This window comes from Lepidochelys kempii, chromosome 7 (genome assembly GCF_965140285.1).
Source record: "Lepidochelys kempii isolate rLepKem1 chromosome 7, rLepKem1.hap1, whole genome shotgun sequence".
NCBI lineage: Eukaryota > Metazoa > Chordata > Testudines > Cheloniidae > Lepidochelys > Lepidochelys kempii.
The window spans coordinates 18,006,059-18,078,147 of NC_136386.1; the positions used below are offsets into that span (position 1 = coordinate 18,006,059).

General features: G+C 42.6%; 2 protein-coding genes across 4 annotated transcripts; both read right to left on the reverse strand.

The window, feature by feature from the left end:
- Positions 1 to 2,230: 2,230 nt before the first annotated feature.
- LOC140914110 (protein SSUH2 homolog) lies at positions 2,231 to 29,164 on the reverse strand. 3 transcript variants are annotated; one of them, XR_012159771.1, is made up of 15 exons: positions 27,810 to 29,164; positions 27,133 to 27,267; positions 23,669 to 23,727; positions 20,224 to 20,328; positions 19,775 to 19,856; positions 18,603 to 18,732; positions 17,157 to 17,217; positions 14,597 to 14,721; positions 13,220 to 13,282; positions 9,892 to 9,977; positions 9,348 to 9,440; positions 7,863 to 7,968; positions 6,900 to 7,007; positions 5,654 to 5,875; positions 2,231 to 2,578 (listed from the first exon to the last, which is right to left on the reverse strand). XR_012159771.1 is itself a non-coding variant. In XM_073351204.1 (14 exons), exons 2-14 carry the CDS (start codon positions 27,153 to 27,155, stop codon positions 5,735 to 5,737), a joined length of 1,182 nt encoding a protein of 393 aa, XP_073207305.1. In that variant the 5' UTR covers positions 27,156 to 27,267; positions 27,810 to 29,164; the 3' UTR covers positions 2,231 to 5,734. The 3 variants fall into 3 exon arrangements, 2 of the variants coding, with proteins under 2 accessions (XP_073207305.1, XP_073207306.1); XM_073351204.1 differs by having other exon boundaries at positions 2,231 to 5,875; XM_073351205.1 differs by lacking the exon at positions 27,810 to 29,164 and having other exon boundaries at positions 2,231 to 5,875; positions 27,133 to 27,445.
- Positions 29,165 to 30,665: 1,501 nt separating this feature from the next.
- On the reverse strand, positions 30,666 to 55,281 carry LOC140914111 (protein SSUH2 homolog). Its single transcript, XM_073351206.2, has 13 exons — positions 55,108 to 55,281; positions 52,876 to 52,940; positions 50,659 to 50,766; positions 50,082 to 50,160; positions 49,171 to 49,300; positions 47,414 to 47,474; positions 45,647 to 45,771; positions 40,746 to 40,808; positions 40,031 to 40,113; positions 38,768 to 38,860; positions 37,441 to 37,546; positions 35,355 to 35,462; positions 30,666 to 34,762 (listed from the first exon to the last, which is right to left on the reverse strand). Exons 1-13 carry the CDS (start codon positions 55,131 to 55,133, stop codon positions 34,622 to 34,624), a joined length of 1,188 nt encoding a protein of 395 aa, XP_073207307.1. The 5' UTR covers positions 55,134 to 55,281; the 3' UTR covers positions 30,666 to 34,621.
- Between the last annotated feature and the right edge of the window lie 16,808 nt (positions 55,282 to 72,089).

Genomic DNA, 72,089 nt, shown 5'->3' on the forward strand with positions numbered 1-72,089 from the left:
CAGTCGGGATCACCAGTGTGTAACTGGAACCTCTGGCACTGTTATTTTTGTAGTGTAAATGGGACCAAAGAGAGAGAGAAAAATTCCATCCAACTCAATAGTATATTGGTGCTGAATCCTAAAAAGAGTGTTTAAATGTCACTGTTAATTAATTTACTGCTGGTTACTGTAGTAGAAACTTCCAAAAACTCTGGGATTGTTGGCAGAAATTAAGTTTTGGGTGGGGCTTGAGTAGAATCCCATTACAATGCATTTGTTCCCGAACCCTGAGGGGACTAGAAGACCTAAGATCTGGTGGAAAAGATAGCAAGACCAAGTGAAGAGAAACCGGAATGAATGAACTGGAGACACTCATTGAGTTTGTGCTATTTTGCTAAATTCACTCCCGTTACAACTCTCACTTCCCTTTACCAGTGAGTAGACCAGGCCGAGGGTTTCAAATTTTGCAACTGGAATTTTAAAAAAGCAAAATAAAATAAAATAAAACATAATATAAAAAAATGGAGTAACCTTCTTATAGCATTTTTTTCTGGACCACCTGTAAAGAGGGGTCAGACTGGTCAATGTCAAGACTTTTAAATGTCAAGACTTAAAAAGAAAGTCACAACATGTTTTAAAATGCTGGATTTTCCCCCACATTTTTTGACCAGCCTTGGTAGAGAGAGCAAGTGAGCTGGTCACACAGTCTCAGTTCAGGCTAACAGGACTTATGTGAACAGTGACCTTTTCCTTACTCTTAAGATGCTTATTTTACAATTCTATGTGTTCATGGTATCAGTAACATTATTGTCTATACCTATGTGAATGTATATTGTACTGGGTCTTCCCTCCCAATCAAGGAACTCTGGAATTAGCATGTTATTTCTCTTTGTCAGGAATACATGTAAAAGAGACACCTTTATAGCTATAGTTGCTGCATGGCATTGGCTGGTTCCAGCTGTATAGCTGATCTTATTTCCTGTTAGCTAGTCACATTTTTAGAGGCCTTATAGAGTGTCTGGTGTTGGATTTGTGGGTGGGAATGAATGCACTTTTATAACTGCCCTTTTTATATTAAGACATTGCTGACTCTGGTTTGGGCCGTATGAGTTTTGTCAGTTGTCAGCTGTAGAATTAGGGCTCATAGTTTCACGGCCCATCCAAAACCTGACTACTGAGAAATGCTCACACCCTTCATTGCATTTGAATTGTATGGTGTAAATAAAACAAAACTGCCTGTTAAATTGTGATAACATTGTTATTGACTTATCAACTCTCCCCAAGAACAACAAATTATAGTGTAAATATTAGCAAGGGAAAGCCCTAGATTCCATTCAGTAGGATAATCTGGTGTGAATAAAAAACAATCTGTGAAATAGCAATGATTCTGGGAAGTATTATATACAATACCTTATGAATGTGCTTGCATCATCTCTGATTGGAACAAGTTGATGTCTCTCCCAGAACGTTTGGAGTGGAAAAGATCTTCCTGGATGTATAGTTAAATAATACTTTTAAATAAATATTTCATGTGGGGATCTCATAGTCCAACACCCCAAGTACAGAAGGGTAAATTGAGGTACAGAAAGATAAAATGACTTGTTCAAGCTCATGCAGCAAATCAGTGGCAAAGCTAGGAAACCAAGCGTCCTGGTTTAAGTCCTATGCTCTAAGTCCTATGCTTTAAGTCCTATGCTCTACCCAATGGACATACTCCCTCCTATTTTAGAGGTTTCATGTAGGATTTAAGTCAGTAAAATCAATGGGAGACATATAGCTGTAAAACCTCTGTGTAGTGTTTGGAAAAGCTACCCTCAATTGTTAACAACCCTTTGGAATTTTCTTTATAAAAAGACATACGTTTGCTTGGCCTGTGGAAAGTTTGACTAGGCACACTGATGGTGGTGGAGTTCAATGCCACTCCCAGGGGAACGATAGCATTCTGTGCACTCAGAAGATAAGTGACTGGTTTGGGATCCCTGCTGCACTATGATTAACGAAGATTGAACGTACAAACTTCAATCAGGAACAAATACATTTATCTTTGATGCTACGCGTCATCTGTTTTTCTAGTTAAATAGGTCTATTTTAACTTAGACAGTTCTAAACTGCAAGCAACCCATCTTGCCAGCTGCCGTGGAGTAACAGAGAAATCTCAGTGTCATAAAGCTGTTTATAGAGTTTCATAAATGCAAGTATGGTACAGGAATGATTGAATGAGACACTCAGATACTATGGCAAGGTTGCCAACACTTGGATTTTATTGAGTCTTGTCATATTTGACAGGTTTCAGAGTAGCAGCCGTGTTAGTCTGTATCCGTAAAAAGACAAGGAGTATTTGTGGCACCTTAGAAACTAACAAATTTATTAGAGCATAAGCTTTCATGAGCTACAGCTCACTTCATCAGGCGCATACAGTGGAAAATATAGTGGGGAGATTTTGTTTTACATAAAGCCCCAGCTCCTGGAGACACGCACTTAGGTGCAATTCTCAGCCTTCTTCTTTCTTTCTTTATTTTTTTATGAAAATTTCCGCCCCTGATGGTTGCAAAGAAAAGTCTGGAAACATGACCCAGGTGCCCCCGAAAGGTTAAAAAACCTGAAGGCAAATAAAAAAGCTCAACATTATTTATTTATTTTAATTTCTTTATGTGGGGGGGACTCATGAATTTTGAATGTTTGGGTTTGGCAGGAATGGTGATGGATATGGCACAAATGCTTAGATAAATATTTCACATCAGAAAGGAAAGAACCTCTGCCAGATATTTCCCACATGTGTTTTATTCCTTACAGAGTTTGGGTGTTCAGCCATTTAAAATGTAGTGTCTAGTCTTTCCAATGCTAAGCAAATCACATAATCAGTAATATTTTGCCATTGCTTACATTAGGGCTGTGAGGTAGAGGTGGTCTGAAATTTTTTCCCCACTTAAATTTTAGATGAAAATGAGAAAATGTCCATGTCCATCTACATTTTCCATGGAAATTATCGAGTTTTGGCTGAAAATGGGAGTTGGATTTGTACTTTGCTCTTTGTGTCCCCATTCCCCACTGCGTACCAGGTTCTGCAGCTGGACACCATCTCCCACAGTGCACTATTGCCAGGGATTCCATGTTACACAGGTGTCCCCTTATTGGTAGGGGAGACTATGATGTATTATGGGAGATGTAGTCCTGCTGGGAATGCTAGCATGTAGAAAGAGGACATGAGATGCAAACTATCACTTGCTATGAAACACTATAGCTCCCATTTTTGGCCAAAACCTTTTGGGTTTTGACCAAAATATTTTAGCGAAAAACAAAAATTTCCATGGAAAACAAACACTCTCTGCAAAATATTAGTTTGTCAAAAACCCAATTTTCTGTCAAAAACCAGTTTGATAGGAAAATATTGACCAGTTTACTGTTTCATGTTGCCCCCTTCCCGAGTCCAAAGGCATACCCCACCCCAGTGGTGTCACTAGGAGAAGATCCTGCCAAACCAGACTGGTCTGGGGTGTTGAAGTTTAATTCCAGCCCGTGTTCGAGGGTAGCTCAGAGAGGTACTATAAGCTGGAGTCATTTAGATACTGCTGGGCCTGTTTAGGCTCAAGATCTTAAAAGAAAGGTGCTACTGTCAGTGGAGGGAGATACGAGAGGCTTATGCTGACCAGGGAAAGGAGCTCTGCTGTATGATTTATACTCTCCGGTTTTGTTTTGAGTTTACTGCATGGAAGAAATGTGCAGCTTGAGCCTTTTGCCAAGTTGGTGTCAATTTGGGATAAATCTGAATCCCCTGCAACAATACCCAAAGCAGAGAGAATAATTTGTGTCCAAACCTAACCTTGCAATGAGCTCTCCCTTACATCTTTCCATACTTGTCCTGCTACAAGGGCTATAATCATTTGGCTAAATGTTCGACCCTTGTTTTGACAGTGGTATAATTCCTTGTAAAGACCAGGTGGTGAGGTCATATCATTTATTGGCCCAGCTTCTGTCAGTGAGAGAGACAAGCTTTCAAGTTTACACAGAGCTCTTCTTCAGGTCTGGGACAAAAAGATATGACCTCACCCACCTTGTCCTATAGTATCTTGGGATCAACACAGCTACAACAACACTGCATATTATAATTGCTTGTGTCAGTTAGCTTGCGCTAGTAACTGTACCCAGTTACACAACAACATAGACTACAATGGCTTTGGAGTGCTATCATAGTTACTAATCTGGTGGCCTTTAGTGTTGGCATTTATCCACTCAACACATTTCCTACTCCCCGCCCCTCTTTCTCTGTCTACCCTGACATAGTCTATGACAAAGATCTTGGGTCTGAAAAGGATGGCATTTAACTACACACATGAGTTGGTTTCAAAGACAAATCACTTGTTGTGCTGCTCGAGGGCCTGAGTCTGATGTCACTTACCAAAAGGTGCAGTCAGTCCAGGGACTGGAGTTACTTTGCTATACACCTCGGTCAATGACAACAATGCAGGCAATGACAACAGTAACTATATGATTTGCACCTCAGCAGGAAATAGCCAGCAACCACATTGGCTGCTTGGAGGTAACATCTACTATAAAATATGAAGGCAAGGGAGAAAGGTCTGAATATAACCAATCTGTGAAGTGCTTGAAGAGAGTGTTGCTCTCTTTCCACCACTCATTTAGAACAGCCCCGGGGTGGAGGAGCAGTCATCATCCTCAAGTGAGAAAGCTCAGCTCCAGTGTTTATTTTCTTAATTAAACTGTCTGTTGCATGCTTGGTGCCGTTCAAGACATGGAGGAGTTCATGTTCCCTGCTGTGAAGAGCTCCCTCCTATGTATATAGGCCAGCTACGTAAACAGATGGCCAACAGAAATCTTCTGGGTCTCGCAGTGTAAGGGTCTGTCCTAAATATTAATTTTTTAACAGACCACCCTAGTAAGGAGCCTCCTGAGATCCTTCTGTAATTGACCCTGCTTGTGCTGACAGTGTGATTTGAGCGCAAGTCCTACGGAGCTGAAAGCATGAGATGCTATCAGTTGATCTAGAGGAGTAACTCCTGCAGTTCAAAGCAGACTCGTGGCTATTGTGTAGCTCAGTCACAATGAGGGAGACAAAGACTCACATTCCCCTTGTGTAGGTTACACATGGACATGTGCTAACATCACTACCTATCCCTCTCTGAACCAATCTCATCCCACACTTTCTTGTGAAGATCCTTATCAGGGGATGGAACACACACCTGTTGCTCCTGACCCTGAGAGCTATTGCAGAGTAATAGTGTATTTGGAAAATTACAGATCACATTCCTTCATTTCAAACTCTGTAAGAAAGCTACCTGAAGCTGCTTACATTTCCATCATTTAGAATATGCATTCCACACACAGGAATTTAAAGGATACATTTAGCAAGCTAAATATCTCAATGCAAAGCTATGGAGACCAAAACCAAAAGCTTTGAATTCAAATCTCTGTCATACAATATGTTAGCAATGTTTCAATCTTCATTATCACGATTCATTCATCTCCATAACTATAGAGCGAATGGCGAGGGGTGCACTAGAGAGGTGTTCTGCTGTTTCATTTAAGTACTGTATGACCTGCATGAATCGTTATTGCACTGATAAAGAGACACCCACCACCCTCTGCGATGATGATGGGAATGAAAGATCTTTAGATCTGCTCTCCAGTGAAAGTTGGAAAGGAAGAAGTTGCTCACTTTAAGGAGAATAAATAATTCCAGATCTTCTGTGGTGCCCAATGGTGTGTTTCTTAGCAGAACTTAGGACCTATCTGCGAATCACATGACTGAACAGCAGCACTTTGCTGGGTAGTCCTCTGTATACACTTTATTCTCATTTCCAAAGACATAGAAGGAATAGACTTTTCCTCTCCATTCATATTCCACCTTGGTAAGTGGAATCAGCTCAATGGTTTGTTTCTGGAAAAGACAAAGGAAATATATGGTTATATCTGATAATAATCCAAAGGGCAGAGGTTGGGAGTCAGATCCTGTTGGCCTGGCTTATGTTGAGGTGCACCTTACTCACAAATAGCCCCTTTCACTTCCCGGGTAAAATACTACTCAGCGTGAGCAAGTGGATCACAACCTGGCTTTTATTTGGTTTAAAGAGCCTGATCCTAAGCCCATAGAAGATCTCAGGAACCAGCACTGGTGTAGCCTATCTAAGCCTAGTGTTTCACTCATCTCAGAATTGCTATGGTGATGATGAATTCTTGGAATGGTTTCAGTTTCTTTCCCAAGTGTCCTTTGATGGCAACATTTTTACATCTTTCTTGCACACCAGGATATCTAGAGATAGTGGACTTCATTGTACAGGTTTATATGACTTAAATTATTCCCTCCCCAAGTGGCTGTGAAACAAGCTGTTCAAACTTACTGTCCCCCCGTCTGACTCTCCTTTTATAAAAAAATCTTGGGGACTGACTACATCGTTTACACTGATTTTACATGATGGATCTTCATTGATTTTGATCGATTTACTCCCAGTGAAAGTCAGATCAGAATCATGCAACAGAGATCTGGTAAACGTGACAAGATACAACCTCCCTGGCAGATGGTAAGTTAGTAGCAACTTGGGCTCACATAGGTGCTGCAGAGAGATGCGGTGAAACAGCTGCTGTGCCTCCAGGAACAAGAAGGGAAAGAATGGCTGGCTGAAGGCTGGTCTCTGAATGTGGGGCTGTAGATCTAAGTTAAGATTCCTCAGACTGGGGGAATATTTTGCATGCTGATGTTTTGGGGGAGTTTTCTGTAATTGCAGTGCACAGTTCTCCTTGAGTAAGGGAATTGACTGGCTGACCTTGTGTGATTTTTCTGTGTTGTTTCACCAGTTTACAATTGTATATTACATATGCTGGAGATTAGCAGGCTAATATCCTCCCCCGCCGCCTCCCATGTATTGGGGCAATGAGCTCACACCTGTTTGGTGGATGTTACCTACCTGTCTCAATATACGACTATGGGAGGCAAACTGCATTTGGTGTTGCGCAATGCATGATTCTGAACCCCTATCAATGGTCGGCTCAGGGAAATTCACTAGAGGATACACCTGTGAAAATAAAGACAGAGTTATGAAGGACATATTTATACACCCTCCAAAATGCAGTTTTATCATGTTAAGGATCATTAGTAAAGAACTGTAGTCCCTTGGGTATATTTTAATTTTAGCCCACTGCACGGTCCGCATGTACAGTGCAGACGCCCTCTTAAGCATGAATTTGACTGGCAGCTGGCAAAATGTCAGTGCTTCAAGGGATAAATCAGTTTTAATCTAATTTTAAATACAGATCCGACTGTCCTGCAGCACCTCACATCCCCAGCACAAAGCAGACCTGCAGCTGGCTAAATCAGCACAGGAGGATGATTGCAGGATAGTGAGATTCTCAGATGGCACAAAGCCACCATACTGGCTTCTGCACACCTCCCTGAAGCTGTGGGAGCACCAATAACCACTCTGGAGAACTCCTTTCCCTGTCTTGTGCTGTGACAAAAAATGGGACCGAGATGCAAAGTCCCTCTATGGATGCAAACTTTCCCCAAATTCCTAGTAGTTCAGATCCAGGGTTCTGGTTCAGGCCTGTCTCTTTTATTGCTCATCCACAAGTATTGATAGCTGTCACCAGTGTTTAACTGGACTGTAACATGTTGCCCATGATGATATAGCAATGGCTGCTACTGTGTTGTACTGTCATTGGAAAACTGCTGTGACATTTTTTTACAAATACGCAAACACTCCTATAAAAATTATACATTTATCATAAAATGTATGGCTATTAATTTTACTTCTTTGTCCCTTTAAAATTACTTGGTACTTAGAGAGCTAGTTCATAAACATGGCAGTGTGCTCTGCAGTTTCAGTGGATTCCAGATAAAAGAATTTTAACACAATAGCATCATTATTTACCACTTGATTTTCATCACTAAATATTTCCTTCCCAGTGACTTCCTGCAGGTGATAAATAGGAAACCCAAAATTCTTGTCAACAACATATTCAGCAACGCTGTTCTTCCTGTTGGGAAAAAGGGGGGAGCATGTTGATTTCTATTTCTCTTCCTTAAAAGTTAGGATTGCTATGATTAGCTTTATACAACAAAACCCCATAGTGTTCAACATGTTTTACAAGCCCTGGGACAAAATCACGCCTTGGGAAGTACACAGGATTATGGCGGAAAAGCCACAGCTGGGAGGGGAACCATTAGGGGTAACTTTTGTACTCTGCTCTTATCTCCCCCCAAATCTGTCAAGTTCAAGCCTTTGTAGCTAGAAGGAATTCTGGGGTTGGGCTTTGGTTATGTGGTTCACATGTGTTAGTGCATATGTCTCAGACCTTACCACCCCCTGCAGGTTACTGCTTTCCTTGGCCTGAATAAACTATGTGAGAATAGATTTCCAGGGCCACAGCCAGTCCCAGGTCTACCTTAATTCTGCCCTTGCATTGATTAATGTGTGCCACTGTGCAAGCTACAAACAGTGAGGGCTTCCGTTTGGCCTAAGATATATAGAGATGGCTTCTTCCATGACTGAAATTCAACCACTTTTGGAGTATGAGAGGCACCCTTCAAGTAAGGCACAGCAACATTAAACAGATCAGAATTTAAAGGAAAGATGATGGGTCTGACTCTCATTTACACGAAAGTTCCTTTACACCTTAGTGGCAGTGTCAAGTGAGTGTACATGTAATGCTAGAGCAAGGTAAAGGGATCATAGTGTAAATAAGAATCAGCCCCTTTACAAGAAAATGTTAATGAGGTGAAAAGTAGTTTGCTCAGAATTCTGTCTGAGCATTGAGCTAAGGTGCTCTAGCCTACCATACGAGGGAGTTTTAATGGGCACTAATGCTCGGGACCGTGGTTTTCTATTTGATCCAAAAGTTCCAATAATCTAGTTGAACACTCCAGGTCTCTGAATATTTGTGTGCCAGATGCATTCAGCATGGACGGTGATAATGTCATTTCTCATTCTGCTTAACTAAAATTATATAATCAAGTGATTTCTGAAATTTACAAAATTATACTTCCTAGAGGTGAAAGCTGGATTTCAATGCCACTCTTTCTTTCAAATCTACATGTAAAATATCAATTTCTAAGGATTTCGTTAACACTTCTGTTAAATGTCACTAGGAGCACTGATCTCATGTTTGAATGTTTAAAATGTTGGGCCACGTAACTGGCAGGTGTAAATCAGCATGGTTCCATTGAAGTCAGTACTCCTAACCATGGCACAGCATTTAACAGGAATGACCTCAGCAGATCTACCCTCATTTACACCAGTTGAGGATCTGGCTGAATGTTATGTCTCAGTAACATCAGCATGCTTGAGAATGGCCAACAACTGTATATACTCTCCTGTCTAACAACAAATCCCTGTGTTCATTTGATTTCAACTTACCAAGTGATTGTAAGTTCAGAATGATATAGCAAGAGGCCTTTTCCAGAGCAACGAATGCATTTCTGCCAACCACCTCCATGACAGTTTGAGCAACTGTGGAAGAAATATAACATTTATGCACTCACTTTACACACACAAGCCTGCTTTATGTGAAGCGAAGTCCTGATTCCTCATCCTTTATAGCACTCTCATTTTCACCCAGAAATTGGATAGGTTCAGTCGGCTGTCTAATTTCAATGGGTTCATTAATCAGACAACACCAGTCTGCATGGGTGTGTTCTAATATGGCACCAAGGAGTGGGAAAAACAGTTGTCTGACTTGACTTTTTAAATGGTAAGGCAGGGATCAGCAACCTTTGGCACGCGGCCTGCCAGGGTAAATCCCCTGGTGGGCCAAGCCGGTTTGTTTACCGGCCCCTCCAGGCCAATGGGGGCTGTGGGAAGCAGCTGAGGGATGTGTAGACCTGGATTGGAAGTGATGTCTGGTAAACAAAAACTGTGAAAGAAATACAAATTGCCATCTCATATTTTAGCTTTTTCTTACCGTCTCTTTCCTGAACCTGAGCAAAATAAACAACTCTGATTGGATGTGTCTTGCCAGCCAGTCCCATTACAAGCTGTACATCTTCTCTACATTTAAAAAGGTGAAAAGAAAAGAAAATAATATTTTTTTCTCTGACAAGATTTTGATCTTCTCACTTTTCATTTTGTCAAGTCCACATTCTCAACAACAAAAGTACACACAAGTATCTAGAGTTCAGAACGGGGTAACCTAAGTGAACTTATTTCATCCCATGCCTAGAAGGTGCATTAGAAATGCAGAAATCATGCGGCAAAGGCACCTACGATGAAATTCATCCCTGTGTAAAGAACGCACACAAGGTCCAGGCACCGTGCTATTCCCACTTAAATCCTAGGTTTGAGGGTTTAAATGGAATTAAAGTAATGCATAGGCCTCATGCTGGATTTCTATACAGGAATGAATTTATCCCCTAATGCAGAGTCTTCCAAGTAAGGATTCCATATCCAGCGGAGTATTTAATTGCAGACAACTTAATACTGCTGCTTATGTAGGTGACATCATTCCATTAATATTACTGTTAAAATGAGGTAGGCACATCCTTGGATCTACTCTATAGTCTGTACTAGCTGATATTTTAGAAAGAAACTTTTCATAACGCGTTTTCTGTGCCTGAAGATGGCAGTAGAGTCTGTTCAGTTTCAAATTTTGCAATGCTCACCTGAACATTATTGAGTAGCACCTGCAGATTCCAGAATTAGGACTACAAATTAAAGGCAAGAGATTCCAGCAATACCTGTTCTTCCTTCCTTGTTATTGATAAAGGTCCATGCTCAGGCAGTTATCTAGTCTAGCTGATACTCATAAAAGTAGCCCTTACCACCTGCAGGACCTGTTTTTCTCCTATAATTTGCGTCCTCTGGAGATTCATGTCCTTTATTTACAGGCACCGCATTCGCAGAAGCACTGCCATATTACTCACATTGACTGACCTATGAGAGTGAGCAGTTACGGAGTCACCATTCCTAAGCAGTCCTTTAGCCTCTTTGATGAAACTGCCAGGCAGCTGGCGCTAGATCAGATGTGAACAGCCATCGTATCACAATGAATTCTGGTTACAAATGAACCAGGCCAGAACAAAGTGATGAAAAGCTCAGCATCCTATTATTTGTTCCCTGAGTCATCCAACCAGCTCCTCCGATAAAAACCCTGCATGTTTCTGACAGTGACAATGGTTTAGCTATTGGAGAAGGACAACTCCCTGCCAGCAACGACTGTGACAGCTATATACCACAGAACGGAAGTTCTATTCAATTTTTTTTACAAACTTCTCATCCTAAATTTGTATAGGAGAGCCTGGGAAAACTTTTGAGGGGACTTGTGCTAAAGGATTAATATTGACAACTGTAGTGGCTACAGATGGGCAGCCCTTCTTTTTGTGCTTGGTTAAATACTGAGATGATATTTACAAAGGAAGAACCTCAGTTGAGGATCTCTTTATTAACTGCTACCAAAATCTCAGCATCATTAATGAGCTGGATGATGGGATGGATTGCACCCTCAGCAAGTCTGCGGATGACACTAAGCTGCAGGGAGAGGTAGATACACTGGAGGGTAGAGATAGGGTGCAGAGTGACCTAGAAAAATTGGAGGATTGAGCCAAAAGAAATATGATGAAGTTCAACAAGGACAAGTACAGAGTCCTGCACTTAGGATGGAAGAATCCCATGCACCGCTACCGGCTGGGGACTGACTGGCTTAGCAGCAGTTCTGCGGAACAGGACCTGAGAATTACAGTGGACGAGAAGCTGGATATGAGTCAACAGTGTGCCCTTGTTGCCAAGAAGGCTAACAGCATATTGGGCTACATTAGTAGTTTCATTGCCAGCAGATCGAGGGAAGTGATTATTGCCCTTTATTCGGCACTGCTCAGGGCACGTCTGGAGTATTGCATCCAGTTTTGGGGCCCCCACTACAGAAAGGAGGTGGACAAACTGGAGAGAGTCCAGTGAAGGGCAACAAAAATTATTAGGGGGCTGGGGAACATGATTTATGAGGAGAGGCTCAGGGAACTGGGCTTATTTAGTCTGCAGAAAAGAAGAGTGTGGGGGGATTTGGTAGCAGCCTTCAACTATCTGAAGGGGGGGTTCCAAAGAAGATGGACCTAGGCTGTTCTCAGTGGTGGCAGGTGACAGAACAAGAAGCAATGGTTTCAAGTTGCAGTGGGAGAGGTCTAGGTTGGATATTAGGAAAAACTATTTCACTAGGAGAGTGGTGAAGTACTGGAGTGGGTTGCCTGGAGAGGTGGTGGAATTTCCACCCTTATAGTTTTTAAGGCCTGGCTTGACAAAGCCCTGGCTGGGATGATTTAGTTGGAGTTGGTCCTGTTTTGAGCAGGGGATTGGACTAGATGATCTCCTGAGGTCTCTTCCAATCCTAATCTTCTATGATTCTATGATTCTATCATAGTAGTGTACAGGCATAAGGGTGCCTTCTAATGTCATCTTATTCTCTACTCTGGTCACTCACCAACTGTGATATTGGCATTTCTGTTTCCCCCTTTCATTATATCTGGGCAGACAATACACAGTGAAACTAGTATAAGAAGCCACTCTTAGCAGTTAATCTTCTGTCTTGAAACCTTCCCAAATGTTCTGGGTACAAATCTGCTCCAACTTGATTAGGATGTCATTTCTGTTAAACCTCCCAAGTTTTGTCATTCCCTTCAGTGTTCACTTAAAACAGGTTAGATTAAATCACTCCTTTATTAATGGAAAGCCCTAGGTTCAAAGAAAGGTCAGACTTGTTTGTCAATATAAATTGCAATCAAGTTCTTCTCAAATAACAAAGGGCCATGGTCAACTCCCACTGATAGAAAGATTCCCAGTGACATCAATGATCTTTGGATCAGGCCCGTAACCTTCAATTCTTTAGCTGTCACACAACCATTTACATCTCCTTCCTTACTTTGTCATTTCTCTTTGAGAGCTTTGTCAAAGACTGGGAACAGCTGCCCCCTTTTTGAAAGCTGAAGACATATGTTCCCTCAGTATTTATTAAAGACCTAACTTTATCTGTTCCATCTATTTGGAAGAAAGAATGTGAATTGAATGACCAACAGACACATAGGTGGGACCAGTTCCTACTAGTGACTATTGTTCTCAGATGACTTGATGTAATTTGCTTGTCAAGAGCTCAGAAAGAGAAAAGTTTGGGCCAAGTGGTTTTTATATAGTTTTCCAAGTATTTTCGAAGGGAAGTGTGAGTGTTTTCTTCCTTCCCTGTAGAATTGTAGTGCACAGGAAATGGTGACACATGAAAGAGAACTTGCCATAGTTGCATTATAACATACCTTTCCAGATCCACTACACGAGTGGCACTGATTCTTACCACGTCCTTGGCAATTAGGACAATCCTGAAAGCAAAGCAAATAAGGTATAAGTAACAGAGCAGTGGGTTGAAAGAGAAATACAGCAGCTTGAGGCTTCTGGCATTAGAGCCCATGGGCAATTACTTTTTAACCCCAAAGAGCCATCATTCTCACCTAAACCTCATCCTCTCTCTCTATTACACCTGTAGGTAAGGAGAGCCTTGCTTGAAATCCATTGGCAAAGAAACCTAAAATTACTAGTGCAGACAGGGATTCCATTGTGAAATTAAATGATCATATCACAGGGAGCAGAAAGTATAAAAAGACTGGTTTCATTGTCATCCCTACATTGCAATACATGCTCAGAGGTCTTCTGTCCCCTTCCTAGTGGAAACATCAGGAAGCAGGATATATATTTTCTTACCTAGGTTACTGAGTTCACACACAAAACCAGTTGGGTTGGCTTTTCTGTCTGGTTTTGTTTGTTTTACTCCAGAAATAGTCTCGCTTTGTTTTGTTGGGTGGATACAAATCCTTTTTCATGGCAGCCTGCCCACTTGAAATGCACACTTCAGACTATCTGGAGCAGTAAAATCAACTCCTTGCCAAAAACAAGGGTCAATCCTTTATCTGAAGCTAATACAAATAATATCTCATTATTTAAAGCAGCAAAAACAATACTACCTGCCAGAAACCTGAGTTATCTTTTCTTATCCTAAATCAGGAGAGGAAGAAGCAAAAAATATAATTATACCCCAGAAGAGCTATTGCAATTAGTAAAAATAATTGTGTCAAAATAGGTATATGTGCTAGATATTTAACCAAAACCATAGAACTGAAATATGATGGCACAGTGATTTTAAAATCAGGATGTAATCAAGCCTTCTGAATTTGAGATAACATGTTGCCTTGGGACAAGGATCCTGCTCCATTGAAGCCAATGGGAGTTTTGCCATTGATTTCAATGAGAGTAGTATCAGTCCCTTGAAGAAGAGCAGACTTTGAGTTACATGCTGCTGGATTTAGGATTAGAAATATTTTCTATTAGGGTAGGTACTAAGGCACTGAAGTGGGATTTAAAAAACCTGGTCTCAGTCCTGGCTCTGCCACAGACTTCCTGTGGTATCATAGGCAAATTGCTTAACCTCTTTTTGTGCCTTGGTTGCCCATCTGTACAATAGGATAAAAATATTTTCCTTCTCCCACCCTTTGTCTGTCTTGTCTAGTTAGATTGTCAGGACAGTCGCTTAACATGTGTATGTACAGTACCTAGCACAATAGGGACCTGATTTCAAATGGGGCACTCCTGTCACCCAATTAATGATCCTTTAACAGCTGGAATGTTTGGGGGGGGGTTACCTGTACTGAATACGTGTGCGGCACTGGAATGTGCATTTCACAATCCGTAAACAGAGGAGGTGCATCCACTTCTATTTCCCATGGGGCAGGTGCTGGTGCAACATCAGAAGAGTCCACAAATCCACCTGGAGCAAAAGACTAAAGATCAGTCAGAAAAGACAGTGGTGCATTAGGAAGAACGGGAGGTTAGCATGGAACGGACAAACACAGGCACCTCCTTTCACATGTGCATTTCAGTGCTAGTCGAAGGTGACAGGTTGATGGCAGTGGAGGAAACTGACGGAAGCAGGTTATCCATTTTAGACAGTGGCAGTTCAGATCTTATCCATTACAGCCCCAGCCCATTTCCACAGGGATCCTTCCTAGGGGTGAGAGGTGCCAATTAATACTGACTGGTTCCTCTGATGCCAGCCTCTGTTCACTGGGCTGAGACTCACTAACACATTCAAGAAAAACTACTGAATCCATCATCTGGGAAGGACATTAGGGCTCTGCTAATCTGTGCTACATTCAAGTCCAAAACACACCAGCGTCACTGCACCCCAGAGGGAACCACTCGGGTCTCCGGTGCTCAGAAGGAACATGGAAGCTGTGCCCTCTTTAAACACGTTGCCACTCTTCCCTTCTCCTCCAGTAGCTTGTTCTCCAAGGCTGGAGCGGTGCCTGGCTTCATCCCATTTGGAATCATTTTCCTGCAATTGTCGCTTGCCCTTTTTTCAGGGGGATGGAGGGAAGCTCCTTGGACTTTCCCCTCCTGACCCAGCCCTTTACAGAGGCCAACCTGTTTTAATTAGATGAGAAAATGTCCCCAGAAAGCTTATATTTGTAACCATATAAGGTTGTATAACCTTAGTGTATTCAAATCTCTTCTCTTTCCCTTTGTACACTGCACCCATACCCCTGGTCTCTAAACAGTCCTTTCCCCTCTCCCCCCTTTTCTCTCCAAAGGCAGGAAGATGTTACAATCCATTTTACTCTGAGGTCAAAGTAAACTGGCCTCACTGTGCTTGAGCTAATGGGGAAGTTAATTGTATATCAGGAACTATGACTCCAGTGAGCAACTTCTGTTATGTTAACAAACCTGCATCTGTCAGTGGAAATTGAAGCAAAGGAACATGCTGTTTCCTGAGCTGGACTTTTTTTTTTAAATTATAAAAGACAATTACAGTACACGGTGGGAAAGGTTCTAAACGAATCTATTACCCCAGCTTAAATTTAGCTTGTGTGAATAACCCCAGGGCCTGATTCACAGCCCACTGAAGTCAATGTAAATACTCCCATTCATTTACTGGGCTTTGGATCAGGCCCAGAGCAAACCAACTTAGAAGAACAAAAAATATTAGAGGCCACATAATGGACTGCCAGGAAGTTAGCTTTGACTTAGCTAGCCCCTATGATAACATTCACCTTCCACTTCCAATGTTCCTCACTTTTTCCTCACCTCTTCACCTTCCACTCTCCTCCATCTCTCTTGTAGATTCATAGATACTAAGGTCAGAAGGAACCATTATGATCATCTAGTCCAACCTCCTGCACAACGCAGACCACAGAATCTCACCCACCCATTCCTGCGAAAAACCTCTCACCTATGTCTGAGCTATTGAAGTCCTCAAATCGTGGTTTAAAGACTTCAAGGAGCAGAGAATCCTCCAGCAAGTGATCCATGCCCCATGCTACAGAGGAAGGCGAAAAAACTCCAGGGCCTCTTCCAATCTGCCCTGGAGGAAAATTCCTTCCCGACCCCAAATATGGCGATCAGCTAAACCCTGAGCATATGGGCAAGATTCACCAGCCAGATACCCAGGAAAGAATTTTCTGTAGTAACTCAGATCCCACCCCATCTAATATCTCTTCTTCCACTCTCGTCTTCTCCTACCTCTGTTTCTTCCCCACTTCCTCTCCCTCTTTCTCCTCTCTATACTTTTCCTTTCCTCTCTTCCCGTTCTTCACCTGGCACGTTTATCTGATCTTCCTTCATCTACCTCTTCGCTTCTCTCTCCCTCTCTGTTACAAAACATTACATGAACAGAAATATTTTCCAATGGTTTTTAATTCAGGGAGAGCAGGATGGAGGCGGAAATTGGACTAAAATGCCAGAATGGGATGCCAAACACATCATCACTGAGTTACTGCAGGAGCACTAGTCTAAGCAGATTCGCCTTGTTTCACTGTCCAAAAGCCAAAGAGAAAACAAATGTCACAAAAGGTGATTGGCAAAGAAAGTTTGAACAATAAATTACAATTTTTAAACCTTTTGGTCTCCACCAATTTGGGCTGGATTTAAACTCACCACCTAAACAGGTGAAAGGCTTAGTACTCAATCCGGTTCTCCGTGCCTCTGAAATCAGGCCCTAGGAGACCTCATGTTGGATTCCAAAATTGAGGCATTCAGAATCAGTAGCCATTTCTGAAAATATCACCCCTTATGATTCTGCTAGTCTGTGTAGTTAAGGCGCATGTGGTCATTCGTTAAGTCCGTACGTCCACTGAGATAGTCATCCCCTGCCACAGTGCATTCTACAGTGTTCACTCTGCTAGGTAAGAGCGCTGATTTGCTTACCATTATAAGGCTCGCTGACCGGGAATGTTTCTCTGGTTTCAGTGAAGGTTTGCAGATGATACTGATAAGACCAAACAAAAGTCAACTTTAATATAAAGCTGCTGCTTAGTCTCTGCTAGGAGATGAAGCAATTCTGGGCTTAATCCTGCTCCCATTAAAACCAATGGCACAACCTCTATTGACTTCAAGGAGAGTAGAATTGGTTCCTGCGTTGGAGTAATAAGAGCTGTTCTGATTTCAAGAGCAAGAGCCAGACAGAGCAATAAAATAGTTAAATTACTAAATGATTGCACAGGGGAATAATAGCCAGGGCCGGCTCTAGGTTTTTTGCCGCCCCAAGCTCAGGTGGGGCTGGGGCTCGCAGGCAGCGCTGGAAGCGGAGGGAGTGAAGTCACCTTCTCCCAGCGCCTGCAGGGACTTTCCCCCCTCCCCTGCCCGGCTGCGCAGAGAAGCCCCAATATATGGGGTGGCACAAGGCAGCGCAGCAGCCAGTGCGCACGTGAAGTGGGGCAGCCCCCGCTTCCTGGCAGGACTCGCCCTCTCCTCCCCAGGTAGCAGCTGGGCCCTGGCAGCTCAGCATCCCAGGGCTGGAGCTTCTGCTTCCCACTGCGGCCGGAGGCGTGGCGCCCTCGCCCCATCTAAGTGGCGCAGCTCTGAGAGCGCACCTGCCCCGAAAAGAAAAGGAAGGCCGGAATGCCGCCGCTGGAAATGTGCCACCCCAAGCATGTGCTTGCTTTGCTGGTGCTTAGAGCCGTTCCTGATAATAGCCTGGAGAATGCTGTGTCTGGCTGAGGCATAAGCAGTCTTGATATCACAGAGACATGCTAGCATAAGGGTAGGTGGGAGTGATCAGTGCTACATTGCTAAAAGTCATTGGTGAAACTTGGTGAAGACGCATCTTGGGAGGGTCACTGCACTAGCATAAATCACTTCAGTATTTGTTTTCTTTGCTGCTGCCTAACCACAATACTGAGGGGAACACTCACGTCTTCCAGTCCACAGTGGAGAAATCTATGAGATCGAGAACTTTTCTGACCAACTTTACATTTAGGGAAAAATTCTCTTCTCTGGGATGTACTTTAGATTCTCACACACACACACACACACACACACAGAGTCTCCCTAGAAAGCACCACATTTTGGAGCAAAGAAAAATTTAATGAGCCTATCTTAGCTGAAAATGGCCAATGCAATTTTAGTGTGTATGTATGTGGAGAGGGGGGATTATGAAATGGGACCACTTTCAAATTGGTAACATGACAAAAGCTGAATTTTTGAGATTTCAGATTTCGTTGTGAATATCTTGCCGACCTTCCCGTAACAGCTGTGACGGGTGTCTGTCTGAAACCGTAGATCATTGCAGTTGGTATAGGAATAAGCCTATCAACTAAGCCTGCCATGCAATGCTAAATTTGGTCAGCTCTTTTCAATACTATATGTACTTACTCTGAATGTGTTGAGCGGAGTCAGGTTCTGGACCACCATACGTTTTGCAGGGGCAATCCGATAGCAGCACTTATTGGCTGTGTACTGTACCAAGGCTTCTCTGGCTACATGCTCAGAAATAGAGAGAATGCTGGAAAAGGAAAGAAAAAGAAATGTTTTGGTAAAAACTGGACAACCCACTTTACTTCCTGAGGTATACAGTGAGGAAAAAATGTAAAACCATCAGCCACCATTTTCTTAAGTGGCTAGCAATATGGCATGTTTCACTTTTAGGTGCCTCGCTAAAGACACATTTGAAAAGGGTCTGATTTCTGAGGGTGCTGAGCCCCTCTGAAAAATCAAGTTGCTTTAAAATATCTTGTTGAGCACCCAAAATTTGGGGTGCTCTAACTCACAAGTTACTTATGAGAATTGTGGCCATCACACTAGTTTACAGTTGTTTGTAAAGTCTGGACTAATTTGACAGTAGGCTGACATTTCTGATGGCAAATAAAGGTCAGGAAAGGTCCAGATCAAATCCCTGAATCCAAAAACTCCTGAACATTGGGGTTGTAAAAAATTCAGTTCGGATCAGACTCAGAGCCAAATTCCCAAATGTTCAGAATCAGTGTTTGAATTCAATAGAGCATTGAGATTAGTTCAAGCTGTTACTCTGATGCAAGGCTTGGACCCAAGATTCTGGTTCAGTGTCACCTCTTTTCTCTATGCTCTTTCTCTGGGCTAGGTGGACCTTTGGTTTGACCCAGTATGGCTGTTCTTATGTTCTAATTTTCTTTTCCAAGGTAAGGTGAAAATACATTGTTCTGTTTTAGAAGATGTTTCTCTTCATAATGCTGCTGTTTTAAAGCAATGTGCACAAGGCTGTAGGAAAAGACCAGCAAAGAACAATTCTGTTAGCTGCTAGTCGAAGGTACTTAATGGACTAAGCTCCCATAGACTTCAGTGGGATTAGAATCAGGTCCAAACTTAGATAACAGCAATCAGCATCCAAGCAATATGATAGATGGTATCCAGCATCAACTTATCTAGGTAAGTACATCAATAAAACATGGACATTCTGGCTATGAATTTTACACTGTAATTCCTCCATCTTCCATAGACAATAATGTAAATATGAGTTCAAAAAGGGTTTGCGCTCCTACACTGGAAACAGCATCTAAAAGGCGTCTTACCTCCACTCTGTCTGAAATGGAATGGAATCATTGTGCTCTCCTTCAGGCAGCTGATCAGCTCGGGGAGATAAACCTTTGTTTCCTACAGTGAAATAGCAGCAAGAAGAGTTGCTCGCATCTAGTAACTTGCGGTTGCCACAGTTCAGTTTTCCACTAGTTTAGAAAGATGCAGATGATGAGTTCAGAACTCTGCTTCTTATAATATAGCTTGCTGGCTTTACACTGTCACCTCATCCTCCTGTGTCTTTTATTAGTCTCATTCACCTGTAGTATTGTATCATAACCTAGATTTTTGGCTCTCTTTTTACTGTCTCTCTCTACAGGGCCTAGCACAATAAAGACCTGTTCCTTGATTTCTTTAACACTATCTGCAACAGGTGGTTATTTTAAAGCGACAGACATTACCCTGGACAAACAACCCTAATCTACATGTGGAAGATTGTACCAACCGCAGTCTCCTGAATCTTCCCCTTCATCTTCAGTAGCCGTGTCCATCAGCTCCAAGCGGGGCGTAGAGGGTCCTTCATGGGGCGAGGAATAAGGAGCAGGGGCATCTGCAACATATGAGTTTAAGAGAAGTGAATTCTGGTAGGGATCTAAAAGTACATACAAGTGCAAATGCTTTGCAAGGAAACAGTCATTAACAATACAATAAAAACATCAAGAGAAGACAACATATGAAGTCATTAATGCCAGTTTGAAATAATGATGGGAAACCTTCAGCAGAAGGTTCCAAGAAATGTGCTGTATTGATTAGACCTGGATGGGAAGTGATGTCTTCACAACAATAGTGTGATGTTTTCAGATCAGTATACTGCACGTTCCCAATCAGTTTGTCCTACCACTATGGTACTCATGGGTCATCAAGAATCATGTGTTTCTGCAAAATGATTAGTCCATATTTGAATTAGTTACCACTCCAGAATTGAATCTTTGGCTTGACTAGTCCTCCTTTGGTGCATTAACCATAGATCCCATGAACTAGGATACCCATGTGAACTGCCTAAAAAATGCCACAGAAGTAGATGGCCGTGGTATTGTGATGATGCAGAAAATGTGGGTTAAGGGGCAGTCTCAAAATTCCTGACTTTTAAGTTAATGGAGATCAGCCATATTGCAAAAATAACAGGGTTGGTCATTGAATTATAAGATCTCCCCTTTCTGGACCATATAAAAACATATTATTCAAGCATTCCCTTCTAGTCAGTCTTTGAAGTGTTAGATGGTGGCCACAGGTAAGAATGTGCATTCTGGTGGTAAAGACTCGAGGGTGGGAATCTAAAAGCAGTGAATGTGATCAAGCAAAATGAGGCAAAAGGCAGTGCTGGAACTGTCTTTCTAACTAATCTATCTCTCTAGTAGCCAAGGGAGGAAGGCAATAATCTTTCATAGGAATCCACTCTGGCAGATCTGCCCAGCCAAAAGTGTTTAACAACCCAGAGAGTTTATAAAGTCATTAGCTAAATTAACCTATTTCAGTAGCAAACAAACCTGCTCATTGAATTCATAATAAATTGACTCAAAGAGCAAAGTCAAAGAGAATAAAGAACAATCACTGTTAATTTGTTTCAGAAACATCTCTGCCATGTTTCTGAGTTCAAGATGCAGACATCAAGTTTGTTCTTTGGATTCAGGAAGGTGTGGCAATGAGCAACACCAAATGCCACAGGACTCTTCCTCCTCTAATGGGAACTTTTGTGTTACTGCAGGTCAGAAACGTGGCAATATTGTTCTCATAAATATGCAGGCAGTGTGCTATATATTCAATACTCATACATTTAAAGGAAGCATTCAGTTTGTACAGTATCTGCAGCACATGCCTGGCATATTATTGGTTTTGTTACCCTTTACTATTGGCCAGCTTTAACCCACCTTCAGATATTCCTTCATGTGCACTTATTGTTACTATTAGCCACAATGCTAGAGAAGGAAAGGCCATTTTGTCTTTAAGGAACATGACTGTGAACATCCAGATTTTATTCTTTGCAGCAGGTTTTTTTTCCATGTGCCCTTGGGAAAACCCCTTAACTCCTCCGTGCCTCAGTCTCCTCATTTGTAAAAATGGACAGAATTGTATTTACCTGCCCTCATCCACATTAGTGTAAGATCATCGCAAAATCACCACACCATTTAGCACAGTTTAATAGCCTCTCCTCAAGATAGCTTCCGGACTGGACTAGTAGGAATGCTGCAAGCTAAGGACCTAAGGTGCATCGGCAGGGCTGTGTGGGAGAAGGTCCCAAAGCATCTGCCTTGTAACATGCTGAGAAGATAAAGAGTGGTTACTGGGTAGCACTCAAAATGAACTGGAAAGTATGGACCCCAGTCCAGTTCATTAATGTCAATTATGTCCCGGTGCAGTTTCAGGTGTTGTTTGGAAACCTTGTTGCTCTCTTCTGGTTTGCCTACCGGGCCTCCAACAAGAAGTGATAGCATCACAGCTGTAATCTTGGGCAGGCCTGAATCGCCTGTTGAGACAATTGCCGGTGGTGCTCTGGGAGCCCCCGGCCCCCACTTCAATCTGGGAGCATCTGCAAGAACTGACACGAATGCAAATCCTCTGTGATTCAACACTGTGCATGCTGCCCCAGTGCAGACAGTGCCTAGTACAATGAGTAGGGTGCCTATCCCTGACCAGGAGCCCTGGGCCCTCTCCTAATACAAATAATACTTTGATTCTTTTCTGACTAAGCCCTTGAATAACTGCTTTCCAATGGAGCTTGACAATAACCGCAAATTCAACTGGTAGGGTGAGAAACCAGCCCGAAATGTTCTGGGTCTTTTAGTCTTCATTTTTAAGTATAATAACATTGCTGTTTCACTCCAAAAAAAAAAAACAAAAAAAACAGGCCTGCCTCCGTCTGGTGCTATTAGTCGCTCACTTTCAGAAGCATTAAATTTACTCACAAACTGTAAGTTAACTAAGAGTCCTGTTTGCACTGATTATAGCCCCATGAAACCTTCCTGATGTCAGTGGAGTTGTGCAGTGTGTAATTCAGTGCAGAATTTGGCCCAAAATAAATAACTGAAATAAGAGAATGGAACGCATGAATTTTTGCTTTTCTCACTTACCTAGTGTACTGTATATGTGACAGCTGTCTCTATCTTGCACCCTCTGCTGTATGGTGAAGACTCCTAGCCTATTGTGACTCCAAATGAGTTGAGCCGACTGTGCTAGATAATATAACGAGGTCTGTTGTTTCTTTTGTTAGTATAACTGGATCTGTTGTTGCTGTTGTAAAACTGATTTTCACGTCGTCAAAGAATGGGTAAATATTTGAATATGACTCTACCTTCTTTGAAAGTGCAGCTCATGCATGGTAAAGGACAGGGGGCTTTTTCGAGGGGAACAAGCATAACCATGTGGCGTTTCACAATGTGAGCTGCAATCGTGATGATCAGCATGCCTGACTGCAAAAGAAAAGCACTGACCATCATGTGCTTTATGCGTCTCTCAGAAGAGAGCCTCAAACCTTCCTTCAGGTACACAGCATTTATCATTAAGGGGAGAATCAAAGCCCTAAGAATTTGCAATATATTAGTATCTTCATATACTATGAACTGTTATGCGCTTGGGTTATTCTTTTCTGACATACCAGTATGATGTCATTAAGAATGCTTCCAAAGATACATACAAAAATCAAAGCATGGGCTATTTGAATTGTTAGTTATTGCGTAAGTTATTTGAAGCCCAGTGTTGTTGGTATTGAAGTCAACAAGGTGGGACAATGGTCTTTTCTTTTGTTTCCCTCATTTTTTAGACAAGACAACAAACAAAACTAAGGATTGTGGGTGTTTAGCTCCTGGCCAATCCTGCTTGAAAACGGCCTGCTCAGTAGTTTAGATCTTATCTCAGGTAAACAGCTGCTAATTTACAAATACCATTGTCCATACCTTGTGCAACAGAGGGAGAAAGGAGACATTCACTTCCATAATCCAGATGGCTTTCATTTCTGTTTGGAAGAATGCAAACAAAGAATATAATGAAACGAGCCCTTTGCTAGGAGAAGGGGATGCACAGCAAGGTCATGATTCATTATGACGTAGGATTAGTGGTATTTATTATCCGCTCACCCCTAGAGGAGGCCCCAGCAGAATGAAGGTTGAGACACATTGGCAGTGCAATTTAGGAGAAACTCATTCTGCCATTGCCTATGCTCTGCTGTGCTTGTTGGGTGTGCTACTTTGAGTTGTGAGAATGTGGCAAAGAAAAAAAAAAAAGCCCTGTGAATAGTCCATTGCATTTTTAAACCAATGTGAAAGTATTTGCACCCCTTTTGCAAACACCTTCGTGAATTAGATTTGTGGTTGTCTGGAATGTTCATGGAAACAGAGTTAGGTTTTCTCTTAATATAAAAGTAAACAGAAACCAGCTTCACCTCCTTAAAATGTTTCTTAACTTTGATTACCATTGCAAGTGCTATTTACATTTTTTTCTCCTGCTAGCAATCTCACCACAAAACTGTCACTAATCATTCATCAGAAGCCAGTTCTGTTTTCAAGCCCTTAATCACTGGATTTTCCATACTAACTTAACTGGTTGCACAATACACTGTACAATGAGTGGATGGATGGAACACAGCACTCTCTAGTTTAGGCTTCTCCTATCCCTGGCATGCCCTCAATGCTGTGGGGCAATGGGATAGAATGGCACAGAACTGTCTATACACCGACCTCGCAAGCCAAAGATTCCCCCATTCCGGGGTCATCACCAGTTGCCTGATAAAGCAGTTTTACAGTCTCCTTGCCTTGGAGTCTAGGCCACAAGTGACAGACATCAGGTGACTGCTGATGATCTGTAGTTGGTAAAGATGATTTTGGTGTCTCGGTTCAGTTCTAAGAAGTCAGGTGTCCACATCACATAAAAAAATCATCACAATCAATGTGCCTAGCAGAGAAGACAAGGACTGAGTGGCAATGAAGAATGAACAACTCTCATACACCTAGAGGTGGTCCCTCCAGGCCAGGGCTTAGGGGCACAGTGAGGATGTTTGCAGTGCCAGTGATCAAATTGTATCTGGTCGGAAAATAAATAAATGACTTTAGTGTCATCAGCCTGGAACTTTTTGAAAGAACTACAAATGTGGCTGAGACACAATGTCCAGAGGTGGATCATGAATTTTCCAGCATTTAAGTAATCCAAAGTTTCGGTCTGTCTCTACGTCAGCCAAAAACCTTCAAACTGTATTGAGCTACAGTTCAAAAGGGACAATATACAGAGAAGGGCAGGGTACACTAAGGCAACCTTTACAATACATTAAGCTATTTAGACATCTTGTTTTAATGCATGGTGCCCCTTTCTTCCTTTTGTAGACCACTCTACCACTGATAAGCTGATATTTTTTAATCTTGATTCCCAGAGTGTAGAAACCTTTATCACCAGCCACCTAAGATTTTCCCTTTACTATTTGTATTTAACAATGCAGGTATAATATGATGTATTAAACATATACTTGAGTCTGTGTTGTAAATTTTAAAGAAACTTTGCTAGATGCTTGAAGCAGAACTTACAGACACTTTGTAAACCAAAGTCTATAATGTTGTCATAAGTAGCTCACCCTAGATAATTATTCTTTATTTCATTTCTTAAGCATTTCTCTAACAATCTCCATAAAAAACCTCAACAAGAACACCTAAGGAAATAACATACCATAAAAACAGCATTAAAAAACTACTGATTTGAAAAAGGTCAACATGTCTGAGTTTTTTTTATAGACATTGGATAATTTGCTGATTTGAAAAAGGTCAACTGTCTGAGGTTTTTTATAGACATTGGATAATTTGCTCTTGGTACCTGTTTAGAATCATGCCAGATGTCTGATTCTAAAAAGGAAATCCAAATAAGGTTAAAAATAAAAAGGGGAAGAGTCCAAAATGGGCTGTAAGGGTAATATTATTGCTATAACTAACAGTCCTGGCAGGACAAATTTTTATCTCATTTACACCGGTGTGATCTCTGAGTCACTGCCCAGGAGTCAACGGAGTTAGAGATAACCGTGTGTTGTTAAACGAATGATGTGTTTATCTGAATCTCTGAAAATGTCCTGCAGGAATTTTCCTAGCATTTCTGGTACTTCCTGCTCTCAGCTGGACTAGAAACATTGCAAAAATAGCCTCTCATCACATCCCAGGCAGAAGCATGTAATACAGAGGGGTGCGGAGCTTAAAATAAGGGGGGGAAAGACGTCAACAGAAACCTTATTCCAGTTAGCTGGAAGAGATCTCAGAGAGACAATTTAACCTGTTCTGAAAACAGACCGACATCCCCGCCCCCCTCCCAGCATACATCATTGTCAAGGGAAACACTTGCAATGTTAGCCCAGATTATCAACTGGTGTAAATCAGCATAGGTTTCAGTGGAGATACTTATTTGCACCAAGTGAGGATCTGGCCCATTGTGCTTCAAAGGATAAATGTACGCCTCCTGTTATTATTAGTATTGGCAGTTGCACATCTAAATTAATCTCCCAAGCACAGCACTGTTCAAGAGATGGAAGGGGCATAGGGATAGCCCTACTTTAAGAAGTGTTGTCCAATTCCAAGCTGCATTTTGAAAAAATAATTGAGAGTCTTCAAATCATGCTTAAGCATCCTTCTGGAGGAAAAATACTGTGTTATTCTATAATAAATACTCTAAACACCGTAGTAACATTATTACATGCAGTTTTTAGGTGTGTAACTGTACTGCAATCTTTACCTGTGAATTACATTGTTTTGGTGAGTTTCATATAGGACTACATTTTCAAACCAGGGCAGATTGCTACAACGATAAAATGTGGGATTTTAAAGATATATCCACTGCAACCACATCTGAAAATATGGCCATTCACCTTCGTTGAATATACTGAATTGCCCCTAGTCTTGGGAAAGCGTCTATCGTGCCTCACTCAGGAAGGATTGTATTTATCCTGGGCAGCAAAAACTAGGAGTTTTTGATGGAAACAAACTATAACTGACTCAAATACATATCATGGGATGAAGACATCTTTACACAACATACAAAAGGCAACACTGAGAATACTAACTGGCATTCACTGGAACTTTCCAGAGTCGGATGAAAAACTCCCTCTGACTTAGCAACAGCATAAACTGAAAGGAAACTGTTTCATTTTATAAACATTACAGTTAACATTTAAAAACCAACTGAGACGTTTCTACAAATTCTCCCCACATTTTTATTTTTGTTTGGATTAAAAAAAAACCCCGCAGTTTCATAGCTCTCTTAATCTGCAGCCTCCCTCTCTCTGCATTACTGTATTAAAACCGCATGCAGTGGCTGTACAATTCCATGATTATTCCAACGGCAGAATGTTTGTGCCTCTCCTTCACAAAAATACATTCTTATTTCTTAAGCTCACCCGATCTGCAGCTCTTGCTCCATTGTTGTTGAAAGACACTGACTGCTGTTTGCTCAAGAAATGACACTTCCTGTGCTGGTGTTTAGCTCCCAAAAGGCCTCACAGTTGAAGGAAGTTGCAGTGTCTGTACTAAATCTGAAAGTACAGGATCACATACATTCCTGTAGGGTTTCAACACGCCATCCCCCTACTTTTAATCAGCCAGGGCCAGCTATTTAAAAAGTTGATCTCTAAGGGCTTGATCCTGTGCCCAATGTAAAGACTCCCACTGACTTCAACAGGGCAGGAAAAGGGCCTAGATCTCTTGGTCACTGACTGCTTCAGCCCACTGGGCTTGTCTAGATTAGAATAAAAATGTGTATTTCTAAAACTGTAGTCCAGACAAGCCCTATCTTCCTTTTTCCTATCTGGGCCCCTGAATTTGTTACCTTGGAAACGCCTAGCTCTGGCCTGTATGGGGTATATTGGAGGGTCTGGACATTAACCCTGCTTTAGCGCAGCTGCTCTGCAACAGAAAAGAACCGCTACAGATTTATGTGGAGACAGCTTCTCTACTAACCCCATACGCAGGAAAAGGCTTACTCCACATCCCTTAGCGACCATCTGGATGCTGTTACAGTATGGTGTCCCTGGGGCAAGGCCCTCTACGTATGAAGTGTTTCATATTGCATACTTACTGTGATACTGCCCTGGGGTACCCTAGGTTGCAAGGCCCTTAACCTCTGACGACACAAGCGCTACATGCCAAGCCTCTGCAGACCTTGCTCTCTCTGTACAGGTTAGTGATAGGAGCTCTCTAACCCCTGAGTCCTCCAAGCGTCCCTTTGGAGTGTCCAGTCCCTGTTCCACTGAACACTCTCAGAACTCGCTGAGGTGCTGCTCCCAATGCTTGTAAGATTCAGCTCGGAATCACCACTCCACATAACACGCAGCGGCCAGATATGTTCATAGTGAAAACAAGAATAAAGTTTATTATCAAAGGACAGAGATTCAAATAATAGGAAGTAAGAATATTGGAAACAAATGGTTACATATCCAACAAAATCAAAATACACTTTCTAGACCCTAAACTTAAATCACCAAACAAGCTTGTCTCTCTCACCAACAGAAGTTGGTCCAATAAAAGATATTAACTCACCCACCTTGCCTCATAGAATTATAGAATATCAGGGTTGGAAGGGAACTCAGGAGGTCCTCTCTAATATCCTGGGACCAACACAGATACAACTACACTGATAAGATAGTTCCCTGTCTCATACAAGAGAGCTTAAAAAGTCCTTTTCCCCAGCATTTTCAGCCCAGTTGGCTGAGATCCCCCTTTCATAAAATCAAACCTACTGGCAGCTTGTCCTCACAGACTGAAGGATGCCTGAGGGTTCATCTTACCTACATAGACCAGACCAGACCTTTCATGATCATCTGAAAATAGGGTTCCAGTCTCCCTCTGTTGTTCACCTCTTCCTGTTAATCTCCTTCTAAAGCTTCCACAAGCTCTTCATTAGCATTTGTCTCAGTGTGCTAATAGACTTCTGTTGTGAGATTCACTGTGGTCCACCTCACACCTTCTGTCTGGAGAAGTTTGTTGCAAGGCATGCTAACTTTATGTAACCTGCCTTTAACTGCAAGGCCTAGAGAACGTAATTTTCAGCATATACACATAACTCCTCACACGTTTTCCATACGTACATCTCATAATGACTATGAGGACCAGTGTGACACAGGCTTTCAGCATGGACGTTATCTAATCAGGGGATCCCTGTACCCATATGTACCCCTAAGCCATCTGCCAGTTGGCATGCTTGGGTCACACATATATTTAAGTCATTACATGCATTTTATTAACACTTTGGCATAACAGTTCAGACTCTAAAATGGTAAACTCCCTGCGGTGGGATTATTTGCTTGGCAAAATTGTTAGTAAGCAGCCTATTGCATACCCCACCTGATGGAAAGATTTCAAGACTGAGTCCCAGATTCTGATCTCATTTATACAGGAAAAAGAAAAGGAGTACTTGTGGCACCTTAGCGACTAACCAATTTATTTGAGCATAAGCTTTCGTGAGCTACAGCTCACTTCATCGGATGCATACTGTGGAAACTGCAGAAGACATATACACACAGAGACCATGAAACAATACCTTCTCCCACCCCACTCTCCTGCTGGTAATAGTTTATCTAAAGTGATCACTCTCCTTACAATGTGTATGATAATCAAGTTGGGCCATTTCCAGCACAAATCCAGGTTTTCTCACCCTCCGCCCCCCCCCCCCCCCACACACACACACACAAACTCACTCTACTGCTCGTAATAGCCCATCCAAAGCGACCACTCTCTTTACAATGTGTATGATAATCAAGGTGGGCCATTTCCAGCACAAATTCAGGTTTTCTCACCCCCCCCCTTTTTTCCAAAAACCACACACACAAATTCACTCTCCTGCTGGTAATAGCTTATCCAAAGTGACTACTCTCCTTACAATGTGTATGAAAATCAAGGTGGGCCATTTCCAGCACAAATCCAGGTTTTCTCACCCCCCATCCCCATACACACACAAACTCACTCTCCTGCTGGCAATAGCTCATCCAAACTGACCACTCTCCTTACAATGTGTATGATAATCAAGGTGGTCCATTTCCAGCATAAATCCAAGTTTAACCAGAACGTCTGGGGCGCGAGGGGGGTAGGAAAAAACAAGGGGAAATAGGCTACCTTGCATAATGACTTAGCCACTCCCAGTCTCTATTTAAGCCTAAATTAATAGTATCCAATTTGCAAATGAATTCCAATTCAGCAGTTTCTCGCTGGAGTCTGGATTTGAAGTTTCTTTGTTTTAAGATAGCGACCTTCATGTCTGTAATTGCGTGACCAGAGAGATTGAAGTGTTCTCCAACTGGTTTATGAATGTTATAATTTTTGACATCTGATTTGTGTCTATTTATTCTTTTACGTAGAGACTGTCCAGTTTGACCAATGTACATGGCAGAGGGGCATTGCTGGCACATGATGGCATATGTGCCACATATATCACATATATCACATTGGTGGATGTGCAGGTGAACGAGCCTCTGATAGTGTGGCTGATGCTATTAGGCCCTGTGATGGTGTCCCCTGAATAGATATGTGGGCACAGTTGGCAACGGGCTTTGTTGCAAGGATAAACTCTCACAAATCTTGGGAGACAGGCCAGTCCTTGCCTACAGACAGCCCCCCAACCTGAAGCAAATACTCACTAACAACCGCATACCACACAACAGAACCACTAACCCTGGAACCTATCCTTGCAACAAAGCCCGTTGCCAACTGTGTCCACATATCTATTCAGGGGACACCTTGAAATGGCCCAACTTGATTATCATACACATTGTAAGGAGAGTGATCACTTTAGATAAACTATTACCAGCAGGAGAGTGCGGTGGGAGGAGGTATTGTTTCATGGTCTCTGTGTATATAATGTCTTCTGCAGTTTCCACAGTATGCATCCGATGAAGTGAGCTGTAGCTCACAAAAGCTTATGCTCAAATAAATTGGTTAGTCTCTAAGGTGCCACAAGTACTCTTTTTCTTTTTGCGAATACAGACTAACACGGCTGTTACTCTGAAACCTGTCATTTATACAGGCAAATTCCAGGATAAGTCTCTTAGTCCTGATTCTTCTCTCACTATAACTGACTTTACACAAGTGCAATTCCAGTGACTTTCAGTGGAGTTAGACCAGAATCTAGCCGTGCATGCCGTGCCCCTGGGAACCTCCACCAAAAACTCAAACTGCAACTCTCCAGGATTGAGAAAGTTTGGCTAACTTTGTTTTTCATTTTCTTAGGCCTCTGTACATCATGGTTCTCAAAGTGGCAAAATGCCAATATGGCCGCTATTTCTACTTTAAATCCACCTCCATCAGAAACAACAGGTTCTGGTGACAAAATTTTGTCTTGGGAAGTCCAGCCCAAATAGGGAGAACAAAGATTTATGAATCGTTAAGTCAGATAAGGTGGAAATTTGTCATCTGAGCAGCACAGACCAGGGCGACAGTCTCTCACTCTCTTGCACATTCAGAGTAATTCCACTGAAGTCACACATCGAAGACACAAAATGTTACATTAAAGTCAATGTACGTCATGCTATACTTGTTTAAAATTGGTGTGAATGAAAACAGAATAAGGCCCAATGGGCCTGTTGTTAGAAAAAAGGGAAATGTTTTATTGTTTGCACTGATATAATCACACACTAGATGGCACCATAGAACTAATAAATGTTGAAACTAGCAGATAAGAAGTTATTCTTGGAGGTGAACATTATGCTATTATTTATTCATAAATGTGTTATTACAATAAACTAAACACATTTTCCACCCTTGCAGACACACCTTGAAAACTGGCAACTTGTATTGCTCTTTGGTCTTCTGTATATTGCAGTGCCATGCAACATTTATGGGAAAAGTAAATCTGACTTGATGAAATATCTTTCCAGTTTTAAAAAGTCATGATATATAGTCTAGGAACATAATGTAATAAAATCTCATTCTGTGTCTCTTGTTTTAAATGTTGCATTGCTTATCTGTATATGCACCTAAGCTGTATTCATGCCTATGCTGCTCTCTGAAAAGATTTGGGGTAAAATATACAAAAGATCGTAAGATCCATTTTCAAAACAGACTTAGGACCCTGAGACCCATTGACTTTCAATGGGACTTAGGTTCTTAAGTCTGTTTTGGGGATTTAGGTTAAGCAGAGCTATGCAAGGGATGGATGCTCCATTTCATAGAGGATTTCAAGATCTCAAATTTTGACTTCATTTCAGATTAGAATGCAAACCAAGTATTTTTAAATTCTCTGCAAAGGAAGATTCTGAAGAATTTCCATGTAAGGTGGGTCAAAATGTTTTAGTTTTGACATTTTTTAAAAAAATACTTTATAATACAAAATAAAAACAATTCAAAACAAAAAGTGATTTCAAAGTAAAACAAAAAAAAAATCAAAACTTTTTTCCAGTTTTCTTCCACTATTAAATTCCAGAAAAATTGACCTGATTTAGCAAAGCATTTTTATTTTGACAGCACTGTATATTCTGATGGAATATGGTTTTATTGAAGTTTTGCCAACCAGCTCTACTTCTAAATCATTGAGGCACTTTTGAAAAAAATTACATTTGATCTGCTGAAAAGATCCTGGTTAAAGATTTTAAAAACAAAGACTATCCAAAAATACTACAAGGGGAAACATTCAGATCCATATTTTTGAAATTATTCAGCCTGTTCAAATTTTTCCAGCACACATACACATTAATCTGGGAAAGATGGGACTGGGGCAAAGTAATAGCTAGTTTAGCCACATAATTCTGCTGTTGAAAAATTAAACAAATTACATTAATTTCTACCAAGGGTCAGATTCTGATCTTGGTTTCATTAATGTAAATCCACAATAATTCTTCTGAAGTCAATGGAGCTCATTCAGATTTACCCCCAAATCAAAATGTTCACCCGTGACACTTGTATCAATTCTACAACAGAACAAGCCCTCTTTTACCTTAGATGTTTAAGCAAAGGGTACCAGAGTCTGTTAAATTCTGATCCATGGCCCATCCAAATTTACATTCACTATCAGACAAAGAGATGCTTTCTAAACATCCCTGAATTTAAAGCTGAATGTTTATAATTGGTGAAGTGTTATAAACATACTAAATAATATGATTCTTGCAGTGGCATCAAAAGTACCCGATCCTGACTGCTGGTATCAGGGGTTCAATTATTCTGCTTATGGTGACTAATACTTTTGGTTTTCATGACAGAAGTCATTTTGCAACAATAAATCAGTCTGAAAGTGGTTTTTTACTCTGCAAAATATTGGGTAAGATACACTATCACCCAAGTAAATATTAAATGTAGGGTAACATTTTCAAAAGCACCTAAGTGACTTAGGAGCCCATGTTTAATGAGACGTAGGTGCTTTTGAAAATGTTATCCATGCAGTCATTAGCGCTGGTTCGTCTAGGTCACTTCCAAGTGAGTGACCACAGCTGATGGCCTTTCCTTGCTGTACGCAGAATTGGTTAGTGATTTCAGTCCATTTCCTAGTGGACAAAACCAGCTCAACTGGATTGTAAACTGTAACTTAGATTGTAAGTTCTTTGGGGCAAGGGCTCACTTTTTGTTCTGGGTTTGTACAGTGCCTAGCACAGTGGGGTCCTGGTCCATGAGTGGGGCTCCCGTGCAACACAACTAATAGTAATAACAATAAACTGACACCAATTAGAACTACTGATAGTGTTAGCAGAGGACAAAGACTGAGTGGGTATGGCAGCTGGGCTACCATCTTAGCCCCCAACTTGATCCCTTCAGGTCAAGGTTAGGGCACACTGACAGTATGTTAGCAGAATAGGAGGACGTTTAAACTCCCATTGCTTATACTGGATATGTGGACAAATAGCTTCTCCGGAGCTCTTATCACAGCCACTAAATCCCACTTAACTATTTAAAAGAACAATGCAGTCCACCCTGGTTATATCCCACCTACAAAAACTGGATTTGACAAGCACGTGCAAGTAAACACTTGGGCATTATTACTACAGTGTTGTTAGCACATCTGCCCAGATACATTTATTCTTAACAGGAATCCTACCTAGTCATATTTTATTACTATGACATTGGTACAGAAAGAGAAACTACAGATGTGTGTGTGTGTGTGTATCACAGTCACATGGCAAATGAGGAACGATCCAAACATGCTGAAAACTCAGCAGCAAGAAAGGTTAGAAGTTGATAGTGGGTGATTAATAATATGCATTATAAACCTGATCCACTGAAGTCATGGAAAGATTCACATTGACCTCAAGAGGCTTTTAGTCAAGCCCTATACACTTAATTTAAAAAAAAAATCCACAATTTGTCCTGTTTCCTTCTCTGTTTATCTTCATTTGGAGATTCTGTTAGAAGAGTTAAAATGTTGCCTCAAGGTTTGCCACAGACAACTTCACTGAAGTCAGCGGGTTTCCCTAGCGTAAGACAGGGCAGACTGTTCGGTCACATAATTTTTACTACTACTGATAATGGAAGACACAGACCTAGGCCCTGTTTTCCTTGTATTCCCTTACTCATAAAAATGTAGACCTTATTAATGCCAAGAGACCCAGTGAAGTCTGAGTAAAGGTAGATTAGGCCAGGCCCACACACAGTGCAGAAACTAAATGGTACTGTAATCCCAAATGGAGTTTGTATTCTACGAGTGGCAAGGGCGGGTCAGGGAGAGCCACAGCAAAAGCCAAGCAGCCCCACAGGGATTGTGACATACATACAGGATCCAGTCCTGGAACTGAATAATCAGCTTGACAAACTCTCGCTCCCCCATTTTCTTCCTGCTGCAGCCTGCCCCAAACATGCAAATCAATGAACTTCTATTGACCAAAACAAAACAAAACGAGTACGAGATGAAGCTTTTCCTTGCATGGGTCTGGACAACCGCCGCGGTCCTTGGCGTGCTGAGAAGTGATCAGTAAGTCACATAACGGAGCAGCAGCACTTTTTGGGGTAGTTCTCTGCGTACACCCTATTTTCATCTCCATACACGTAATAGGAATACCGTTCCCCTTGCCACTCGTATTCCACTTTAGTAAGAGGGATCAGCTCAATAGTTTGCCTCTGGAAGAAAGAAAGAGAAAATACAAGGCTAATGAAGCTAAATCTATACAATACAGGAGGATTTGTAAACTCTCTTGGTGGCATTTTCAAAAGCACTTTATGTAGCACTTTGCAATCTGTGTAAACATTAAATAATTAATCCGCACCACACCCCGGGTAAGAGAGCATGATAAGTCCCATTTTACAGATGTGGAAACTGAGGCACACAGAGAAGTGAGCTGACCCATCCACAGGCAATCAGTGGCAGAGTTGTGATTCTAACTCAAGGAGTTCCAGTCTCCCAGTACCATGTTCTATCTCGTTGACAGTTCTCTTATGCTCAGTATTACACTCCCTCCCATTCTAAATCAAATTAAAGATGTTTTAAAGGTCTTGAAATGCAGGCACTTAAGAAAATCCAAACGCTTTAATGTTAATAGTCATTATCCACCTAATGGAAAGTCTTTTGCTCTGGTGCTTGAAGAATTGTTTCAAATGGTCCAATAAAAAAGGGCATGGTGAAACTTGCACAAATGTTAAGCTGGTACAGTCTGATTTCCACAAACTAGTTGCTTTGCATCCTCTTGTTACACTTGGGCTGCAGTGCACTCACCTGTCTCAGTACACGAGATGTAGATGCAAACTGAGTGTGATGTTGCACAACAGCATTCTGGGAAGCCTGACTGATGAGGGGATCAGGAAAATTCACAACAGGGTAAACCTGGAGAAATGGAAAATATTTAAGACACACAAATTGGAAGGAGATCACAATTGCTTCCAAATATCAGGCCCATCTCAGTCCTCAGGTCTCTCAGGGCTTGTTTCCACTCAGGAAAATTAATCTGAATTAACTAAAGGTGGGAATTTTAAGTGGATAGTTTTAAACTTTATTAAATCTCTGTGTGGACACTGTAATTCAGAATTAAAGTGGCTGTAATTCAGTTTAGTTTAATTCACTTCCAGAGTGAATTAAGGCCACTTCAATTCTGAATTACGGTGCATCCAGACAGGGGTTTAAAGCAGTTTAACTAATTCATTTAAAATTCACATCTGTAGTTAATTCAGATTAATTTTCCTGAGCGTCGCAGTAGAGACAAACCCTCACTCACATGAGTAATCTTTGTTCACAGCAGTGGACCAAATCAATGGAGCTATGCCAATTTACATCAACGAGGATCTGGCTAGTGAGGTAAATGGGATTGCTTGCATAAAGAAAAGCGACTCACGTGAGTACGGTTTTGTAGGACGTTTTGTGCCAGTTGTAAAGAAAACAATCGCATTCTTCCCGAGTATCTTTTTCAGCAGTCTTCATTGCTGCGAGGTATCAGCTAATTGTGTTGCAGTTGCTAAAAACTAAGGGCCTGTCTATACTAGATTTCAAAAGGGGATTAGTCACACTAGTGCAAGTCATGTCTTACACCGACACAGCACATCTACACTGGGGCAAAAAGTGTACATAAACCCTATGGGCTAAAACTTGAAAAGGAATAGGCTCTGGATTTCCAGGGCAGTAGCCTAATTGCATTTGATTGTGGATTCCTTGGCAGGCTCTAAAGAATCACTGCAATCAATTCCAAATATACCCTGTAGGAAATCCATTATGTAGCATCCATTTTGTAGCATCTCCAAAAGCAGATGGTTAAGAAGGACTTGGAGTGTGTTATGAAATACCAAGCCACCCCAAAAAGGAGTGCTTCTGTTATTATTATTTGTATTATGGCAGCACCTAGAAGCCCCAGACATGGGCTCGAACACAGAACCAGTCTGAGATTAACAAACTATGGTAGGTGCTGTGCAGGGGTGGCTGGTCCCTGGAGAACCTCTAGAGGGTTAGCCACCAGGAAAATCAGAAGAAATCGCATTTATATTTGCTATTTGAAAGCTCCTGCAAATATGTAAACAGGAGAGGAACAAAGCTGCAAAATTTAGATCTGGATTTCCAACATCACAAAGCTGGAGGCTGTTTAGATCTGGGGGGTTTCTTTGGGACCATCTCTAAAGTAAACTGCATGTAACTAAATATATTTGAAATTTATTTATTTGCGTGTGAGCACTGGGAATTTACATGAGCCCAGTGACCATAAACCCATACACTGCTAGCCCAATAGATATATGACCGACAGGCCAAATGCAGGGCAAGTGCACCTTTCAACCCACATACACCCGGATCCGCAGAGGTAAACATGGGACGACATTATCTGCTAGTGTTAATTAGCACATCTCCATTGACTTAAATGGAACTGCACCAGTTTATGCCAACAGAGGATTTGGCCCATTTTTGTGGAGAATATAGGTTGTTAATGAGATCCATGTTGCAGGGATTTACAGGACTTTCCCCTGGTCTGAATAGTAAAAAGTGTTGAACATCTCTCACTCCCAATTGACTTCATTTGGGATTTGCGGGTGAGCAGCACCTCTGGTTATCAAGCCAAAGAGGTGAATTGATACACACACAAAATATCCCAAACCAGCATTTTTTACTAAAAAAAGGAAAACCCTACTGTAGATGACATAGGAGAATTAACTAATTTAGTTACATTAGTAACCAGAATAACAGAACGCTGTGTTCTCAAATGTCTTTTTCTTCTTGTGACACTTTAAATTCTCAGTAAACTCCACCTCAGGCTACGTGAGTTGTTCTGTTTCCAGACCTCTCATTTTGTTATTTCAAGAGGTGGTAGAGTCTAGAGTTTCATTACCATGGACTGTTCATCAACAAACTTCTTCTGCCCAGTGACCTCCTTGAAGCGGTCAGCAGGAAACCCAGATCTTTGGTCTGCCACATATTCAAAAATGTTGTTCTTCCTACAAGAGCAAGGACACAGATATTGTCACCTATTGTATCTCCTCTTACTCAAATGGATTTTAGAGGGGCCCCTCCTTTTTGTGTTTCTTGTGCTACAAAAACATCAAACTCCACAAGGCAGAGTTGTTAAATAAGTTCTCCAGTCTATACTGAGGTTCCTGGTAGCAGAGCTTTAAACATACCACATGGTGTTCTTTGTACTTTTCTAATGATAATATGGAGGCATGCTATGCTGGAATGCAAACTTCGAGACTTTGGCATTCAAATTCCAGTTGTAATGGATCCAACTGAAATGCTGAGATGGTTTATTTATATTTGTTCTTTGTAACGATCCTCTTAAAAAGTCCATCAAGTGATATTAAAATAAAATGCCTTTGAAAATTACAAATATTAAAATAACAATGGCTGAACATCTTTAAGTCAGTGACTGGGCCAACAGAGGACAACAGTGGTTTAATTCAGAACAATATAAAACCATCTGGGAACTCTAACCCAATCTGGAGACTGAGAAGTCAAAGAAGATACTGCACTACAGTAGATTAGCAAAGGGGCAGGATACAAAACCAGAGGTAAAACTGCTGTTCTGTCAGGCACTTGTTAGACCACCCCGTCTGGTACTCCATGTACCACCCTGGTCATTGAGTCAGGGAAGGACATTTTTTCTCCTTCATATGAAGCGCAGTGTAGAATAACAACGATCTCATTAATTAAATACGCAGGGAATAACTCTCCTATTCTCTACTGTGGCTCCTCCCTAAATAGTCATCAATGATTAAACAGCCAGTGATGTGATACTGAGTCTAGTCCTAATCTATGTTTCTTTGTTGCTGGCACATCAGAGAGATGATCTGTTGACATAGCCCATAGCTTTGATCCCATTTTAGTAAAGGGCCACAACTAAGCTTTCAACTTCACCGTGATTACTGTAAATTTTCACAAAGTTTGTCTCCTCCAATTTCTTTCTTAAGATGCTGCTCTCTTTTGGAGCTTTCTGGTAAATTTCAACAGACTTTTTGAAATGATAATTAGCTGGTATGGATATGTGCACAGCCCGACTTTATGAAGCTGGTAATGTTCTTGAAATCCTAACAGCCCCCTTCCTGAGGGAAAGCAGCATATCACAATCTGGCCTGTCAGAACACTGCCAGTTAAACCCTGTATGTACAACAGTGAAGAAGAAGGAGCTTCTCTGCAATTATTTAAAGTTTTATTAGACTTGCCATTTGACTTGAAGCTCAATGTAGTACAGCAACTGTCCTTTTCCTGCACACGTTATGCAGGTTTTGTGGCCTGAACCAGAACAACTGTTGCAACTGTAGACAAAGAATGATCATTAGAATGGATGGTGAGAAACTATTACTACAATGATTTTGAATGCATACACTGTGTGTGTGCATGGACACACACACATCACACTTCATTTGGCATCACATTGGGGATTCAGTCCAGCCAATGCTTAGTATTTGCCATCGTGTCTACTACCAGGAGTTGTCTCATTGAAGAACATGATTTCAATAAAGTCACTGACCCATTGACTCCTGCTAGAAAGTACTATACCCATTAGCAAGTATTTACAGTATTGAGTCCTAATCTGATATTTTATATATATATATGTATAAGCCATGAAGTCTACTCTCTGTTTCCAGTCACAAGTTTATTTACACTTAGCACGATTCTATAAGTGTTTCCAGCAGCACTGTACAGCTTCACTGCAATGTCTTGGGTAGCTGATGCCACCAAAGCACTGGAGAAACATTGTTCTCCAAGCACAAAGTTCAGTTTCATGTACATGGCAGTTCTGCCACTGAGGTACTGCCACCCCATCAGAAAAATGAGACAGCACAGTAGAACAGACTGACCTTCATCCCAGTGCTACACACTATTCGCAGCTGTAAATTTCAAGGAATAGCTCTTCCAGAGCTAGGCTGCAGCTGGGTTGAATTCTCCAACTGCCCTCCTGCCTTGGAGATAATTGCTTCCCCTGTAACCCATGGCTTCCTAGGGAAGCCATCGAAGGCAATACATCTTCACAAACAGAAAAAACACGAGACTTGCAGGCAGAAAGTGATCAGTGGAGGGAAACACCATGCTCTGCAAATAAACGGAGCTTCCTTATAGGTGGGAAGGAAGTTGGATGGGACTCTACAGGTCTTATTTTGAAGAGCGCATTAAAAAACTCAGGGCCAGCCCCGGCCCCAGAATGAATAATACATTTTGCTCATTCCAGCGGGAGGTTCAACAGCAACAGCTGGACTTCATTGACTATCCTGGGCAGCCACAGCCCAGCACTGAGAGGCATTTTCACAAACCAATCAATACTTGTACAGCTACAGTGGCTAGCTGAGCCCACCTAAGAATCCGACGTTGAACTGTCCCTGAATATAGCAGTATTCCATCCCTGTGCCAACGAGCCCTAGTTTTGAAGCTGATGCTAATTAAAATATGGACTTCCCATGTTGGCTTCTCCTTGAGTGTGGACTCACCTGCTCCGACCAGAACCTCTGCAGTGTGTGCATCTGTCCTCATTCATTTGCTTCCCAGAGCCATGACAAATCCAGCACTGTACCTGCATTAATTAGATGGAAAAGTCAGAGCTATATATACTTTGCCAGAGCAGTTTGCTGGTGTTGTAACCTTCATTTCCTCACATGGAAAATGGATTGCAAGTTTAATAGACTCATAGATCTTTAAGGCCAGAAGGGGTAATTAGATCATCTAGAGTGTACAACACAGGCCATAGAATTTCACATAGTTAACCCTGCACTGAGTCCTGTAACGTGTTTGACCAAAGCATTCCTAATAAGCATAAATTAATCTTTAAGGGCCCTACTCCACAAAACACCATTGCACCTTACTACACAAGTAAGTCCCATGAACTGCTTGAGAGATGCTTAGATCTGTGAGCTCTTTGTGACAGAAACTGTCTTTTTGTTCTGTGTTTGTACAGTGCCTAGCACAATAGGGTCTTGGTCCATGACAGAGACTCCTAGGCACTACGATAATACAAATAATAAATAACAATAAATGCTGTAAAACAGAGCACAATACAATTGTGAACTCTTCACAGCCAACCTCACTCCCCTTCTAACCTCCCAAAGCTATTTGATTTCAGCATCTTTGCCTGGTTCTTGGTTTGACACCTTGCCCCAGAATAAATTCAGTCCTAAGCAAAGGATCCCCTTAGACATGGCTACTCACCTTTCCTTTTCCATGACACTTTGTGCAGCGAATTGTACCTGAACATCGACAATTATGGCATCCCTTAAATCAAAGGAGAAATTTTAAAGGTTTGACATTTCTTTAATTTAGCTGTTTATGTTACTATCTGGCTGCCTCTTGGTATCCCCCCCCGCCCCTCCCCCCCAAAAAAGACAATGGGAAATGTTTTTTCTTCTTTATTGGAAACATTCTAGAGAAACCTCATTCTTTACACTTTTATAAGGCCTTTCATTCGAGGTTCTTAAAGAGTTATACAGCAACCTACAGCCAAATTACAACCACACTTCTACAGGTGAAACTGGGAGAGAAGTCATTAAGTAATAGCGTGTCTTTTGTTGCAAAGTAGCTGAAAGCTCATTGGTGCCAACACCCAAAGGTCCATCCAATCAAGTGGGAGAGTGATTTTGAATGATAGCCCATGTATGCACTTCTATAATTTGTGTGAAGTAAGGTTAAAACCCATGTTTACACTAGGGAATTCTAGGAGGGGAAACCGCCACCAGTGTTAACACTAGTTCAACTAGACCCTGGGGTAGCACTAGTGAGAGCCTTAGTGTAGAGAAAAATTCATGCTAAACCAGAATTAGCACAGATGGTAGAGAAGCAAGAAGGGAACAGCCTACGTGAGAGCACGAATGCTCAGTCTGTATGCTGGACCTCTCATTGGGCAGGGCTACATCTGTGAGTTACAAGCTGCTCTTCACTTACGGATTCTAATTTCCCTTCCAAAGAGAATACCCACACAAATAAATTAAACTATGATACCATGTCCTGTGATTCTGTCAGTTCATTTCTTTCCCTATAAGGGGATAACTGGAATTCAAACATTCCTGACTACAATGAAGCACTTATTGATTATTGTAACAGATGGGTAAACTAAGGCACAGAGCGGCTACTGTGAGACTGTGTCTGAGCTGGGACCAGCACTCAGGAGTACTGATCCCCAGTTCATTTGCTTTACCCATTAGACAATAATAACTTCCATATCAAAGCATATATTAGACTCCTATTGAGTTTGTTCTTGGTCTTTCTTCATGGCTGTGTATTGCCCATTTTCCAGCCTCCACTCCTCCCCACCTTTAAGAAGTAAGATTTAAATGATGGAAGAGGTCACATATTTAAAGTGAGATAACGCCCTCAGAATTCCTTTCTTATTACAAAAGCAAGGGAAAGAAAAACATCTATTAAATCACGCCCTATTAAAATGTCCCAAAGCGTCTCTTTTCCTGGACTGTAGCACTGGTTTCCCAAAAGACAGGGCTTTTTCTCACAAAATACCAGTCCCTCTTGGGCATGATTTTACAAAACACAAAAAAATGTCTCAAGGGAAGCAGAAAGTGGTGCTTCCATATTTGGATAGTGATTTTAAATAGAAATAAAAACTGAAAAAAACAAATAACTCTCTTACTTATAATTAAATTATTTGGGATTCTGATAGATCGAATTCATCTTGATATGAAAAAGCTCCTAAACCTGCCACATACCTTTAACAAACTTATTCAGTCCTGTAGGTTCAATATCTCTCTCTCGCTCTCTCTGAAATAAAACCTCGCCCCGTATAGTACTTTTCCCTCATAGATCTAAGAACATTTTACAAAGGAGTTAAGTATCAGCTATGATTATATTAGCTTTTACACTCTGTATATACTCTGTATTGGGCTTTATTCATGATTGTCCTAAGAACCCTAAATGGGCCATGTGGTATCTCCTGGTGTAGGAGGAACCTGCAGATGGTGCAACACTGGCATAACTGGCTCTATGCATCTTCCCCTCCACTCCGCACTGAATCCCTCATTGCAGAGTGCGCGTCAGGAGGATTCTTTGAGAAGTGAAGGTGGCTATGGTGTTCCCCTGCCCCAGCTGTCATAATAGCACATTAGGGAAGCAGATTTATCCAGCTCAGTTCAAATTAGGGCAGCCCTGAGGCTGAGGATGTCCCCACCTGGTCAAAGACATGGGAGCATAAACTCTGGCAAATGAAGTATAAAAATATAATTAGGAAGGCCAAAAAAGAATTTGAAGAACAGCTAGCCAAAGACCCAAAAAGCATTAGCAAAAAAAATTTTTAATACATCAGAAGCAGGAAGCCTGCTAAACAACCAGTGGGGCCACTGGACAATCAAGATGCTAAAGGAGCACTCACAGAGGATAAGGCCATTGCGGAGAAGCTAAATGAATTCTTTGCATCGGTCTTCATGGTTGAAGATGTGAGGGAGATTCCCAAACCTGAGCCATTCTTTTTAGGTGACAAATCTGAGGAATCAGAGGAACAGCCGTGTTAGTCTGTATTCGCAAAAAGAAAAGGAGTACTTGTGGCACCTTAGAGACTAACCAATTTATTTGAGCATGAGCTTTCGTGAGCTACAGCTCACTTCATCAGATGTTTACCGTGGAAACTGCAGCTCACTGAAGTGTCATTAGAGGAGGTTTTCGAACAAATTGATAAACTAAACAGTAATAAGTCACCAGGACCAGATGGTATTCACCCAAGAGTTCTGAAGGAACTCAAACGTGAAATTTCAGGACTACTAACTGTCGTCTGTAACCTATCATTTAAATCAGCTTCTGTACCAAATGACTGAAGGATAGCTAATGTGACACAATTATTAAAAAAGGCTCCAGAGATGACCCCAGCAATTACAGGCTGGTAAGCCTGACGTCAGTACCGGCCAAACTGGTTGAAACTATAGTAAAGAACAAAATTGTCAGACACATAGATGAACATAATTTGTTGGGGAAGAGTCGACATGGTTTTTGTAAAGAGAAATCATGCCTCACCAATCTACAAGAATTCTTTAAGGGGGTCAACAAGCATGTGGACAAGGGGGATCCAGTGGATGTAGTGTATTTAGATTTTCATAAAGACTTTGACAAGGTCCCTCACCAAAGGTCCTTAAGCAAAGTAAGCAATCATGGGATAAGAGAGAAGGTCCTCTCATGGATTGGTAACTGGTTAAAAGATAAGAAACAAAGGGTAGGAATAAATGGTCAGGTTTCAGAATGGAGAGAGAGGTAAATACTGGTGTCCCCAGTGGTCTGTACTGGGCCCAGTCCTATTCAACATATTCATAAATGATCTGGGAAAAGGGGTAAACAGTGAGATGGCAAAAATTGCAGATAATACAAAACTACTCAAGATCATAGAATCATAGAATATCAGGGTTGGAAGGGACCCCAGAAGGTCATCTAGTCCAACCCCCTGCTCAAAGCAGGACCAATTCCCAGTTAAATCATCCCAGCCAGGGCTTTGTCAAGCCTGACCTTAAAAACCTCTAAGGAAGGAGATTCTACCACCTCCCTAGGTGACACATTCCAGTGTTTCACCACCCTCTTAGTGAAAAAGTTTTTCCTAATATCCAATCTAAACCTCCCCCACTGCAACTTGAGACCATTACTCCTCGTTCTGTCATCTGCTACCATTGAGAACAGCCTAGAGCCATCCTCTTTGGAACCCCCTTTCAGGTAGTTGAAAGCAGCTATCAAATCCCCCCTCATTCTTCTCTTCTGCAGGCTAAACAATCCCAGCTCCCTCAGCCTCTCCTCATAACTCATGTGTTCCAGTCCCCTAATCATTTTTGTTGCCCTTTGCTGGACTCTCTCCAATTTATCCACATCCTTCTTGAAGTGTGGGGCCCAAAACTGAACACAGTACTCCAGATGAGGCCTCACCAATGTCGAATAGAGGGGAATGATCACGTCCCTCGATCTGCTCGCTATGCCCCTACTTATACATCCCAAAATGCCATTGGCCTTCTTGGCAACAAGGGCACACTGCTGACTCATATCCAGCTTCTCGTCCACTGTCATCCCTAGGTCCTTTTCCGCAGAACTGCTGCCTAGCCATTCGGTCCCTAGTCTGTAGCTGTGCATTGGGTTCTTCCGTCCTAAGTGCAGGACCCTGCACTTATCCTTATTGAACCTCATCAGATTTCTTTTGGCCCAATCCTCCAATTTGTCTAGGTCTTTCTGTATCCTATCCCTCCCCTCCAGCGTATCTACCACTCCTCCCAGTTTAGTATCATCCACAAATTTGCTGAGAGTGCAATCCACATCATCCTCCAGATCATTTATGAAGATATTGAACAAAACCGGCCCCAGGACCGACCCTTGGGGTACTCCACTTGATACCGATAGCTAAGATAGTTAAGTCCCAGGCAGACTGCGAAGAGCTACAAAGGGATCTCTCAAAACTGGGTGACTGGGCAACAAAATGGCAGATGAAATTCAATGTTGATAAATGCACATTGGAAAACATAATCCCAACTATACATATAAAATGATGAGGTCTAAATTGGCTGTTACCACTCAAGAAAGAGATCTTGGAGTCATTGTGGATAGTTCTATGAAAACATCCACTCAATGTGCAGTGGCAGTCAAAAAAGTGAACAAAACATTGGGAATCATTAAGAAAGGGACAGATAATAAGACAGAAAATATCATATTTCCTCTATATAAATCCATGGTATGCCCACATCTTGAATACTGTGTGCAGATGTGGTTGCCCCATTTCAAAAAAGATATATTGGAATTTAGGAAGATTCAGAAAAGATTCAGAAAAGGGCTGTGGGAAGCTGTCCGCTGCTTCCCACAGACCCCATTGGCCTGGAACGGCGAACCGCGGCCAATGGGAGCTGCAATGGGCCGAATCTGTGGACGCTGCAGTTAAACAAACCATCCCGGCCCGCCAGCAGATTTTCCTGATGGGCCGTGTACGGGAAGCAGCGGCCAGCACATCCCTCAGGCAACACATTCCTCGGCCCACAATGATCTCCACATGGATAGATGATACTTAATCCTGCCTTGAGTGCAGGAGACTGGATTAGATGACCTATCGAGGTCCCTTCCAGTCCTACAGTTCTATGATTCTATGATTATAATACCTTTAATGAAGACGTATGGGGCACTTTGACTCTGGTTATGTTGTCTATGAACAAGGTAGGAACTTCCACTTGTATATTCCATGGCAAAGGAGCTGGCCCAAGCAAAAAGGAGTCAACAAATTCATCTGAAGCAGAAACAAAACTGTACTGAGTACAAACACCTGGTATTTCCTGACACCTGCAATTAAATCATGCCACACCTGTATCTGTTATGTTGATCCCAGTTAAGGTGATTAACTAAAATAAATACCATTTTTAGGTCAAAGAGTTCCATTGTTTACTAACCATAATTTCTTTCCTGCCCCAAAAAGGAAAATGTTATAGAGTATTTTGTAAATACAATCGATTCCAGCTAAAATATTCAACCAAAATGGTATGAATGCAGCATAGTCAAATTTCCTCTGAGAAATTAAGATTACAAAAAAATCAAACTCACCGTTGTTTCCCAAATTCAGTGAAAAACACTTCCTGTGAGCCCTAATCCTGCAAACACTTTTCTGCATGCTTATCTTTACTACTATGAGTAGTCCCAATTGAAATCAAGGTTAGCAAAATTAAGCAAATGCCTAAGTGTTTACAGGATCAGGAACATATTAGTTACAAGCAATTGTGTTCAGTAAATCTTGGCTTCATGTCCCCAATGAATGGAATGGTCAGTGGTCATGAAAAAGAAAAAGAAATCCTTAAACTGAGAGATAGCCAAGAAACGCCCCCCATTTTTTTTTTTTTTTGCTCTGCTTCCCTCAGGAGGAATAGAATCACTCCACACCAGTTTGGCAAATCCCTCCATGATTATATGACTCAACTAGACACAGTCAAAAAAAAGGTTGCAAAATATCTTGAAAATTTCTAAGTCATCCATTTTGCAAGTTGCAAAAAGGAATGATTATTGTTTGTTTGAAATTTTTCATGAAACCAAGAATTTTCAGGGTTTGGGTCTTTGCTCCCCCCACCCTTTCTTGGCCTTTTTTTTCTTCCATCAGCCCCCACCCCTATTTTTCCCCTTTCTTTTTTTTCCCCCTCCATTCCTTTCTCTTTTTTTTTTTTTTTTTTTGCCTGTCAAAAAGAGGAGGAAAAGGAAAAAACAAAAACTGGGGAAAAAATGAAAAGTGAAAATGATTCATTCCCAGTTAAATCAATAAAGCAGAAATTTCTTTAAAGATTTTTTTTTTTGCAAAATTTTTCATTTTTGAAAAAAAGGCCATTTTTCAGCAAAAATGTTTGCTTTGAAAAATTTCAACCAACTCTATCTGACGTGTTGCCTGAAGGCTACCAGAACCCAAATCTCTTCTGGTTTGCCAACTCCTAATAATTCTGAAATGTTGGTTGTCTCCCAGTTTCTATAACATTTGCCTTACGATAGACCGCAGTGTTCCCCCCATTACATTAAAACTGTATAAATTAGGCACGAAATCTCAGTAAGCTCCAGTACACACCAGAACGTCTGTGTTCTTATGGAGTTAGAACGCTTCCTTCAAGGATCTAGTTTATTTCAACTTCCAAACTACATAAATCATATATCACACTCATAAATCAACTGGCTTATCGTGCTTAAGGTGTGTAATGAATTGTCATAGTATTTTTATCTGGGCATGTGTTTTATTTTATTTTTAATAACTGCAGTTTGGCAGCTGAGTAGGAAGGTAACTTTTCCTGTGCAAATTTTTCATTACCTTCTGGCAGAAATGCACAACACAGCAGTTAGACCTGTACTATAGAAGAGGCTGATCATGCAAGATTCTTACTTGACATCAGAATCCTACTTACCCCTGTAAGGTGTTGTCTTCCATTCAGATGATCTGGATTCAGTGAAGGTCTCTAGCCGATACTAAAAAAATAATTAATTAACATAAAACAAAAAAACCTGTAACAACCCCAAAGTGGGAGTGATTGGGCATTCAGTGCAGTCTATACAAAAACCCAATTGGGACTGCAATCTGTGGCGCTTAAGAAAGTAAATTCACACTAGCCAAAATAATGACCAATCTCACTGTTGACAGGGTGAGGTGATATCTTCATAGAATGCTGCGTTATGGACCTGAGCAAGTCCATCGAAGTCAACAGGAGACTTTCCACTGTTATCAATGGTCTTCTGATCAGGCCCTATATTTGTTCTATACCAGCGATTCTCAACCCACGGCCTGCGGGCTGCATGCAGCCCAGTTAGCACACAGCAGCGGCCCAACTCAGCTGTGAGCTAAAGGCCACAGGCTCCAGGCTGCCCTGCTGCATGGCAGGCTCCAGGGTCAGGGTCCTGGCTGCCCCCTGGCCCCCTGCCGTGGGGTCTGGGCAGCCGGCTGCCCTGCCGCATGGCACACTCTGGGCTCCGGGCTGCTGGCTGCCACCCAGCCCCACACAGTGGGGCTCGGGGTCCAGGCAGCCTGCTGCCGCCACCCAGCCCCACATGGCGGGTCTGGGGTCAGGGTCCTGGTTGCCCCCTGGTCTTGCACAGCTGGGGTCAGGGGTCCCCGAGCAGCAGGGTCTGGGGTCGGGGTCCCTGTCCCCTGCTCCACACCCAGCTCTCCATTCCTGGCCCCACTCTGTGGAGGGGTCTCTGGGCGGAGGGCGCTGAGCATAGGAGTTTACGGGGGGGAGTTAGGTGGGGGATATTGTGGTTCTCACCCTGCAGCCCAAATAACACTTTGTGGGCCGTATATGCAGCCCACAATGATAAATAGGTTGAGAACCACTGCTCTATACTCTAAAAACCAAAAACGCCAATAAGGCTATCACACCGGCTCTATTTAATTGCCCTATTTCTTTTTGTTTTAGTCATTCGCTTCTTCTTTATTTACCTTCTCATTTGACTATTTTCCTCATATCTCCTCCCTCTCTTCTATCCCCACACACTTCTGCTCTTCACTTTAGTTTCACCTAAGCTAACGCTATCTATCTATGGGTTTCCAGAGTACAAGTCGCCATGGAATATTCGCTGTTGTTTGGAATTCAGTGGTTGGTCCTATTAATTAACAATGGCTATATCCAAAAGCTGTTTCTCTCTCTGACATTGTCTATGCTGTCAGTTTTTCAGGATATTTCCCACTGTTCACTACCAATGGTGCATCTCCAATGGTTCTAGGGGTGGTGGCTGACCTTTTTACCCAGGTCCTTACCCTATTTGGAGCAGGGATCAAAATGGAATATATAATTTTTAAAGACTTGACACTGGCAAAAAAGGTCCATAGCAATGGAATCAAATTATGAACCTATATTTTTCCCAATTCTAAACCAAGCAATCATTGAAAAGCTACGAAGTGGAAGTAGCTCTTTGCTGTCAGTCTAAAGATTCCATTCCCTTTATGAGTCCCGAGATGTTCAGAGCATGCAAACACAATTCCAAACTGAAGCTAGCCACACCACCCCACTGGGAATTTCTCAGTAAGGGGGCTATTGCATGGGTAAGGGTAATTTGCAATGCTTGGCAGCTGTTTGATCCCCGTGAAATGCCCAGCTCCTGCTGAAGTTAGTGGACAAACTCCACTGACTTCAGTGTGAGTAAGTTGGGCTGCAAAAGATGAACATACTCTGTAGGTGTTGAATGGCTGCAGATTCCGAAACACCATTTCCTTGGCAGGGGCCGAGCTGTAGCAGCACTTACTGGCCGCGTACTGTATAAGAGCTTCTTTGGCTGCATCTTCTGAAACAGCAGGAATGCTACCAGAAAGAGAGAAGAAAGCATGGACCGGTTTGAAATTGCCTTTCAATTTGCAGAGCAATTCTGCCGTGCACTAAACATCCACCCTTCCCCTTTCAGAAGACATCCCAGCATCACACATTCTCCCATATAAGGCCTTGACCTAATTTACATAGCACTCCGCTGCACTGACAGAAAAATGCTGGATAAGATGACTTAGTCCTACAAGCATCAGGTTTGGAAAAACCTAGACTCTCTTAGAGATTCAAATCCCAGGAATGATAACTCAAGCCTTCATCTCTCCCAAGAAATGAGGCAGTTTAGGATGAGAGGTGTTTAGGATGCAACATTAACAAGTGAGGTCCTGTCAGAATTTCATGGACACTGGTACCTGATTTTCAACCATCAGGTCAACATGTCTCTGAGAATGTGAAAATGTATGCCTATTGTGTACCTCAGATGTGTGCATGTAAAATCCCTGAATTTGCTCACCCATGGCTAAGTGCATGCTTATCTACTCAGCAGGGTATGCTGATCATGGCTTTGTGCGCACATATCTTGACGTGTAAGGTAGGTACTCATATGCTGGCTGAAAAGGGGGAGGGCCTAAAGCTCCCATAGCACCATTGATCAAAGCAGTGTCTAACCCCATATCATTGGCCAAAAAATTCCCCCTGCTCTCTTGTGTGCAGTGTGCCAGTTGGCTGCCACCCTCTCATCAGCTGTGTTGATTGTGCTTAGTTTACAAAGGATGCAGGGTAACTCTTAATCATCATCATTACATTTGAAAGCACATCTTACTTCCAGTCTGTTTGGGCTGGAGGGGGCCCACCTCCATGATCAGTCACCAGATCTGATGGAGGAGGTAAACCTTTTCCTCCTGCGAGAAACGAAAAGGTAGAAGTTGGCATTTTACAGGTTTAGAGAGACACACATTTGTTACTTGTCCTTCAGTTCCTGCCTGCTTTTGAAATAAGGCCAAAATCACCGGTTTCTGTCTTGTTCTAATGAACGGCCTCTGATTAGCACAGGACACACAAAATATCTCAGAGGAAAACTGATCCATTAGAGAAAAAGAGAGAAATCAGAATTATTCATTGGATAGTTCAGCAGGGGTAAAGAGGCAATTGTGTGGCACAGCAGGGGTAGGGGGTTCTGGCATAGGTGGGGGTAACTCGCAACTTTGGCAGCTGTTTGATCCCAGTGGAATCTCTCTCCTACCCTATCACTTGGGAAAATGCCACAGATAACAAGATTACATTCAGGAATATAGAAAAGACAGTGTCAATCAGCTGATACAAAACGCTGTACACTGACTTCTTTTTAAAGAGATAGACAATCTCAGGAAAAAGAATAGTCTGTGGGTTTATGTACTAACCACCATCGCCCAGTGCTGTGCCTTCATAGCCGGAGATCTCGTCTATTGGATAAGCAGGGGGAGCAGAGGGTTCTTCTCCATTGGTCATGTGATCAGGAGCGATGGCACCTACAGCATAAAGAGTTTAACAATAGAAAGTTGTCATAATGTCCTCACTCAAACATGCAACGAACCAACTAGGTTCCTGGATACACAGAATGCTTTATATTGAGCCCAATTCTCCTCCCAGTCACATCAGAGCTACACTAGTGTAAAACTGGTATGAGAGGAGAATCAGACTTCTGGTCTTTAATCAGATAAGTGTTTGAGATATGCCAGGAAGTTTTGCCTTAAAAATGGTAGCAATGGGTGACCTCTGTCATGCACATGGAGACTACTGATGAGCAAACTTCCATAAGGTTTGAGGTGTGGCCAGGATAAAAACCTATGAATTGAGATGTCTGCTTGACTCTCTTCGAAATAAGAGTCTGCAAAATAAGCCTGAAAATCTCATAAGAAAATCTATGTTCCTGTGGTTCTGTTTGCTTCTTGCTGCAATGGAAGTATCACAAAAGCCTCTCTTGTGGAATTTCATTACTTCTGCTTATGGCTTCAGACAGAATGAGAAAGCACAAACATTAAGTAAACCCAGGGAAATATATTATATGAACACTTACTCTTTTTAATCCAACCAAAACTTTCAGTAAAGTTTTGAACAGAGATTTGAATCAATGCTTACCAGTGCAGGCTGATGAAATCTGAATGTCGGTAGCTGAAATGGACATTTAAGGAGGACTCAGAGCCTGTTTGAATCCACCTGTAGCAAACTATGACTCATGTTACTCACTAGTAGCAACACTAGAGGGAGCCATACCGAACCTTGTTATCTACCACAAGCAGGAACTGAAGATGAGGGAAAGAAAATAAATAGATCCTTATGATCAGAGCACTGAGCTCTTCTGAAGAAATGAAAGTCTCTTCCACTCTCTCATTCTGAATGTCAGCATAGTGGTTCAATTTGCAATTGTTTAATTGCAAGCATTTTAATTGCTGAACCACAAACACAAGTCACTCAGCAGGAAGAAAAGTAAATAACTTTATGCTGATTCCCATTAACTAACTAGATGTTGATGTTTATTCACAAAAATGGGAAGAAATTTGCATTTCAAAGGACAATGCATTACGCACTTTGTGCATCAATCTCTTCATGACTCCGCACTCCTTCTATGGTGTCAAAATTCCCACTGACTTCAAGCAAGGAGTGCAGGATTGGGAACGCCCGGTTGAAAAGGGACCCTGGCAGCTCCAGTCAGCACTGCTGACCAGCTGTTAAAAGTCCGGTCGCCAGCACAACGGGGCTGGCAGGCTCCCTACATGGCTCTGCGCAGCTCCCAGAAGCACCCGGTATGTCCAGCCCAGCTCCTACACGCAGGGGCGGCTGGGAAGCTCCACGCCCATGGGTGCCACACCCGCAGCTCACATTGGCTGTGGTTCCTGGCCACTGGGAGCTGCTGAGCTGCCATTCGGGGTGGGGGCAGCGCATGGAGCTTCCCTGATCACCCTGCACCTACAGGCCACAAGGATATGCTGGCCATTTCCAGGAGCTGCGCAGAGCCAGGTACGGAGCCTGCCTTAGCCCTGCTGCACCACCGACCAAGAGCCACCTGAGGTAAGCGCCGCCTATCTGGAGCCCGCACGCCAACTCCCTGCCCCAGACCTAAGCCCCCTCCCATATCCAAATTCCCTCCCAGAGCCTGCACCTCGAACCCCCCCCCCCCGTGCCCTAACCCCGGCCCCCAGCTCAGAACCCCCTCCCACACTCCAAACCCCTCAGCCCCAGCCCAGAGCCCCCTCCTGCATCCCAAACCCCTCCTCCACAGCCCCACCCAGAGTCACAACCCAAGCTGGAGCCCTCATCCCCTTCTGCACCCCAACCCCCTGCCCCAGCCCAGTGAAAGTGAGTGAGGGTGGGGGAGAGCGAGCAATGGAGGGAGGGGGGATGGAGTGAGTGGAGGACAGGACCTCGGGAAAGGGGCGGTGAAAGGGCAAGGCCTCTGGGCAATGGGCAGGGCAGGGCAGGGGTGGGACAAAGGTGTTTGGTTTTGTCCAATTAGATAATTGGCATATCTAGATTGGGTCCATTCTGAGTTCCCTGTCAAAGACTGAAACAAGAACTGGCGCAGCCAGCAAAGCAAACATCAGTGTCACAAGAGTCATTGATTGCTCAGGTTTTCATACCAAAATATCCTTCAGCAGAGGCATGAGACATCTGATCAACAGCTCCATAACACTGGCTGGAAACTCTGATCGAAAAAGCAAAAGAAAACAGGCAATCTGAGTGTTTAGGAATAAACATGTAGAAAAAAGGCAATGGGGAAGTGGACATGGAGAAATGAGGGAACTGGAGCGATGCGGAAGGGCAAAAGTAGAGAGATCGCAAGAAGAATCTTTCTGCTCTAAAGACATTTTACGGATTCTTTGGACTTTATGGAAAGACTGATGTGCTTGGTGCTCAGCACTTTTGAAAATCAGGCCACTTACTGAGATAGTTAAATCAGGATGTGAGTAACTAATTTAGGCATTGACTTTTGTAAATCTCAGCCATTGTGCCTAATTTGGACGGAGACACATTTTTCCTCTTTAAAGCACCCTGGCCGTACCAGCCTAGAATATGCTTTATATTTGGGAAGGCATGAACTGCTGTAGCTTCGCATTTCAGATGCCAAGATACGATTTTATTGAGCAGACTACTAAACCTAGGATGCAAAACAATATGACACACTTAGCTTGATGGATACTCCTACACAAATTCTGAAAGGCTGTTATGATGCCAGTTAATATCAATGCTTTAATGGGAAATATTTTCTAGATCACAAATGACCTCAAATTATAGAAATACTCCTCAAGTTGCTCCGCCAAAAGCCTTCACTGGCATTTCCATTCTGACACCTGGTTTTGGGGGTGTAAAATCTGTCTGAAAAAATTGATCTGCACTGCAAAGTTGTACGAAATCAGTGTCTTCTTAGCCTGTGCAATAACACTGACATTTTGCATGTCTTAATAACTTCTGTGTTATAGAATCACTATGCTTGTCCACAGGGTGAGAAAGTTTCTCACTGTTTGAAGGATCCATTTAAAAATTATTATATTAGAAACTTAACACACAAGGAAAACTGACTTTAATATAAGCAAAATTAGGAGGCACATAATACGGTACTGGAGGCAAAGTAATTCTATAGTTTCATGGTCAACACTTGAAAAGCAACAAGTCTCAGCTCAGTGGTTACATCTGTCGAGTACTGCTGATATTACTGCATCACCTTCACAGAACCCGCTACTGTATTTCTTTGCCATCCAAGGGCTAAGAGCAGCACCTGGATGAAGAGTAGCTGAATGAATCTGAATCCTGGAAAGGCTGAAGTGATGACAATGAGAGGGAAACACACCGAAGTCACCTCTATAGAACATGACTATCCAAGGAAGGCATCTGTCCTCAGGTGGTTACCATGTACTCCTAGGACAGCTCCATCCCATTGAAACGACAGAACTCTGTCAGCCTTCAGGGTGAAACTCAAGTGTGCAGGAGACAGAGTTTTTTCTGAGACCGGCCACAGACCTGGAACTCACTCTTGGAAGATAGCCTCAGCCACTTCAGAGGAAAACTCACAGCCCAATTCTCTAACCCAGACAACCAGCTAAAACACTAGCGCACAGGCACACAACACACACTGCAGTCCTTGCTGCCAGAACCTTTGCTGCTGTAAGTCATATATTTCAATGGAATTACACTGATTTACACCAGCCCTGGATCTAGGGTGACCAGATAGCAAATGTAAAAAATCGGAACAGGGTCTGGGCGGTAATATGAGTCTATATAAGAAAAAGCCGCCCAAATCAGGGCTGTCCCTATAAAATCGGGACATCTGGTCACCCTAAGTGGATCTGGCCCCATATCTTTTGGGTACACATCACTTTGGGGGGGAACGCAGCTAGATCACCCACTCCCTCGCTAAAACCCTGTGGCCCACTCACCCCTCCCACTTCCTATTCAAGCTAACACCAAAGCCCGGCTGCGTGAGGCTGAGACATGCTCCCTCTGGGGAAAACTTTGGGCTGCTCTGTGCGCAGCTGACCCTGGGGCGCATCCACTGCTTTCCTAGGAGAGCCCTGCAGGAAGTGAGTGCCTGGCTCGGTGTTAGGGCCCCTGCCCGGAGGCAGTCTGGGCTGATTAGAGGAGCAGAGGGGTAATTCCGAGACCGGCACATGGAGGGGACAGCTGGGCGCTCCAGATCTCTGGCTCCCTTGCCCCAAAGCCCCCAGTCGCTGTTGCCTCGGATCAGTGCGTTTCCAGGGCCGCTGCTCCGCCCCACCGCAGGAACAGAAACGAAAGCGAAAGGCAGGCAGGCTGCGCTCTCCCGAAAGAGACGCCCGACCAGTCCCAAAGAGGAGTCGAACTTGCGAAGCCCTCACCTGATCGCCTGGCCCTCCGCTGCCATAGCTGCTGGGGGGATCCTGCACGCTGGCGGGGGGCTGCTCTGCTTTGCCTAGTCACCCACACCCACTTGTGCGCTGATGCTTTTCCTTGGGAAAAGCCAGCCCCTTGCTTTTGGTTCCGTCCTCCGCACCCTTCATATGCCGGTTTGGTGGGGGGAGTTACTCGTCACACGTTCTTGTCAACTGCTGGAAGTGGCCCATCTTGGTTATCACTACAAAAGGTGTTTCAACTGCTGGAAGTGGCCCATCTTGGTTATCACTACAAAAGGTGTTTGTTTGTTTGTTTCTCTCCTGCTGGTAATAGCTCACCTTAACTGAAAAAAGAAAAAGAGGACTTGTGGCATCTTAGAGACTAACCAATTTATTTGAGCATAAGCTTTCCTGAGCTACAGCTCACTTCATCGGATGCTGTAGCTCACGAAAGCTTATGCTCAAATAAATTGGTTAGTCTCTAAGGTGCCACAAGTACTCCTTTTCTTTTTGCGAATACAGACTAACACGGCTGTTACTCTGAAACCTCACCTTAACTGATCACTCTCCTTATCCTGTGTATGATAACACCCATTGTTTCATGTTCTCTGTGTGTGTGTGTATATATATATATACATACATATATATATATATTTATATTTTTTTACTGTATTTTCCACTGCATGCATCTGATGAAGTGGGTTTTAGCCCACGAAAGCTTATGCTCAGATAAATTTGTTAGTCTCTAAGGTGGCACAAGTCCTCCTGTTCTTTTTGTCTCTGCAGAGGCTGATGCCTGGAACATTTAAGGTGTAGACTACCCTAATTCACAGTTACTGAGGGACAATCTTCACCCATTGATATACTTTGCTTTCCACAACCAACTTACTGTACAACGTTTCACGAATACTTGGATTCTAATATCTAAACTGTATTCTTAAATTTATTCACCTAAATCTGGGTTATTGCTGATCGTGTACTATCTGTGCCATATGACTTTTAAAAACAAACTTTGTTTTTGTGGATAATCTAAGCACTATACCCAGATATACAGGCACTCTTTTCTCAACCTGTGTATTATATAATTTTAACATTAGCTTTGATAAAAAAATTGTAAATATGTAGGTAGTGTGTCCTATTCCATTACTTTAAACCAAGCAGGGCACTGAACTCTGCCAGATGTTAGTCTCTTATTGAGTGTGGATATCACAGTGCCTGGTCCGAGGTGCAGAGGTTAGCGGCTCCAATCCTGGGTGCAGCTGTTACTTTGCTGGTATATTTATTGTGGAAACTTTGTGGTTGCAGCTGCTGTTTTGAACAAGTACAGAGTCACAATGCATAGTGTCATTGGCATTGAGTGGTCTTGGCCCTTATGTGTTGAGTTCTGTTGTGCCACTCAGATGCACACCTCTAAGGACACCACCTGGTTACTGTGAAGATTGATAGTGTTGGTGCTAAGGCTGTGTGTGTTTAAAAAGAATTTGTGTGTTCTGCATCAATAGCTCACACACACACAACTGCTAGGTTATTGTCAGCTGTTGGATTTTGAATCAGAGGTATAGGATAAATACTTTTTCTAAGGAGATTCCTAAGAACATTTACATGGGCATTCCTAGAATATTTTTAACTCTTTCAGTGCTGAACTTCCTAGCATATTCTCATAGGACCTGATTCAGCTGTCATTGCATGCAAGGAACTTTCATGGGCTTCATTACGAGTACTGCATGAAGCGTAGATTTGGAATCATGCCAGAGATGATGGTGAGTGATTGGATAGTGATGGAAGATACACAGTTTATATAACATGGCTTCTGGTTTCAAACGTGTCCAGTAATTTAGAGTGGATCAAATTGAGAGTGCCTACTTAAGTCAGAAATTGAGGCTCCGAGAATGAATGCTTCTGAATATTTGGGTCTGTATGGCCAAGGACCCCTGTCAAGGGGTTGATGTATTTTCTTTTCCATAATAGTAATAATAATAATAATTAATAAATTATTTTAAATTAACGATTTTGGATTTCAGAGGAAGGAACGCTCTGGACGTAACCAATCGAGGTTCAGATTTCCAGATTTACCATGGACTTCCTGTGTGAACTTGGTCAAGTGACTTAACCCCATAGAAATAGGAAACTCATGCATGGTGAGGTGAAAAGTACTTCCTTTCCCCATTTCTATGGGGTTAAGAGTACTTCCTTTCCCGTTCTTTGGCTTGTCTCTTCAGTCTGTACGCTCTGTGGGGCAGGGTGGGACTCTCAACATCTGTGTGTACAATGATGAGCGAAATGATTAGCACAATCCGACTCTAGACGATACTGTAATACAAGTCAATAGAATAACTGAGTCCTCCTAACAATCGGGTTACATGCTGCTTTGCTATTAAATTCATACTCTTTCAGCCCACCACAGTCTAAGAGTTCTCCTTAGGCATCTCTTTTTACTGTAGCATATGGATATTTACGGGTGCATCTCATTTGTTGGCCTTTATAGTTTTGTTCCTCTTGTCCTGAGTACAGTCATTAGGCTGTGTTCTGTAAGTAATAATCTAAATCTACCTGTTGATTCAATATTGAGTTATATTGGTTTCTGCAGGCTTTACTCAATAACCCAGGCTTCTCCACACCAAATTGCAAGACACTGGCCAGGAAGGGCAACCGCTAAATTGTCTGTGGAATGCACTGGCTCATTATCTCGCAAGCAGCCTTTTCTAGTAGAATTCCTAAGGGAGGGACAGGCCTCACTACAAATATCCGCCAACTTCCTGTTTGGGTGAATCCCTGCTGACTTAGGGAAGTGCAGCGGAGGTAAAAAATCTCTACACTCACCAACTGTTAAAATGCAGCTACTTCTTGGGTGTTATGCAGCAGCCATTTTATACAGCAAGCGTGCATGCTAGCTGATGTTTTTTAAAAGAAGAAATGAAACTCCAAAAGAGATTTTCGTTGTTGTTGAGCAACATGTCCTGATTCGAGGAGGGAAGCAGGATTAATTTTTATTGCTGACTTCTTCCTTTCACTTGGTCTTTCACATGACCAGCCTTCACGTAGCGTGCTGGTGAAGAGAGGAACTTCATTAACACATAACAGCACAGGGCACTCAGCAATTTTTATTCTTAAAGTGATATTTTTTGAAAGTGACTTAAAAATAATAAGCTATGGCATCAGTAATGCTTTAAAAGATTTAGAAAAGTAACCATCCGATGATGCTCAACATGGATGTATTTGGAGGAAGAAAGCCATAAGCTCCAGTACTAGGGAAGCACATGTATCTCACTGGACCTTCATAGATACTAAGGTCAGAAGGGACCATTATGATCATCTAGTCCGACCTCCTGCACAATGCAGGCCACAGAATCTCACCCACCCACTCCTGCAAAAATCCTCTCACCTATGTCTGAGCTATTGAAGTTCTCAAATCATGGTTTAAAGACTTCAAGGAGCAGAGAATCCTCCAGCAAATGACCCGTGCCACATGCTACAGAGGAAGGCGAAAAACCTCCAGGGCCTCTTCCAATCTGCCCTGGAGGAAAATTCCTTCCCAACCCCAAACATGGCGATCAGCTGAACCCTGAGCATGTGGGCAAGATTCACCAGCCTGATACCCAGGAAAGAATTCTCTGTGGTAACTCAGATCCCACCCCATCTAACATCCCATCACAGGCCATTGGGCCTATTTACCATGAATATTTAAAGATCAATTAATTACCAAAATCATGTTATCCCATCATACCATCTCCTCCATAAACTTATCAAATTTAATCTTAAAGCCAGATAGGTCTTTTGCCCCCACTGCTTCCCTTGGAAGGCTGTTCCAAAACTTCACTCCTTTGATAGTTAGAAACCTTCATCTAATTTCAAGTCTAAATTTCCCAATGACCAGTTTATATCCATTTGTTCTTGTGTCCACATTGGTACTGAGCTTAAATAATTCCTCTCCCTCTCTGGTATTTATCCCTCTGATATATTTATAGAGAGCAATCATATCTCCCCTCAACCTTCTTTTGGTTAGGCTAAACAAGCCAAACTCCTTGAGTCTCCTTTCATAAGACAGGTATTCCATTCTTCGGATCATCCTAGTAGCCCTTCTCTGTACCTGTTCCAGTTTGAATTCATCCTTCTTAAACATGGGAGACCAGAACTACACACAGTATTCCAGGAGAGGTCTCACCAGTGCCTTGTATAACGGTACTAAAACCTCCTTATCTTTATTGGAAATACCTCGCCTGATGCATCCCAAGACCGCATTAGCTTTTTTCACAGCCATATCACATTGGCGGCTCATAGCCATCCTATGATCAAACAATACTCCAAGGTCCTTCTCCTCCTCTGTTACTTCTAATTGATGCGACCCCAGCTTGTAACTAAAATTCTTGTTATTAATCCCTAAATGCATAACCTTACACTTCTCACTATTAAATTTCATCCTATTACTATTACTCCACTTTACAAGGTCATCCAGATCCTCCTGTATGATATCCCGGTCCTTCTCTAAATTGGCAGTACCTCCCAGCTTTGTATCATCCGCAAACTTTATTAGCATACTCCTACTTTTTGTGCCAAGGTCAGTAATAAAAAGATTAAATAAGATTGGTCCCAAAACTGATCCCTGAGGAACTCCACTGGTAACCTCCCTCCAGCCTGACAGTTCACCTTTCAGTATGACCCACAGTAGTCTCCCTGTTAACCAATTCCTTATCCACCTTTCAATTTTCATATTGATCCCCATCTTTTCCAGTTTAACTAATAATTCCCCATGTGGCACGGTATCAAACGCCTTACTGAAATCTAGGTAAATTAGATCCACTGCGTTTCCTTTGTCTAAAAAATCTGTTACTTTCTCAGAGAAGGAGATCAGGTTGGTTTGGCACGATCTACCTTTTGTAAAACCATGTTGTATTTTGTCCCATTTACCATTGACTTCAATGTCCTTAACTACTTTCTCCTTCAGAATTTTTTCCAAGATCTTGCATACTACAGATGTCAAACTAACAGGCCTGTAGTTACCCGGATCACTTTTTTTCCCTTTCTTAAAAATAGGAACTATGTTAGCAATTCTCCAATCATATGGTACAACCCCTGAGTTTACAGATTCATTAAAAATTCTTGCTAATGGGCTTGCAATTTCGTGTACCAATTCCTTTAATATTCTTGGATGAAGATTATCTGGGCCCCACAATTCAGTCCCATTAAGCTGTTTGAGTTTTGCTTCTACCTCAGATATGATAATATCTACCTCCATATCCTCATTCCCATTTGTTATGCTACCATTATCCCTAAGATCCTCTTTAGCCTCATTAAAGACTGAGGCAAAGTATTTGTTTAGATATTGAGCCATGCCTAGATTATCCTTGACCTCCACTCCATCCTCAGTGTTTAGCGGTCCCACTTCTTCTGTCTTTGTTTTCTTCTTTTATTTATATGGCTATGGAACTTTTTACTATTGGTTTTAATTCCCTTTGCAAGGTCCAACTCTACTTGACTTTTAGCCTGTCTCACTTTATCCCTACATGTTCTGACCTCAATAAGGCAGCTTTCCTTGCTGATCCCTCCCATCTTCCACTCCCTGTATGCTTTCTGCTTTTTCTTAATCACCTCTCTGAGATGCTTGCTCATCCAGCTTGGTCTACAACTCCTGCCTATGAATTTTTTCCCCTTTTTTTGGGATGCAGGCTTCTGACAGCTTCTGCAGCGTCTATTTAAAGTAATACCAGGTCTCCTCTGCCTTTAGATCCATAAGTTCTTCAGTCCAATCCACTTCCCTAACTAATTTCCTTAATTTTTGAAAGTCAGCCCTTTTGAAATCAAAAACCCTAGTTGCAGATTTATTTTTGTTAATCCTTCCGTTCAGTTTGAACTGAATTAGCTCATGATCACTTGAACCAAGATTGTCCCCTACAACCATTTCTTCTATGAGGTCCTCACGACTCACCAAAACCAAATCTAAAATGGCATCCCCTCTAGTCGGTTCAGCAACTGCTTGATGAAGGAATCCATCAGCTATCGCATCTAGGAAAATCTGAGCCCTATTATTATTACTAGCACTTGTCCTCCAGTCTATATCTGGGAAGTTAAAGTCTCCCATGATCACGCAGTTTCCGTTAGTATTTACTTCATTAAAAATATTAAAAAGGGCTCTATCCATATCCAAATTGGATCCCGGCGGTCTATAGCCCACCCCAAGCACTATCCCAGGGGAGGCTCGAATAGTTTTCTTCCTCAATGTAATTTTTGCCCAGACAAACTCTGTCTTATCCATTCCATCGCTTCTTATTTCTTTACATTCTACCTCATCATTGATAGACAATGCTACTCCACCACCTTTACCTTTATTTCGGTCTTTCCTAGACAGCACAGACCCCTCAATCCCTGTAGCCCAGTCATGACGACTATTCCACCCTGTTTCTGTTCCCCCTAGAGTATCTGGTTTCACTTCCTGCACCAGTAGCTCTAGTTCCTCCATTTTGTTACCCAGGCTCCTGACATTGGTGAACAAACATCTTAATTTTTGCTGTTTGGCCTCACTCACATTCCGTACCCTGTTAGGCACGGTCATTCTACAGCCAGTATCACCTATTAGACTGGTATCCACACTGCCCTTCCTCCTAATGTAGATTCTCCTACCCACGGCTGTATCCTTTCTTACTTCATTTTCTTCCCTCTCAATGCTAAAATCCGGCGTGGAGATTACCCGGACATCTCCCAACCATCTCCCCTAAATTTCTAGTTTAAAGCTCTCTTAATCAGCTGTGCCAGCCTCCATCCTAGAAGTCTATTTCCTTCCCTACTCAGATGAAGTGCATCCCGAGAGAACTGTCCTCTGTCCCTGAATGCCTCCCAGTGGCCATACATCCCAAAGCCCTCCTTATAGCACCACTGCCTAAGCCATCTGTTGATAGTCATAATCTTGTCACACCTTTGTTGCCCTTCTCTAGGAACAGGCAGAATCCCACTAAAGATCACCTGAGCCTCGATTTCCTTTAGCGTCTTTCCCAGCCTAGCATAGTCTTCCTTAATACTTTCCAGCGAGAATCTAGCCGTATCATTTGTTCCCACATGAAGGATAATTAGGGGATTCTTTCCCACTCCCTTTAGGATCCTTTTCAACCTCAGGTCTACATCCCGTATCTTAGCACCTGGAAGACAGCATACCCTCCTATTCTCTGGATCAGCTCTGATTACAGGCCTGTCTATTCTTCTCAGTAAAGAGTCCCCGATCACATAGACCTGCCTTTTCCTGGTGACGGTGCTATTCTCCAGTCTATCCCCTGTTCCCTCTGGCTGCAAGTTCTTTCCATTCCTATTCTCCCTTGTAATCCCCTTCAGCCCATCCTGTATCCTCTTGGGGCTCATATCATGACTCTTCCCCTTTTCCTATAGGACTAGCCGCTCTTCTCATGTTCCAGAGCACATGGCTGCTCTTAGAATAGCAAGAAAAATGCACATACAGGAAAACTAATAAAGAATCAAATGTAATTAGATTTCATCCTGCAATATAAATAAGGCCAGAACCATAAATAAAACAGGAAACAATTCTGGAGCCTACAATGTCCAATGATTCAGAATGGGAAGGAGCTTCAACTGAAAATGGAGCATGTTGGAATGAGCACAATGGGACAATGTCCCTTTAAAGTGAAGGGTTTTGGTCACCATTTAGGACGGAACCTGCCACCTGGAGTGGTGGGGAATAAGCTAGAGTTAGTCCAGCATCCACCATAACAAACTAATGGCGCTCTGACTGAGCAGGAGGAATATAGTGAGGCTGGCAGTGATAACTAGAACAGATACCATTGCGGATATTGGGGCTTGTGGAACAGGAGCTGCCACTGAATGACAGTAACACTGATTCTACAGGTTTCCGAGTAGCAGCCGTGTTAGTCTGCATCCGCAAAAAGAAAAGGAGGACTTGTGGCACCTTAGAGACTAACCAATTTATTTGAGCATGAGCTTTTGTGAGCTCCAGCTCACTTCATCAGATGCATGCAGTGGAAAATACAGTGGGGAGATTTATATACACATTATTTATATGCAAATTGGTGAGGATTTTTATCAAGCCTTCCTCAGGAAAGGGGATGTAGGACTTTGGGGGATATTTTGGGGGGAAGACATCTCCAAGTGGGCTCTTTCCCTGTTCTTTGTTTAACACGCTTGATGGCGGCAACATAGGGTTCAAGGACAAGGCAAAGTTTGTACCTTGAGGAAGTTTTTAACCTAAGCTGGTAAGAATAAGTGTAGGGGGTCTTTCATGCAGGTCCCCAGCTCTGTACCCTAGAGTTCAGAGTGGGGAAGGAAACTTGACATGGTTATACAAATCTCCCCACTGTATTTTCTACTGAATGCATCTGATGAAGTGAGCTGTAGCTCATGAAAACTTATGCTCAAATAAATGTGTTAGTCTCTAAAGTGCCACAAGCACTCCTTTTCTTTTTACCAATTCTGCAACCTTCTTGATAGCTTTGCTTCTGCCCTAAAAGTGTGTCAAGTGATTCACTGGGAGGGCGGACTTAGACTAGGACTCAAGAGGTGGGTTCAGCTCCAGGCTCTTCCGCAGCCTTCCTGTGTGACCTTGGATATTACTTATTTATTGTATGATTGTAGCACCTAAGAACTCCAGTTGTGGACCAGGACCCCATCATGCTACGCACTGTACAAACACAAAACAAAAAGACAGGCCCTGCCACAATGGCCTTACAATCTAGGTCTAAGCCAAGAGACAAAAGGTGGATACAGACGTACCAACAGGAGAGTAAAAGGAAACAAAGAGACAGTGTTGGTCAGCATGAATGGCAGTGATCTTAGCACACCAGCTATCTACATGGGGCTAACAGTTCCCTGCTTCTCAGGGCTGTTGTGAGGATAACTTCACTAATGTTTCTAAGGCTCTCAAATTCTGTGATGATGGGGGCCATATCAGTAACGAAATGACTTTGCTTTTAAGGAACTCTAGGGTTCCAAAACTGTATCTTGAATTATTATGGAATAATTTATTCTGTTACAATAGTGGGAGAACACTAGAGGGAGAACACTAGAGGTCTTGGGTGAAATCCTGGCTCTGTTGAAGTCAATGGGAGTCAAATGCCACTGATTTCAGCAGAGCCAGGATTTCATCCTTTATCTACAGAAGTCCTCAGCTGCAGGACCTCCCTCAGCAAGACAACCACAGCTAAAAGCTTTTAAAAATAGAGCACACAGGCATGACGTTTTTTGGATATGAGACAGTTTTGTCAGCCTTTGTATTCCTGAATGAGAGGTAACGTGCCTTGTAACCTATTCAAAAATGTTCTGGACCTGCTTATTCACACAGAGTGGAACAATGCAAATGATGTCTAGTCTGCAAAACATTTCTCTTAAAAATGACTGATGAGGACATGTAAACCCATCACACATATTCCCTTTTGCAAATGTAAATACAAATCATAGAATCATAGAATCATAGAATATCAGGGTTGGAAGGGACCCCAGAAGGTCATCTAGTCCAACCCCCTGCTCGAAGCAGGACCAATTCCCAGTTAAATCATCCCAGCCAGGGCTTTGTCAAGCCTGACCTTAAAAACCTCTAAGGAAGGAGATTCTACCACCTCCCTAGGTAACGCATTCCAGTGTTTCACCACCCTCTTAGTGAAAAAGTTTTTCCTAATATCCAATCTAAACCTCCCCCACTGCAACTTGAGACCATTACTCCTCGTTCTGTCATCTGCTACCATTGAGAACAGTCTAGAGCCATCCTCTTTGGAACCCCCTTTCAGGTAGTTGAAAGCAGCTATCAAATCCCCCCTCATTCTTCTCTTCTGCAGGCTAAACAATCCCAGCTCCCTCAGCCTCTCCTCATAAGTTATGTGTTCTAGACCCCTAATCATTTTTGTTGCCCTTCGCTGGACTCTCTCCAATTTATCCACATCCTTCTTGTAAATCCTGTAAATACCCGACTGATTTCCATATCTAGCCTAACGCAAGAACTCCATGGATCAGCTAGGTAAGCAAAGCACTACAATTGCATTGCTAAAGAATCAAGTATGTCTATAAATACAGCACGGCATGGGGATAATTGTTGCAATTTATTTTATGTTCGCAACACAGTAAAATATGAAGAAAGGAAGGCACACCAACAAAAAATGGAGCAACTCTGTGATGGAATTGGACACGTACTTGTATGCTGAATGCCTAAACAAAATTTAATTAATATATTTTATTTAAAAAATACAAAGAAATAGCAAAACGAATTGAACTGAAGCACATCAAAAGCCAATTTGTTACTGTCAACCTAATTCTGCGTGGAACAGAATGAAACAAGGGGTCTTGCTGTTGTTGTTTCTGCTGTTTAACACCATATTCTTTGTTTCTGTGTTTCAAAGACATGATGGATCAAGAGATCACACAAGGTTCATGGACTTAGGACACACCACTATAGATTTGTTTGGTGAGGGCAGGCAATATTTCTCTGGACAGATGCAGAATTTTCTCTGGCAGTGTAGTCTGGCTGGGTCAGATGGTACAAACAGTCTCTGGGGCACATGAAGACATTGGTTTCTTTTTGTGCTACTGTATCTGCGTCTGTCTATGGCTATGGTGCTGTTTAATGTCCATCACTGTAGTAGACCAGAATCTGTGCTGCATCTCGCAGGAGTCACACAGCATAGACATAGCTACTGTTTCATGCCTCCATAATTCTAACTGCTCCAGAGGTTGGTATGGTCCCTGTCATAATTTAGAGCAACCCCAGAGTTGCTCTAATTTATACCAGACTAACCATAACATATAAACTAATCTGGCCATTCCCTGCTCCTTCCCGTATGGTGACCACTCCCACTCCTTGTCTTGCCTGCAGTATATCCCTATACCAGGGGCTATAGAGGAACATGGCATAAAACTGTGCACCTTTGCCCTACATTGCCCCTGTCTTGGGGGAAAATTTCTAGGGGCCAGAGTGGGGCTGAATCTGGCCCAGTATCTAGCCCAGTCATTCCCTGACTGGGAGATAGGTAGTTATAGTAATTCCGAATTAGAAAGTAATAGATGGCAAAAATGAAACCAGGGTCTTAATTCTTGTGTACCTAAAACTCCCAGTGAAGTGAAAAGCTTTTGTGGAATGCTTCGTTAAATCCCAAGTGTGTCTGTCAACAGAAAAAACTGCATCCTGAATTAGATAACTGTGTGGTAATCTGTTCAACTGCACCACTTACATATATCTAAAAGATGATATTATCTGTACGTAATCTGAGCCTCTGGGCATTCCTCACCTAAGCAATATTCAATAAAACCTTTAATACACGTTGAGAGCAATCTTGTCGCAACATCTTCCAAACATGTATATCGTTCAGCATCTATGATGGGTAAAATGCCTTGCAATCTCCATCTTCAGCCTTGGGCATCCTATTCAGAAACTTCATGGACCTGCTTATTCACACAGAGACAATGCAAACAGTGGCTGAGTTTGTAACACTGGACAACTCTGAGTTTGTGGGGAGCAGAATTGTGTGGGGTATGTGCATTCACCACTGAGCTATGGAAAATGCACCTTTCCTTGCATTTGTAAAGGGGAATGTTGCTTAACAAGTCTGAAAGAATTCCCAAGGAGGAGTAACGTCAAGGAACAAATCGGCAGTTGGACATACAAACCAAAGAGGCAGTATCAACTAGTGCAGTGGTTTTCAACCTCTGATCCCTGGGAGTCTGCAGACTATGTCTAAGATTTCCAAAGGGGTCCACACCTCCATTCGAAATCTTTTAGGGGTCCGCAAATGAAAAGAAGGTTGAAAACCACTGGTCTACTGCTTAGAGGAAGGGAAAGGGACAGTGAGCCAGGACTTCTGGGTACTATTCCCAACTCAGTGTGTGTGACGCTGAATAAATTACATTACCTCTCTGTATTTCTGTTGCCACATTTGTAAAATAATAATAGCTCAAAAAGGTACTGTGAACTCAGACATTCTTTGTAAAGATGTCTAAGGCCCTTTGTAAAGAACAGGTGCTATGTGAATTCACATGATTATAAGCACTGGTGACTTTATTATAAATTAAAAAAGAGAGAAGCCCCCGCCCTACCTATTAGTTCAGCATAGAATCCTAGAATTGTAGGACTGGAAGAGACCTCGAGAGGTCAGCTAGTCCAGTCCCCTGCACTCATTGCAGAACTAAGTATTATCTAAACCAGTGATCCCCAAACTTTTTACCTCATGGCTCCAGAAGGGGGGGTATGCGGATATGGGTCAGGGGGCTAAGGCTGGGGCCACAGCTAGAGATGGGAGTGGACTCTTGGTCAGGGGCTGAGGCCTGCAGCCATGGCCGGGTGCAGAACCGGCAGCCAGGATGCCAGGCGCGGGGCCAGCAGCCAGGTCCAGAGTCAGGAGTGGAGCTGGGCAGCACTCCCTCCCCGCTCCCTGTGGGGGCTGGTCCAAGCCCCAGCCCCGCCCCTGAATGTTACTTCACACCCCTCAGATTGAAGACCTCTTTTCTCGACCAGCCCTGACAGGTGTTTGTCTAATCAGCTCTTAAAAATCTCCAATGATGGCGATTCCACACCCTTGCTGCAATTTCAGCCCATTGCTTCTTGTCCTAGCCTCAGAGGTCAACAAGAACCATTTTTCTCCCTCCTCCTTGTAACAATGTTTTATGTACTTGAAAACTGTTATCATGTCCCCTCTCAGTCTTCTCTTCTCCAGACTAAACAAACCCAGTGTTTTCATTTTTCCCTTATAAGTCTAGACCTTTAATCATTTGTGTTGTTCTTCTCTGGGCTTTCTACAGTTTGTCCCCATCTTTCCTGAAATGTGGTATCCAGAACTGGACACAATACTCCAGATGAGGCTTAATCAGCACAGAGTGGAGCAGAAGAATTACTTCTTGTGGAACTGCGGCCAATGGGAGCTTCGGGGGAGGTACCCACAGGTGAAGGCAGCACGCAGAGCCCTCTGCCCCCGCCTCCCCCAGGGGGCCGCAGGGATGTGGTGCCGGCCGCTTCCAGGAGCAAAGTGGAGTCAGGGCAGGCAGGGAGCCTGCCCTGGCCCCACTGTGTGCTACTGCCACCCTGGAGCTGCTCCAGGTAAGCGGCATTGGGTTGGAGCCGGCACCCTGAACCCCTCCTGGACCCCAATTCCCTGCCCTGAGCTCCCTGCCTGCACCCCAAACCCCTGCCACACCCTGCACCCCTCCTGCACCCCAATCCCCTGCCCTGAGCCTCCTCCCTGCACCCCTGCCCTGAATCCCTTCCCACACTCCACACCCCCTCCTGCTCCCCAACCCCCTTCTCTGAGCCCCCTTGTACACCCTGCACCCCTCCTCTGCTCCAACCCCTTGCCCTGAGCCCCTTTCTGCACACCGCACACCCTGCACTCCCTCCCGCACCCCAACACCCTGCCCCAGCCCTACATTCATGGCCCTGCATGCAATTTCCCCATCCAGATGTGGCCCTCGGGCCAAAATGTTTGCCCACCCCTCTTATAGGTGCTATGATAATACAAATAATAAATAATAATTTTTACTGGTATAACTTGAGAGCAAAATTTGATTTAGCCCTAGAATCTTAAAAGGAACATAACAGATTTTTTGCAATTGAAGCAAACTATGCTATAGAATGGAACTGTAATGTAACAAAAGAAAACTTTGTCCCTTAGCCCTGGTTTATCCCAGTTGTTAAGAGCTCCTTATGAAATTGTTGCCACCACAGGGAGCTTATTGTAAAGAAGGACTTTGGAACAGCTACTTGCGTTTAGCATTTCCACATTGCAGCTAATGCCAAAATCTTGCAAAGTTAAACAACACAGGAAAGTTTCACACCTTTGAATTGCAAAACAGGCGCTGTTCTGTAAATATAACTGATAGAATCACAGTGTCGGGTACTTTGGGATAAATGAAATCATCATTTCTACCTCCTGGGCTGCCTGTAGGAGACAGGAGCACCTGTCTGCATACTGAGGAGATACACATTCGATTATGGTGGGGGGAAGCAAAGTGAGAAAGACAATGCACTGAAATGCAGGTAACCAGCTGTTTAGGATCTGCTCCAGTCTGCTGCAAAATGCTATGTAGTTGTGGCTGCCTGGAGCCATTGTGTAGGTAGGCCATTAGGGGGCATTAGAGGAAAAGGTAAAAAGACTAGTATAGTACACAAATAAAGATCACTCAGTTGCTCCTTCCTCTGGTGTCCTGAGTCTGTGTACATTCAACAGTCTGGCCTGCTCCAGAGCTCCCACCAGGGAGTTTGTCTCTGGCATGAAGCTCCGGTTGTTAGAATTAATTCTAATTAAGGGCCTAAAAACAGCTCAGAAGGTGGACCGCGAACAGAACTCCCCAAGTTTTCACTCTCTTGTTCCGAGTCAAAATAAAGCACCATGACTGGCCCCCAGCTGAATCAGGTATATTGACACCATGTTCAACTGTAATAAGTGTCGTTTCTTCCCTCAATCTCCCCGCACTCCCTATCCCCAAAAAGTCTCATTCTGGGTCATATCTAGACACTGATGACTATGACTCAGCATTTCTTCCCACAAAGCCCCACCGTGCTGTCCTGCTCAATCTGTGTGATCTCCATTCCTTGAAAGCCTCCCCATCAGGGATTAAAATAAAGGGAGGCAGGGGAGAATGCAGCCCTGCTGTTAAAAGCAGGACTCCCCTTTCTCCTTGGCTGGTGATGCTAAAAGTATAAAGCAAAAAGAAAAGGAGTACTTGTGGCACCTTAGAGACTAACCAATTTATTTGAGCAGAGCTTTCGTGAGCTACAGCTCACTTCATCGGATGCATACTGTGGAAACTGCAGAAGACATTATATACACAGAGACCATGAAACAATACCTCCTCCCACCCCACTCTCCTGCTGGTAATAGCTTATCTAAAGTGATCATCAAGTTGGGCCATTTCCAGCACAAATCCAGGTTTTCTCACTCCCCCACCCCCCTCCAAAAACCACACACACAAACTTACTCTCCTGCTGGTAATAGCTTATCTAAAGTGACCACTCTCCTCACAATGTGTATGAAAATCAAGGTGGGCCATTTCCAGCACAAATACAGGTTTTCTCACCCCACCCCCCACCCCCTTTTTTCAAAAAACACACACACACAAAAACTCACTCTCCTGCTGGTAATTATCCAAAGCGACCACTCTCCCTATAATGTGCATGATAATCAAGGTGGGCCATTTCCAGCACAAATCCAGGTTTTCTCACCCCCCCCCACCCCCATACACACACAAACTCACTCTCCTGCTGGTAATAGCTCATCCAAAGTGACCACTCTCCCTACAATGTGCATGATAATCAAGGTGGGCCATTTCCAGCACAAATCCAGGTTTTCTCACCCCCCCCCCCCACACACACACACAAACTCACTCTCCTCCTTACTCTGAAAAGTATAAAGAACGCTTTCCCCACTCCCTGGCTTGGATGAGCTTCCCACAGCTCCTTGTCCTCTATGGCTGTTGTTATGAGAGCACCCCCTTTGCAGTCTCCTTTAACCACTGCTCCTCCCAGCTTAAAACGGATATCCAGGGCCACATTTCCAAACCAGATAGATGTACAGTTGTGTTTACAACTACCGCGAAAAAGGGAAAAAAGGCTTTAAAATGTTCACTTTCCCCCGCTGCTCCTGTGCTGCAGGGCTTTTGTGGCTTGCTCTTTTCTCACCCTGACTCGGCTATTAAGCAAAATAAAATTGACTTCTCTTCTGTTTCTCTGATTGCAGCTTGGAAAAAATGGTACTTGTTTTAGGAGTGAATAGAGTCTGCTACACACTGGTGATAATTTCTTTCATTGTCCTGACTCCTGGTAGAATTAGAGAAATGTAGAGCTGGCAGGGACCTCAAATCCAGCCTCCTGCTTTGAGGCAGGACCAAGTAAACCTAGACCTTCCCTGACAGGTCTTTGTCTAACCTGTTCTTAAAAACCCCCAATGGTGGGGATTCCACAACCTCCCTTGGAAGCCCATTCCAGTATTTAACTACCTTTCTAGTTACAAAGTTTTTTCCAACTATCTAACCTAAATCTCCCTTGCTGGAGATTAAGCAGATTACTTCTTGTCCTAACTTTAGTGAACATGGAGAACAATTGATTACCGTGCTGCTTGTAACAGCTTTCCTGCAGCTTGTGTGTGTGTTTTTTCTTCTCTTGGGAAGAAAGTGTCATTAATTATTAATTTATTCATATCATTGTTTAATTAATTTGATTTAATTAATTTATTTATTAGTTTGCTTCATTTTGGCAATGGGGCATGAATGAATAAAAACTAGCTAACCTCCTCCACCCACCCCCAAGATAAATAAGAGCTGATAGGAACACATTGGCAATAGTTTTCTAACCAGCAAAGTACAAACTGGTTTAATCTAGTTTAATTACTATCCAATTGGTAAAGTCATAGGTGGTAAATCAACAAAAGGCTCATTCTTAATAAGGAAAAGCCATGGGAGTCTATATTATGAAATGGGGATGTTATAAAATGCAATTCAAGAGAGAAATATATACATAAAGCGGGGATTAGACTGGGCTGAAGACAGATACAAACTCAAGCTAAAAGGCTCTGCTCCAAAACTTCTGTCTTATGCTTTCATCAGGCCAGGGACTTGCTGTGATATTGCAAAAAACTTGATTTATGTTAAAGTAGCCTTTTTAAAATTAGTTTGGCACCACTGTGTGGCAGACCTGGGCACTGCTGCTGCATGAAAAATTCTACAATCTTGATCTAATGTTGTGGTTAAAATAATGTCAGCTTTGCTAGATGCCCTCTTGGTGAGCAAATAACGTTCAAAGATTTGAGTGTGAATCAATACTCTTCCCATTCTGGCTTGTCACAAATACATCTGGGATTTTTTGCCTTGTAAATGAAACAATCAGCTAATCAGCCCTGGTTTATATAATTACTCTTCCAACTAAGACTAATTATTACCTTTTATAATGTTGTTTCCCTTAAGTAGCTAGGAAAAGTGTGGCCAGTAACCGGTGCTTGGATTATATAAACAACCAGTAGTGCGGCCATACAGAGCAATACTCATCGGGAATAAGCATATTGGTA

Coding starts and splice junctions, on each gene's coding strand:
- LOC140914110 (XM_073351204.1), bottom strand. CDS start 27,155: ATGGAGCAAGAGCTGCAGATCGG. Junction 14,722..17,156: donor GGTCAGCGAGCCTTATAATG/GTAAGCAAATCA, acceptor CTTTTGCTCCAG/GTGGATTTGTGGACTCTTCT. Junction 9,441..9,891: donor TCAGGTTCAGGAAAGAGACG/GTAAGAAAAAGC, acceptor TTTCTTCCACAG/TTGCTCAAACTGTCATGGAG.
- LOC140914111 (XM_073351206.2), bottom strand. CDS start 55,133: ATGGCAGCGGAGGGCCAGGCGATCAG. Junction 49,301..50,081: donor CCAGCCCAAACAGACTGGAA/GTAAGATGTGCT, acceptor TCTTTCTGGTAG/CATTCCTGCTGTTTCAGAAG. Junction 34,763..35,354: donor CATCTCGTGTACTGAGACAG/GTGAGTGCACTG, acceptor TCTTTCTTCCAG/AGGCAAACTATTGAGCTGAT.